Source organism: Paramormyrops kingsleyae, chromosome 15 (assembly GCF_048594095.1).
Source record: "Paramormyrops kingsleyae isolate MSU_618 chromosome 15, PKINGS_0.4, whole genome shotgun sequence".
Classification (NCBI taxonomy): domain Eukaryota; kingdom Metazoa; phylum Chordata; class Actinopteri; order Osteoglossiformes; family Mormyridae; genus Paramormyrops; species Paramormyrops kingsleyae.
Window position 1 is genome coordinate 29,965,907 of NC_132811.1, and position 72,089 is coordinate 30,037,995.

Below are 72,089 nucleotides of genomic sequence, written 5' to 3' on the forward strand. Positions count from 1 at the left end.
TGGTCTCTTGAGACAACAGCGCCCTTTTCTGAGGGTTGACCCGATAGGGATGCTGCTTAATGGGAGCGTGATCACCAACATCAATGTCATGTTCGATAACAGGGGTACGCGAGGGGACATCAGCGAACAGGGACTGGAAACGTTCTACTAAAGACGCAACGTCAGTTTGGGCGGACCGAGGCAAATGGCTGAGACGGGACGGGAGGTTTTTCAGAGCCTCTGAATTAGGGAGGCGAGCACAGGGAAGACAGTTCCTACCGAGGTGTAAATCGTCACTCTCCGGGGAGTACTGGCTAAGGGCCACGACGCCTACAGGAGTGGAAACCGGAGCAGAGACGGGCAAGGGGGCAGAGACCGAGCGATCAAGGTAAGGTTTTAACATGTTTATATGGCATACACGAGTTTTCCTCCTGCGGTTAGGAGTCTCCAACACATAATTAGTGGGGCTAAGTTTTTCCCGTATCACATATGGACCCGAAAAACGGGCGCGCAGGGAGGATCCGGGCAGCGGCAGAAGGACTAAAACACGATCCCCTGGTTGAAAGCACCGTGTCCTTGCGGACTTATCGAACCTGGCTTTCATCTTTTCCTGCGCGGCTCCAAGAGACCGACGGGCTAGTTCCCTAACAGTAGACATTCTGTCACGAAGGGAGGTAACGAATTTGGACACGTTTTCCGATGGGGGTGACGCACCTGGGGATAACCACTTCTCCTGTAAGATTTTCAGGGGACCTCGAGCAGCGTGACCAAACACCAGCTCTGCAGGACTGAATCCGGTGGATTCCTGTATTGCATCACGTATGGCGAAAAGGAGAAGGGGCACTCCCTCATCCCACTCCCTACCTGCGTCCAGGCAGTAAGTGCGCAGCATATTTTTAAACGATTGGTGAAATCGCTCCAACGCCCCTTGGCTCTCAGGGTGATAGGCGCTGGAAACTATATGATGCACCCCCAATTCTTGAACGACATGAGCAAATAACTTCGACGTGAAGTTGGTACCCTGGTCTGACTGCACGTGTTTAGGTAGACCGAAAGTAGTGAAAAACTTAATCAAATGTTTTACTATAACAGGGGTCCGGAGGCTACGGACAGGGATGGCTTCCGGAAACCGAGTAGCGGCACACATGAGGGTGAACAAGTACATGTTCCCCGAACGAGTTTTTTGTAATGGGCCCACGCAATCGATAAGCACGTGCTCAAAGGGCTCACCGATCGCTGGTATCGGACGTAGTGGAGCCGGGGCGATGGTCTGGTTAGGCTTACCCACTACCTGGCAAACATGACAAGATTTACAGTGACGCTTTACATCAGAATTGACACCGGGCCAAAAGAAATGAGTCAGGAGATGGGTTAGCGTTTTCCTGATCCCAAGGTGACCCGAACACGGGTGATCGTGAGCGAGGGACAACACATAGTCACGGTACAACTGTGGGACTACCACCTGGAATAACGTAGCCCACTCGAAAGGTGAGTCCGGAGGGGTCCACTTCCGCATCAGCACTCCGTTGCGATGAAAATATGCGGTGAGGTGGTCCTTTAACTCGCCTTTATCTACCGCAGAAACACGACAAGCCTCCAAGGAGGGATCGTCCGCTTGAGCCGCGACCAAAGCTTCAGCAGTGGAGGGAACCTCAGGGGAGACAGCAAGTTTCACAGGAGTCGGAACACAAGGATCAGTATCTGACGAGGGAGTTGGCAAAGCGGGGTCAGACATGAACGTGTCTGCTAAATCGATGTCTGCAAGCCGGCGCCGCTGAGCTCGAGTAAGTACACAGGCAGGGAACACCGTCGGAAGCTCTACCGCAACATCATTTTCACATACGGCGGGGTCTGGGTTGACCTCAGGAAGAGGCACAAGCCTCCCACCTGCAATGTCGTTCCCTAATACAAGCGTGACACCGGACACAGGTAACTGTTTCTGAACCGCGACACGCACATATCCTGAGAAGTCAGGGGTTCTCAGGTACACAGTGTGCAGGGGAACCGTGGTCACACAGAGGGCGATACCTTGCACTAATACATCAGTACCACAATATGTCGAATCATCTAAAGGAACAATGCCTTCAACTAGGAAAGACTGCGCAGCACCCGTATCCCGTAGGATAGTTACAGGATGCTGTACATGGGTTTCTCCGAGTGAGACCGTGCCAGGGAACATAAAGGGCTGAAAGGTGGAGTCAACCGTAAGAGCTGGCGAAACAGCCTGGTCGACACAAGCAGCGAGTTGTACCTTTCGGGTAGCAACCCGAGCGTTCTTCCGCTTCAGAGCGGGACAGACCGAGATGATATGACCCACCTCTTGACAATAGTAACATTCTCGTTTCTCCACAGAAGGTGGAGTGGCAGCTGAAGACGAAGGAGGCATCAGAGGACGGAGACCAAGTCTGCGAGGCATAGGGGTTGGGGTGAACACAGTCTTATGGGTCAGAATAAACTCATCCGCAAGGGTGGCAGCTTCAGACAACGAAACGGCTTTTTGCTCATTCAAATACACCACCACACGATCAGGGATACAGTTCTTAAATTCTTCTAACAATAACAACTCCTTAAGTTGGTCGAAATCAGACACACCACATGCAGCACACCACTTATCGAATAACAGTTTTCTCACGGGCAAACTCAACGTAGGTTTGGCTGGCGGATTTACTCAGAGCCCTAAAGTTCTGCCGGTATGCCTCAGGAACTAGCTCATAAGCCTTCAATATGGTGGCCTTCACGATCTCATAATCGAGACTCTGATCTAACGCTAGAGCCGAACACACTTCCTGTGCTTTTCCCACTAACTTGCATTGCAAAAGCAACGACCAAAGATGCTTGGGCCAGTTCAAAGTCATAGCAATACGCTCAAAAATAGAGAAATAGGCGTCTACCTCATTCTCTCGGAAAATAGGAACAAGCCCAATATGGCGACTAACATCAAATCCAGGTTGTCGAATTTCAACGCTGCGGGGAGCTGGCGAACTCACAGGAGAACACGGACGAGGGCGAGGAGCGTCTTGGGCATCAACAGAGTCTCGGGGTGGTAGGCCAGCCTGAGGGGTCGTACCTGGTGAGCAAACCTTCCGCGGAAGGGGCACAGGCTTTTGGTCAGCCAAGCTCATCCGGAGTAACGCCACCTCCTTCTCCGCTTCCACCTCCACAGCCCGGACATGGAGTAGCTGTGCCTGGTACTCCTGCCGCTTGATCTCCAGTTCCAGCTCCCGTAACTTAATAGTGAGCAGCAGCTCATCCCGAGCCGAGTGAGGTTCGCCGGGATCCATGCGGATCCCCAGCCCTAGGGTGTCGTCGCGGGCCTCCGCTGCAGCCGACATCCGCACGGGAGTGGATGCAACACCCGGCGAACCACCCAACTCAGGTAGGATACCCTGCGTAATCAGCTCGCCCTGCAGAGCCTGCTTTATCACCCGTTTGGACGCTTCAACGGGGACACGGACTTCAAAGAATTCCGCTATTTTTAGCAAGTCGTCCTTGCGGCACTTATCAAATTGCTCAAGCGTAGGCTGGAGGGCGAAAGCTATGAGATCAAACTGCGCCATATTCACTTCACTACCACTAATACAACCACAACCGCCCCCCCACAAAAAAAATCCGCCAGACAAACACCAGAAGGAAGCAAAGAAAATCCCGGACGAGCCCCCAATTTCTGTTACGATCCCCGGTCTAGGGTCAGGGACCGCCAGAAAGGTAAGGGATAGGGAAAGGGGAAGACAAGACAACCAGGGAATAAGGGAACGGGAACAAGGGACACAAGAGGTTCTTTTTTTATGGTTTTTTTTATTTTTCACAAACACGTTCACAAACACGAGGTGCAACGAACTTCGGGAGTGATCTATGCCAAAACAACAAACAAAAACAGCTAAACGAACATGTCCCAACTAAGCTAATACCTAAGTGAAAACAAGTAAACAAATGACAAATACTACGCCTGACTCCCTAACCAAAAACACACAATAACCACGATCCGCAAAACCAAAAGGCAATCACTCCTTACGCACCAAAATGAGACAAACAAACAGCCAATACACAAGGACAAGAAATCACGGTATCCGAGGGGGCGAGCAAAGGAGAATAGTCGAGAGCCGGGCGAGAGATCAAAACCAGTAAATCAATAAACCAAAGCGACAGTACCGAGAAGGGGAAAAAGCGAAAGCCGTAGTCAAGAAAGAAAGCAGTCATACACAGTAATCCAAATATCCAACAAACAATCCAATAATCAAGCAATGAGCAGAGCTCCTGGGATTCGTCGCCGGCCGGCTCTTCAGTATCCGGACCGGAAGTGATGCCTGACGCATCGCAGGAGACGTAGGCGGAGTCGAGACGAGGGGGGCAGGGCTAAGTCGCAGTCGACGAATGGTGACAAAGGCGGAAGGTCCGGAGAGTCGGCAGGGCTCCTCCTAGAACTTACGGCACGTAACAACAACACACTGTCACACTGCTGTATAGTGCCAATCACATATAGTATGCATATGGACAATATAATAAAAGTAACAAAAATTGTAAGATTAAGATGTTACCTGTCAATTACACACGAGTTGCGGTCAATAATATACCATCGGAGATAGTCTGACACAATTGTTCTCCTTTCCTCAAGAGTAGTCACATATCTGAGACAGCCAGCTGTCTGTAACATTGTGCTGTGTCTTATAGTACATTCTCGCAGATCATCCACAGAAACAGCACTCTCAATCTAAAGCACAAAAACCAAAAGGGCCATATACACTCGGTCGACACAGTATATACAGTTCTCATTGCCTAATTTTCTAATTCATTACATACAGGATATAAGGTTAAGCTAGGTATCACAGAAAGTAAATGCAGCTATTGCTCTATGTATATGATAAAGGAAGTAAAAATTCTCTCAAAGCATTGCAGAAACTAATAAATATGCCCTGCCCGATCACAGCCTTACACTTTTCCTACCTCCCGCAAAGCTTTCCCTATTTCTTCATCAGTTATGTCATTTACTGTTGCTTTGAATGAAGGCTGGCCTGCAAGGTACAGTACAAGACCTTCTGACAGGAAATGAGGGCCTGGACCTCCATGCACAACTGATACTGCAATCATCTTTCCTGCCAGGAAGTACTCATCCTGCCTGACAGCTGTAAATGAAAATTATATTTCACAATTGTGGGTGATTTATGATTCGATAATCTTTACTTGCTTTTTATTATTTAATGTTTTTATTATTTCCAGTGTTTCCCACATATTTAGCAACAAGTGTTGGAACAATTTAAATATGTTCCATAATCCACTGAAATCGAGACTAACCTCAGCGAGTTGTTGCTAAGTATCTCTGGAACTGTTCAAGCAACAAAACATATCAGTGATGTGATTTACAGGTACAGGTCAAGCATCCAACACCATACGTACCATTTGCATTGTAGACCAAGAAACGGTGTCCTGCTGGTCCATCAAAAATTGATCTGTCTTTTAGGTGGTTCATTAGTAGAGTTAAAAACTCTCGTGTAGGACCACCTGTATCAATTCCTTCTTCAAAAACACCAGCATCGTTGGTAAATCGAACCAGCATGTCACAGGTTTCTGAATATGTTGCACGTCTGAATCCTCTGACTGCTCCATCCCAAATGTTTGACCTTGTAATGTTGAACCGGCTGACTCTTCCATGATCAATAGGACATGACAGGTTTGTGATGATATCGGTGAGTGTAATGTTTACCTCCTCCCTGTAATTAAACAAGTGACTTACATTTGTGCAAATGCCAGACGGTACACACTTTTCTATTTTTGAACAAAACTTAATGTGCAGTAAAAGGCTGCTTTCACACATCATCATTGAAGTAATTCAATCTTTAAATCAGTAGATGTACAGAGAAAAACTGCACCGCCAATGTCAATAACTGCCAGCTTACATCGTGGTGTCTGGTAAATTCTTCATATCTACAGGAACTGGCTCTTCATCCTCTTCCTCAACACATGGTGCATAAAGGTCTGTGTATGTACTGTAATTAAATTATTCTTATGTTAAAATGCTACTCCAACCATTTTTTATTAAAACATGGTTCACAACTTAAATAGATCCCTGTAGTGCATTTTTTGTAAGTTAACCTTCCTACAGATATTTTAGAAACAACTTACCAGTTTCTTTTCCATCTAATCTAAAAACTTCTACAAAGTTAGACAACATTTTTGTCAATATTTTGCTTACCTATAGCAAGTGGACATAGCTTGATTGTATGCAGGTGGATCCAGAGTATCCTCAGTGTCAGATATTACTATCTGAAAAATTAAATGACATAATAGAACCTAAATGTCCAACACAACAAATTTAAAGCAAAGAAAATGAGATACCATTTACTGCAATACCTGTCCAGTCTGAATTGTAGATGAATGTCCCGTTGCATCTCTGAAACAAGTTAAAATTACTACTTTAGTGCAACAAAGATTTATGGCGTTAGAAAGAATTTAAAGGTAATGTAAGCCATAATAACCTACATAATTTCATTATGTTTCTCAGTATTCTTATGCTATTTCCTGCTTCATGTTCACAGAGACAGAACTCTGGTGTCAACATAAATTCAAGGGTTCCAAATGTGACATAATCACATGACCAGTTTAACATTTTTGTAAATTAGTACTTACACGTCATCTTCCGTGTTTTGATTGGGTGTACTTTGGTTATGGGGTTCAAAAACCTGAGGGGAAAAGTATACAATTCTGAATTATTTATATAGTCTATATCAGGGGTGCCCACACTTTTCTGGCTTGCGAGCAACTGTTAAAATGATCTACCTACACTGAAAATGCTAAATGTTTTTTTTTTTTTTACATATATACACTGAGTATACAGTATATGTTGGTGAGCCTTCCATCACTCCATGACCCCTTACAGCACAATACAATCCAGTACATTTATGGTTCCTTATTTGGTCCGGTTCCTCCACTCATTTTGTATATTCCTTTCTTTTTTTAGTAGATATAAATTGGAAGGCTAGCTGGGTCACGCTGCTCGCAATACATTCGCGTTTTCTGCGTGGTGACCTGTGGGATCTTCACGATACGTTAGAAGAGAAGGGATCCAAGTTATTGTTATGGTAACCTAATGTAACAAAATTTTAAGCAACAGCAGACTGGCCCTGCTTTACATCAATCAAGTGGCGAATGCCAAAGGGAGGATAGATGATAAACTGTTTTAGATGTTAGCCTTTCTCAATGTTGCGTGATCTACCCACACTACCTTTGTGATCTACTGGTCGATCGCGATCGACGTATTGGGTACCCCTGGTCTATTTCATTCTTCTCTTTTTACAGATGCAATCATCAATTAAATGTTGCATGGTGAAAGGTGACAGGTTGTTAGTGTTTCTGACAGATAAAACAACTGAACAGTAGTCAAAATAAGGGATGTGCATCACACAAAATGCAGGTTAAGATGTAAATCCTATTGTTCAAGCACAATACAGTCAAATATTTTTAAACTACAGACTTACCATATAACGGCCAGCATTATACACAGAACAATCCCGGTTAAGATATTCAATGCAACCACTCAGTGCATCTCCTTTCTAAATTGTTTCATGTTAACTCACCACAGTGTCCGCCTGATTGAATTCGGTTGTGCTCCTAGATGTGATGACAATTTCAGAATCAGAGTCTGACTCTGACACAACACCCACTGCAGTTAAAATAAAAACAAATTCAACACTTTACTATCTATATCACAATAGAGTAAAATATATAAATATGTATGGAAAACTTAGTTATCAGATCAACTAACCTCCTCTAAAGACGTTCTCTAGGCATATAAAAAAAGAGATCCTGCAATATGTCTTTCCTATTTCCTTTTTATATTCATTCAGTCTGAATGGCCTTTCTGTTCCAGGCACATGGGTCACCTCTGAGCAATCTGGATACAAAAGGACGTATCTTCCTTCATCCATGTCTTTGTTAAATGTTCTCATTTTCTGGACAGCTAGTTTCAGCCGATCAGCTGCTGCGACCTCTGGGTCTGTAAATAATGGAAGTGTTTTCCCTCTTACAGGTTTTAAATCATTTCCATGTTGTGCCATCAATCCTATGTTTATCTAGGAAAATAAAAAACAAAGAATTAGTTTACTGTACACTACATGAGTTTGTTGCACGGGAAGTTAAACACCAAATGGATCTTCATTTTCTGTACCAACTTGTCGTATTAAGGGCTGCAGGGGGTCCAAAGTCTATTGTAGAAGCTATGAGCCAAAGGAAGGAAACAACCCAGAATGGGGCGTCAACCAATCAAAGGACAAACTCACGGTAACTCCAATTCACATCAGCATAAGCTTAGTGCAGGGGGAAATTGGAGTACCTGGAGGAATGGCATTGGGAAAACACACAAACATTGAACCATGGCAGAGACTTGAACCCTGCTCCAAGACATGTGTGGCAGCAGTGCTAACCACTGCACCACCATACAACCCTCTTGCAGATGTAGGAATTGAACAGCTCAAATGGGGATGGTTTCCCACCAATGTTCAGGGGAATTGATTATGAATTAATTAATGATTAATTCATACACAATTAAATAGGGAATATTAGGTTTGAGTTGTTGTTCCGATATCACAGTTTTTATATTAGTCCCACTTGGTAAAGATCTGGATGATTTAAGTCCAGAATGTGAATGGAATTCATTCGTTGGTATCACTACTCAGTCTAAGATAGCTGCCCGTCCACCGGGTTAGCTTCTCTCTGTAACCTAGCGACTCAGCTCTTGGCCAAAGAGAGAGTCTCGCGATACTTGAGGACGCGAGTGGGACTTCAAAGCTCAGTAACGGGATTCAGACCAATAAAGTGACTTATTGTAAGCACAGAGAGGGAGATTTAAAATGTGAACAGCATGCGTTTATTCTAATACTACACTAAAACAGGACAAACATTAAACATAACATAATACATACAAACACAATAACGAAATTACGGAAAATGGATTTACAGTAGGAAACAGTGATCAGCTTTGATTAAATACTGTTCTGCAACGGCAAGCCTAGGATCTAAACAGGCAACCCAGATTTCAGTGTAAATCAGCCGGTACTAGCTGCCGATGAGAGAGTTGACGGTGAGTTTACGTGATTGCAGCGGGGATCAGCTTTATCTTTTGTTGAAACTCGCGGCGGAGAGGCTTCGTAGTTTCGATGGTAGATTTAATCTTCTCCGCGCGTAGTTTCTCCCGCAGTCTTGGATTGGAGGCTTTACGTTTTCTTCTCCTTTTTCGATGACGTTTTTCGATGACTTCTCCTCCTCCTCCAGATTCTCTGGGTGTGAGGTTTTTATGCCCCATGGGTCCCATGAATATTCATGACCCAGGGTCCAACTCATACCCAATGAGAATTGGTACCTGGATCCGAGGGGCCGGTTGCAGGCTCCCCGAATGTCCCCATAGATTTATGGTGGTCTTTGGCCAACTTTTGTGCTGATTTTAATTAAGTAATTTAGCTTTGGATAGGTTCAATTGTGTAATAATCCGTCCCCGGATTCATATTCGGACATAATTTAGGATGACATTGATACCAAACATGATATTCCACCTTTGATCCAAACCTTTGCTAATTTTCATTGATTAATTTATAATTCCTCTTATGAGGTGCATGCTTATTATTGCCATCAATGTACAGAATACATGGCTAGGTGGCATACCTCACAGCTGTGACAAGTTCAGGTATATTTTACTGAAGCTGTACCCCATTGCATACAGTGTGTCCTAATTAAGGATGGCTTGGGTAACTTTCTTTACTTCAGTAAAAGAACAGGGTTGATTATACATTGCCAAATTATAAAATGTAGCAAATCGGGCTATTAAAAAGGGGTTCAGTACACAAGTTTTCACATACATTGCATAGTCTCTTTCAGACAAAGGGAGGCAGGAAAAGAGCGCGAATCTCTGATTTACGACTGTAAGGCATAGATAAGCAACCGCATTTCTACCCCTTCCCCCCCCCCTTTTGGTGAGGGGTGGGGGCCTTCCTTAGTTCTATTAACTAAATAACTATGTGCTCAAACATTTCTACCTACTTGGTTACACCACTTAAACTCATTTCCCCTATTCTCTGAGAGAGGTGTGAGCACGTGGTTGGATAACCCCAGTGTTTACCTATCTGTGCCTATTAATATATATATATATATATATATATGTATATAATTGTCCAAGTGGCAAAGATACAATGGGACATTCATAAGAAAAATAAAAGACAATTGTGACTGACACATACACATCCACCAAGTTTACAGTAATGATGCCAAATAATAGTGAGGATAACACACAATCAAATACACAATAGATGGCATATGATTTTAGCTTTGTCCCACTCCAGAGAGATGCAGGATCTCCCCCCCTTTCCACTATCTGGGTCCTCCGTTTGAGGGCCATAAACATTGGAATGTGGGCTTCGGCTTCCTGGAGAGGGGCCCTGGGTCAAAGAGGTACGGAGGGAGATCTTGGCATGGCCGACTCACTCCCTCAGCGGCCATAAAATACTGGCTGTGGGGCCTGCGTGATCCTACATATCCCCCCTTTCGGCTGATTATGGCACTGCCATCATTCAGGCGACAAAGAGCTAAAAGGGATCACCATCACAAGACACGACACAGAAACTTCCCATCCTTTTGACAGCCTGGGTAGTATGGTAGAAGGGAGTCGACCGTTGGCATCAGGCTTTGGAGGCAGGAGTGAGTGGGGACAACACCGGTTTATGGCGGTAGATGCTGTTTGGGTCTATAATGGGCAGGTTCACGAGGGATGCTACTTCCCGGAGAATGGGATCAACGTATAATGGTATAGCGCTTCCCAGGGAATAAGCTAAATGGGCTTGTATGGACTGTACAGCTCCCAGTGTGGCCCTGGCCAGGATATCTTGCACTAGGCTCAAGGGCACCAGGTACGGTGGTATTCTACCCATGGCCAAGCTATCCAAAGAGGAACTTCTCGCGAAGCATGTCCCCCATCAACAACGAAACGACTTGCGTGTGCGCATAGTCGTTCTGAAGAACGTGAAAAAGTTGGTTTACGGCCTTCACTGTCTGGTTGAGGATGACACTATGAGTGTTTACCACAACGATGGTGCCCTGCACGGTTTTACCGATAGCTTGGGACGCCTCCTTCTGGGCGCGAATCTGTTCTTGGAGTTTGGGAATTTCGTCCTGCAATTCGCTGACGTGACGCCGTACGGTGGCTAAATTTATGGCATTGACTGTGGTAAACCCAATATTAAAAAAAAAAGGGTGCCTACAGCTGCGGCAGCCCCTAGCAGCGCCCCCAGGAACCTCTTTGGGCGGGGATTGGAACCGCTTAATTCGGCTTGGGTTACAGTCATCTTTTGTAACTGCTGCAACATATAGGTAGTGTCCGCAGCGGCATGGTGAAGGGCGTCCTGAGTCCACCGGATACCCGCCCAACTAGCCTGGGGCTTTTCATTGGGGTAATGGGTTCGGTAGACCTCGTAGGGGTCGAGACGGACGAATACCCTCTGCGTGTGGGTACGGCAGTTGGTAATCAATAGGCCCGGTTGTTCCCTCAAAACGATGCCTGATGCAGGCCCAGGAACAACCGTCTCAGACTGGGTCCTTGCTCTTCCCATCCAGAGTAACGTCAGGAGCAGGGTCAGCATCCTCCTAGTGGCAGGGGGTAGACAATGAAAGGTCGTGTTATGAGGGGCACTGAGCTAGGTCAGAGCCTCGGGTGGTTGAGCTTGTGGAGTAGGGTTAAGGAGTAGTGAAAGAGGGTAGGATAGTGAGTGGATTGTGCACACCGGTGCAGAGGGGACAGAGAGAGTTTGAAAACCCTAACACTCAGCCAGGGAACGACCGAAATCAAATAAACGGGACAAATAAAAATGCATAACCGTATCCTCTTCAGTAGTTTCCCGGGCACGCGTGAGCCACCCCAGGTCCTTACCAAAAACAACAACCAAATGAAATAAACAGTTAAAAAGAAAACTTAATGTCACTCAGATACCAGTAGTCAGGCTCACCACCTTAGTCTACTCGTCTGAGTTTCCTTGTCCCTTTGAGCTTGGGGACATATTTAAGGTTGAAGGTTGGCTGTGGTTTATTTGGAAAGGCTGGCTTGATCCTGACCACGGTCCACTTGGGAATGATCAGTGGGTGTTCCCAGCCTTCCTTGGGTTCGGTGTTGCCTGATTTGGTTTCGGTGAACCCACTTGAGGCATGTTTCTGGAGTGCCCCGGCTCATTTTAATACGGTAAGCTACAGGGGACAGTTTGTCCACGATTTCATGCGGTCCTGACCAGCGTGGCAGGAGTTTCCTGGAGAGTCGTTGTGTGGAATTCCGACTGCTCGGCTGCCCGAAGTTGTAGTACCAGACTTTGTCCCCCACTTGGAGTTCTTCCTGTGAGGTTTTCTGGTCATAGTAGGCTTTCCTGCCTTCTGCTGCCTTCTGCAACTCCTGCTGGGCGAATGCGAAGGAAGCTCTTAGGTGCTTGTGCAGACTGTCCAGATACTGCTGCGTGGTGTAGGCTGTGACAAGGCTGTGGTCACCTGTTTGGTAGAGGAGGTGGAGAGGGAGTGTCATTTGTCGTCCTGTCATTAGTTCGAAGGGTGACACTCCCGTGGACTTGTGGGGTGTGGCCCTGATGGCCATGAGTACCAGCGGTAGCTTTACATCCCAGTCCTTCTGATTTGATGCCACGTATTTCTTGAGCATACCGACTACGGTTCTGTTGGTCCGTTCTACTTGGCCGGATGCCATAGGGTGGTGGCTGATATGGAACTGTGCTTTGATGCCCAGAAGTTTCCAGATGTCCTTCATCACTTCGGCAGTGAAATGGGTGCCTCGGTCTGAGTTGACCTTCAGCGGGAGGCCAAATCTGGAGAACACATGGTTCATGAGCAGGTATGCCGTTGTCTGGGCTGTGTCATTGGGTGCTGGTAGGCATTCTACCCACTTGGTGAACTGGCAGGTGACAGTCAGGAAATACTTGTTTCCCCGGGTCGATCTCGTCAGGGGTCCTACCCAGTCGATCTGCAGATCTGACCACGGGAAGTTGATTCCTCGGCGCTGTAGAGGGGCCTTGTGGTTTGGGTTTGCTGGCTGAAATTGGCAGCAAACCAGACACCCTTTCACGTATTCTGTCACGTCCTGCCGCATGTTAGGCCAGTAAGCTACCTGATTGAGGGCTTGATAGGTTGCTTTGGCATTGCGGTGTCCCGCGCAGGGTGCGTCATGGGCGTAGAGTAGCATCACCCCCCTTTGGTCCCGAGGGACCACGAGCCTTGGCGAAGTGTGATCCTTGGGGACGTAGAGAAGTACGCCCTTGACCAGACGCAGAAAGGCGAGGAGTTGGATGAGGACGCGGAGATCTGCGGAGGCGTCGAGATCCGTGGCCGAAATCGGGTTGGTGGCGGGGTCGCGGAGGTGATCGGAGATCTTGCTGAGCACAGCATCAGCAGATTGGAGGGAGACAACGTCTGAGTCAGTAAGCTGAGGGTCGAGGTCCAGGAAGGAAGATGCTGGAGCCAAGGCCAGCTCACGAGCTTGGCGGCGAGTGATGGCATGCACAGCAGGGTTGGGTGGGGGGGCTTGAAACTCCCACGGGTCTCCGTTCAACGCTCCAGCTTTGGCGAGTGCATCTGTTTGGTCATTGTAGGTCTTGTCCAGGCCTGGGAGTCTGGAGTGACCACGGACCTTTTTCCAATAAATGTGCATGTCGTGCGACGTTATCAGTGCGTCACACGTCTGCAGCAGTTCCTGGTGTTTGACTGGCTTGTTACCTGATGTCTTGAAGCCATTCTGCTGCCAGTGAGGGAGATGGCATAGGAAGCTGAGTCGTGCATAGTTGGAGTCCGTGCAGATCAGCAAATCCTTTATGCCCTGTTTGGCAGCCAATTCCAAGGCAATCAAAATCGCTGCTAGTTCCGCATACTGTGACGTGCGGGGGCCCAGCTTGAACTGCTGTGGTGGGAGTGGATCGTCTCGGAGCCATGTGAGACCTGCCCCGGCTTTCAGGTTTCCTTGATGGTTGAAAGCACACCCGTCCACATAAACGGTGGCCATGTCCTTACAGACGTTCTCATCAAAGTAGTGATGGTGAGCTGGCTCCATCACCATCTGTGGGTCAGGGACACTGATTGCTGATGGTTCATCCTGAGAGCAGTTTTGGCAGCTAGCTAGTCCTGTCCCAAGGGGTAGCTTTTGGGTTTGGGCATACCGGATGTCGATGTCACGGCCCTGGAGTGTCATCAGCCAGGTGGCTATGCGTGAATTAGTGACCACCCCATCTCTGATGCGCTGGCTGTTGAGGAACGTGACAGGTTGATGGTTAGTTTCAATGATGGTCTTCTGTCCCCCAATGTAGTTGGAGAAATGCGTCATTGCCCAAACGGTGCAGAGTAGTGCCTTTTCACAATCGGAATACTTGCGTTCTGGTGCCAGAAGGGTTTTGCTGGCATAGGCAACTACACGCCTGTCTTGGTCATAGACTTGATACAACCCTGCGCTCAGACAGTCCTTCGAGAAGCCTGCTTCCAAGTGGAACTCCTTGTCCGGGTTTGGGTAAGCCAGGCAGGGTGCTGAGCACAAAAGCCGTTTCAGTTCTGTCATGGCCTCTTCTTGTTCTGTGGTCCACTGAAATGGGATATCCTTCTTCAGAAGGGTGGTCAGTGGTCTGGCAACGTCTGCGTAGTTTTCGATAAACTGTCTGGAGTAGTTGCACACCCCTAGGAAACTGCGCAATTCTGACAGGTTAGAGGGCGCCTTGATGTTCTGGATGGCCTGGGTGCGGCTGGACTGGGGCTCAACACCGTTTGGGCCCACCAACAGGCCAACATAATTGACCTTGGTTTTGCACCACTGGCCTTTGTGGAGGGCAATTTTAGCACCTGCTGTAGCCAGTGGTCCTAAAACATGGTCAAGTTCAAGCAGATGAGCGTCCATTGTGGTGCTTCGGACCAGAATGTCATCCACATAGACAAGGTTTCCTCGAGCTCTTGCGTCAGGCAGTGCCTTGTTCAGGAAAATGTTGAACTCAGCCGGCGAGTTGGCATAACCAAAGGGGCACCTGGTGAAGGTGTATTGTCTGTTGGCAAAGGTGAATGCCAGCTTATGTTGGTCTTCAGGGTGCACTGGGATGGTCCAGAATCCTGAGGCCACATCCATAGTGGAGAAGATTCTGGCACCACCGACTCTGGGGAGGTCTTGTTCCAGCTGTGTCATGGGCCAACGGGACAGAGGCACTTGCTGGTTCAGTTTCCTGTAGTCGATGGTGGGGCGCCATTTCCCATTCGGTTTGAGAACTGGCCAGATGGGGGCTGAGTATGTGCTGTTGCATGGTCGGATGACCCCCTTTTTCAACATGGCATCGACGATGTCCTGCACAGGCTCGTATGAAGCGATGGGTATCTTGTACTGCTTCACGAATGTTGGCGGGGCCCCTGGTCGAGTGGGGATGCGGACCATGTGAATGTCCGTGAGTCCACAGTCCAGAGAGTCTTTGGCGAAGAAGTCCTTATACTTATAGATGACTTGACGAAGCTTTTGGCGATCTTCATCACAGTCAATAGCGTCGGCGTCTTTGAGGATTTGCCGTACTTCCGCCTCAAATCCAGTGTAGGGTTCACTGATTTCCTCTGTGGACTTCGGCATCGACTGATTTGGGGGTTTGACCGCTTCTGAGTCTGTGGTTATGGCACAAATTGTGAGATGTTGCTCATCTGTGAGTTCAACTCTACATACCGCCTCCTTCGTCACCGGTACGGTGGAAGTAATGGCGATGGCGCCGGTTGGTGCTGTGAACAGCCGATCTCTGTCCAGCTGGGCTGTCAGCAAGTTAGTGGGGATCTGACCAATCACCGGAAGTGCTAGGTCAAAATCATGGAACTGTTGGCTGATGAGCCATCCTACCCTGGTTGCCCTGGGTACAGTGATGTCGGCTGCCGTGCAGTTATTGACGAGCACATACACTGTCCGACCTGTTACCTCCAGGAGCGGCATGGCCTCCAGGGTGAGTCCCAATTCCGTTGCTTGGGCGGACGGCTGGAAAAAGGCCATGGAGTGGTCTAGCGTTTGGCCTTTCTGCATGTTCAGGCGCATCGAGATGCCTTTCCTGTATGCAGGGAGTGTCACAGTTCGTTCGGTGACCATTGCGCATGCTTCCGGAATGGTCTGTCCTGAACAGAGGTTGTCAAGGTTCACCTCGGATTGGTGCATTTGTCCCCGTAGGGAGGTCCAAAGGACGTTGTTGATTGTGTCCACTTGGATGGCCATTCTGACCAGTAGATCCGCACCAATGTGGACCGAGTGTGGAAGACTTGGGATGACCGTGAAGTAATGCCTCAGAGATCGCTGGTTCCAGACGAGGTCCAGGGCACAGATGCCTGTGGCTGAGACAGTGGACTCCGGGTCCGTGCTCAGCGGGAACCTCGAGGCTTTACTGGCATGTGGCACGGGAACGTCTCTTTGCCTTAGTTCCTCGTACAGTTTCTGGCTAATAGCGGATTTTTCCACCCCCAAAGTCATCACCACGTCCATGACTTCCATGCCTTGGAGCCGAATGCCGTCCCTGACCTTGGGACGATAGGGTCCCGGCGTAGGATCCAGGCTGCACAGGAAGGAGTCATGTCGCTGGTATGGGTCTCCTGCGTTGAGACGCTGATCTGGAGGGGAGTCTTTTCCTTGGTGCGGAGTGAAGTCTGGGGAGACAGCCAGGGTTTGGCATTCTCCCATGACGGTGTTGGATGCCGGTAAGGGCAGTGGTTCTCGGACCTGAGCCCAGATTTTTAAGCGCTGCAGGTCCAGCAGTGGCTCAAACCGGTTCAGGAGGTCTTTTCCAATGAGGAGAGGGATGGATTCGAGTTGGGAAATGTATATGGGGTGCATCACGTTCATTGGGCCAATGGACAAGTTGAGTGGCATCACGTGTTCGATCCTGGTGCCTATTGGTGAATAAGCCTGCACGTCCAGGGAGCACTTCTTGGGCTGGAGGGTTTTGTTCTCCCAAGCCGCTAGGTGTTGCACCTGTAGGAAGAGGCTGGTAGACATGAGCGTGATGTCTGCTGCCGTGTCGATGAGGGCCTCCAAGGTGATCACATCCTCTAGGGTGAGGGATAGATACAGCTTCTTGGCAACCCCCCTTTCCACCAAGTCCCCCAGGAATCGCGGTGCAGGGGCCTGGACGGAGATTGGCGAGGTGTTGCCATCGTCGGGTTGGTGTTCCGAATCACGACACACCACAAGAACAACGCTGTCAGGCACAGGCGAGGGCTCATCTCCCTGGTCGGGTTCTGTGGTGGGGGCAGCAACATCAATTGTGACAACGAGGTGTGAGTCCGCAGGTTTTTCTATTGGAGCCAGGGCTTCTTCCCTGGTTATGAAAGGAATGACCGGTGGGGTTCGAACGTTGCCTGGGGTTGAAGGCCAGGGCAATTCACGGGTATGGTCAGGTGCGGGTTCAGGTGACGGCTGGCCCTCTCGTCCTAGTCACTTGGGATCTTTCTCTCGAAAATTCCTGGGACTCTTGGGAGGATTCTGTTCGAAGAAGTCGCGCAGCATTTGAAGCAGGGCGGACTCCTCCTCTTTCTTGGATGGTTCCGGCTTTGCATCCCGTTCCAAATCCCTTGTTCCATCGGACTGGTTCCGTGGTAGGGTTCTTCGCGGTCTCGGGGGAGAGCCGGAGTTAGGACGCCGGTCTTCCGTCTTGTTCCACGAATCCCGTGCTTGTGGCTTGCCCTTGTTATGGTGGCGCTGTTTCTCCCACTGACCTGGCTGGGTCTTTGCCTGCTGAGGGCGTGAGCTGGGGTATCGCTCTCTGGGGCCCATGGCCTTCCAACCGTGGTTACGGGTTGGACCAGGGGGTTGAGAGTGGCCACCTTCTAAGGGTAGGCTGGGGTCTTGCGTCACCAGGTTCAGCACTGTGGTAGCCTTGGGTGGTTTCTCTGTTGTTGCTGCTCGTTGCTTGTTATAGGCCTTGATTGCCAAGTCTCGCAGCCGCTGGCTGGTCATGGTGTGGGGGCACGCCATGAGCCCGATGTGATGATTCACGGTGGGATGGAGATTCCGGAGGAAGAGAATCTTGAAGTTTACATCTTCTTCCATGCCTGGCTCATTTTTGGACCCGAAGTAGGCTCGCCGTAAGCGGTTGTAGTAGACTTGGGACGTTTCCTGTCTACTCTGTCTGACGTCGAGTGCCGTAGTAAGACCTTGTTCTGACTCTGGATCAGAGAATTCTCGAGTCAGTGCTTCATGTAGCAGCTTGGGGTCCATCTTGACTTGATCTGGCTGTCGATCCAAGAAGCTGCGGACCTCTAGGCTGGAGGTGATCCTGATGAGGTAGAGTCTATCTTCATGGGTCACATTGTCCAGCCTTTGGAGGTGGAAGTCAACATCTTGTAAGTAGGCATGTATGTCGTGGCCGCCCGTAGGGTCAGGGGTGAACTTGTTCACGTTCCGGGCTACCTTATCCAGCTCTTTGGTGGTGAGTCTGTGGTAGTGAGGGACTGGTCTTGGTAGGCTCGTGCCGTCTGGGGAGTCTCCCTTGAAATGGGCCCTCCAGGCGCTTGGTTCCTTGAAGTTGCTGGATAGGTGGGGTGGAGATTCCCCCCTGTGAGTAGTTATGGGAGCCGGATACAACTGCCTTGGGGGCGGTAGTGTGGCAGGAGGGGACCCTGGTGCTCTTGCTGGGTTGTACGGCGTTTCATATTCTGCCTTCGTTGCGCGCGCCCATTCGAGTTCTTGGCTCAACTGGTCAAGTTCCGTAGCATCAGCCTGGTGCTTCCTCTTAGCGTCACTGAGCTGTTCTCGGAGGTCCGTCACCTGGTGCCTGAGCTCGCGGACTTGCCTTTGGGCTTCTCCCCGATGGTCCTCCAGGGATTGGATTCGGTTGTTCCTTTCCTGGAGCTCTTTGTGGGCTCTATCCAACAGGGTTTCAACCTGGTTGAGTTTGGCCGTGAGGTCCTCTCGGGTGGCTTTGGCTTTCTGTTCTCGTTGATCAGCCTGAACTCGGAGCTCTTCCAAGGCCTGTTGAAGCTCTTCAGTGAGTTTATGTGTGTCATCTTCTATGGTCTCCTCCCCCTCTGGGGATGGGGTCCTCTTTTGCTGGAGTTCTTGCTCCAACTTCTCGATGCGATCTTGTGCTTGGATAGCATCTTGATGACTCTCGGCCAGTAGTCTTCGGGTGTCTCCATCCCGTTGCTCGAGGATTTGCACCTGTTCCTGGAGGCGGGATGTTTCTTCTTCACCCATCATCAGCCTGGCTAGAAGCTTGTGTGCTAGGGAGCCGAGTACTTTGGTTAGCTCTTTGCTCCCGGGCTTCTGAGTAGGGGGCGTGGCCATGAGTTCAGCAATGTCCTCATCAATTTGGTCCATGCCTTTTCCCTGTATGAGCTCCGTGTGACCGGACAGGAAATCGCCAGTCATGACGTCCAGCCAGGTGCCTAAGGCTTTCCATTGGTCCAGGGGGCTTTCTCTGTGGGCCATAGTGACTTGATTAACTGAAGGGTGACACTAGAGGTCTGTTGCTCTCAGACGGGTATGGGCTAGGCGGGTGGCCTGCTACCTGAAACTGAGGCGACAAATCAAAGAAAGTAAAAGAAAACAAATAGGACTAGGGCCCGTCAATGGGTAACAGGGCGGGTGTATTGAACCACGAAACCGGTTACCCAGACAAAATAAATGAAGAAAAGTTGTTCCCTGTGAGCGTCTGTGGTAGGAAGAAGAAACGACAGCTAAGTCTGGAAGGAGTCACACCACCGGCTGTGTGTGTGACTACTGATGGGCTGTCAAGAGAAAGAAGGGAAGTTGGGGGAACAAGGAGAATTTCCAGCAGCAATAGCAGTGGGACCGCGTTCAAAACCTGGCTTGCTGTTGCAGATCAGATTCAACCAGAAGAGGGAAAATTGGCAGGTTCTGTTCTGCTTGCCTTTATGCGGTGTGTCGCGGTGTTAAGCTATTTACTGGAGTGGAGGGGTTTGAATGCTGTCAGGTGTCTCTCCCGGACCAGGCACGTCCCACAGCTCAATCTTAGCCAAGCAGGCCCGAGCCCGGCTCCCACTCCCCCGATCCCCAGCAATGTCAACTTGGAAAGGGCGTGTTCTGTACGCACAACTGAGACAACCCAGGTGGGGCTCAGCTTATTGGGCGCACTGCCTGGCCCTGACTCGAACAAGAGACGGCGCAACGGCACTCGGGTGTCACCCAACCGATTGAGAGTCCAAGCTAGGGCTGTTCTCCTGAACTTTGCCCTAGACGAGGTCCTGCTCAAACTTGTAATGACCTCCCGAGATACCTGCCAACCTTGCCCTTAATGAGTCAGTGGGTGCAGCCCAGCTGGCGCGCTTTTGGGCGTCCAATTGCTGAGAACTTCCCTTTCAGTTCTGACAAACTGTAAGATCGCAAGCAGTGACAGCAGCAACTCGGACAAGCTCCACCAATTAGAGCGGATGGTAAACACCCAGTACCGGAAAAGCTTGACTGATCACACTCAGAACCCCAACCGCTGCCTGAGGTGGTAGGGCAAGTAACTGATTTATTATTATTGATTTTATGTATTTAATTCAACCCTTGCATAAGTCCTTGTGTGGGGGAAGGGAGCAATTAAAATCATAAAATGTGAAAAGCCCAAATTAAAATGAAACAGGGAAAGTAAAAGTAAAATTAAATCAAATGAGATTCTAATTAATTTATCATAAACACAAGTTGATTGTGTAACAATTAACTAATTAGATGCCACCAAGTTACATAAAAGTAGTCCTATGGTTGACCTCTGCTCAGAGTACAATGCCTTTGGATCCAATTCAGTGTTTTCGGAGCTGACCACTAGAGGCGCAATTTAAATGGCGTAGCACTCCTATGGTTGACCCCTAGAGGCGCGATGCAAAATGGCGTTGTACTTCTATGGTTGACGCCTAGAGGCGCAATCCAAAATGGCGTGGTACTTCCAGGCCGGCCCACTAGAGGCTCTATGGGGTTTTACTCCCTCGGTGGGAGGCGTTTGTGACCCCTGCAGTGGCGTCGGGGCAGGCCTGCGGCCTTATCCGACCCAGATGTGATTACGGTGGCGTTCGTGGACGGCACTCGTAATCGAGGCGATCGCTAGACAATGCTGGTTTGCCAATGCTAGAAAATCGACCTTTAATGCAAGCACACTATGGTCTGCGCGGTGCGCGGCTTAAGACCTCTGAACCTTACTACGACAGCAAGGCGGCGCTTGCCTTTTGGCGACGGATCCAAGCAGCGAATGTGCTGTCGCGTCACGTCGCGAATGGTGCTTATACCACGGCGGGTTTTCTGCACCAGACTCCCGTTAAATAACACACACACCCTCCGGCTATTTGCCCGTGGTGGCGTTAAGCTTGCTCTTTCCTAAAGCAGGCACAAACGTATGAGTAAGAGGATAGTTAGCTACGCTATCGGTCTTAACTCAGGGAGTCTAAGCACAATGGAATTCAGGTTAGATCCTCGTAACAAAAATTCCTATTGGCTAATTTAGAGATCTCTGGCAGGATGTTAGAGACGGAGAACCTCGTCCGAATCTATCCTGGAAACAACGCACTATACCTGAGAATCTCGTCAGATATAGGATAAGCGTTTACTGCAGTTAAGAAAACGAAACCTAAAATAAAATGCTTAAATAAAACGCAAAATTTAAACAATCTATTACTAGTGAGGCACAGTAGGGAACCCGCGTAGTTCCGTTCTGATGCCTTTGACTGCGGTTCGCTCAATCGTCAACCAATGCAATCCGTTAACAGTAATGCCTATTCGACTGTTTGCTTGTAAAAAGTTTAAATTTTGTGCTCACAATAAGTTTAAATCGGTGCCCGCATTCTCCACCAATGATGTAGGAATTGAACAGCTCAAATGGGGATGGTTTCCCACCAATGTTCAGGGGAATTGATTATGAATTAATTAATGATTAATTCATACACAATTAAATAGGGAATATTAGGTTTGAGTTGTTGTTCCGATATCACAGTTTTTATATTAGTCCCACTTGGTAAAGATCTGGATGATTTAAGTCCAGAATGTGAATGGAATTCATTCGTTGGTATCACTACTCAGTCTAAGATAGCTGCCCGTCCACTGGGTTAGCTTCTCTCTGTAACCTAGCGACTCAGCTCTTGGCCAAAGAGAGAGTCTCGCGATACTTGAGGACGCGAGTGGGACTTCAAAGCTCAGTAACGGGATTCAGACCAATAAAGTGACTTATTGTAAGCACAGAGAGGGAGATTTAAAATGTGAACAGCATGCGTTTATTCTAATACTACACTAAAACAGGACAAACATTAAACATAACATAATACATACAAACACAATAACGAAATTACGGAAAATGGATTTACAGTAGGAAACAGTGATCAGCTTTGATTAAATACTGTTCTGCAACGGCAAGCCTAGGATCTAAACAGGCAACCCAGATTTCAGTGTAAATCAGCCGGTACTAGCTGCCGATGAGAGAGTTGACGGTGAGTTTACGTGATTGCAGCGGGGATCAGCTTTATCTTTTGTTGAAACTCGCGGCGGAGAGGCTTCGTAGTTTCGATGGTAGATTTAATCTTCTCCGCGCGTAGTTTCTCCCGCAGTCTTGGATTGGAGGCTTTACGTTTTCTTCTCCTTTTTCGATGACGTTTTTCGATGACTTCTCCTCCTCCTCCAGATTCTCTGGGTGTGAGGTTTTTATGCCCCATGGGTCCCATGAATATTCATGACCCAGGGTCCAACTCATACCCAATGAGAATTGGTACCTGGATCCGAGGGGCCGGTTGCAGGCTCCCCGAATGTCCCCATAGATTTATGGTGGTCTTTGGCCAACTTTTGTGCTGATTTTAATTAAGTAATTTAGCTTTGGATAGGTTCAATTGTGTAATAATCCGTCCCCGGATTCATATTCGGACATAATTTAGGATGACATTGATACCAAACATGATATTCCACCTTTGATCCAAACCTTTGCTAATTTTCATTGATTAATTTATAATTCCTCTTATGAGGTGCATGCTTATTATTGCCATCAATGTACAGAATACATGGCTAGGTGGCATACCTCACAGCTGTGACAAGTTCAGGTATATTTTACTGAAGCTGTACCCCATTGCATACAGTGTGTCCTAATTAAGGATGGCTTGGGTAACTTTCTTTACTTCAGTAAAAGAACAGGGTTGATTATACATTGCCAAATTATAAAATGTAGCAAATCGGGCTATTAAAAAGGGGTTCAGTACACAAGTTTTCACATACATTGCATAGTCTCTTTCAGACAAAGGGAGGCAGGAAAAGAGCGCGAATCTCTGATTTACGACTGTAAGGCATAGATAAGCAACCGCATTTCTACCCCTTCCCCCCCCCCTTTTGGTGAGGGGTGGGGGCCTTCCTTAGTTCTATTAACTAAATAACTATGTGCTCAAACATTTCTACCTACTTGGTTACACCACTTAAACTCATTTCCCCTATTCTCTGAGAGAGGTGTGAGCACGTGGTTGGATAACCCCAGTGTTTACCTATCTGTGCCTATTAATATATATATATATATATATATATGTATATAATTGTCCAAGTGGCAAAGATACAATGGGACATTCATAAGAAAAATAAAAGACAATTGTGACTGACACATACACATCCACCAAGTTTACAGTAATGATGCCAAATAATAGTGAGGATAACACACAATCAAATACACAATAGATGGCATATGATTTTAGCTTTGTCCCACTCCAGAGAGATGCAGGATCTCCCCCCCTTTCCACTATCTGGGTCCTCCGTTTGAGGGCCATAAACATTGGAATGTGGGCTTCGGCTTCCTGGAGAGGGGCCCTGGGTCAAAGAGGTACGGAGGGAGATCTTGGCATGGCCGACTCACTCCCTCAGCGGCCATAAAATACTGGCTGTGGGGCCTGCGTGATCCTACACAGATCACTGCCATTATAGAAGACACAAAATAATTATGCCACCTTACCTGAACTAGCTTCTTATCTTGTTTTAGCCGTCTCTTTGGCCCACAGCTAAAGGATTGTCTTTCTTTCGATTTGGAATTTCTGTACTCCATGAACTGTTTATGATGGGCATGGTTGTTCTGCTGGAATGAACAGAACTGGTTATCAACACATTATGGACAGAATCATTTTAACCATTTATGAAAAATATTAAAAATCTATGTGTATTTTAGTTCATCTTGTTGAGTGTGTTTACTTGTAAGGTAATAGGTAACATGTCTTGTGAAAAGATGCATTAAGTTAGCATTTCCAGTGTATGTTGCGGTGGTAATCAAATAATTAGCTGAATGCCTTAGATTTGGCTTAATAAGTCTGGGTATCCTTTGTTTTTTTCCCCCCGATACGGGTGCTACAAACAACACTTTTACAACGGTACTGGTGCCTAAATAGTGCCTCCACCGGTACTTAAAAAATAATACACAAAACTTAGGTCAACGACATTAAAAACGGCTTTTTTATTTCAAGGCAAATTTTACTTCGAATTGAATATATTAACTTGACATTAATAAATATAAAGCTGACGAGTTCTCCCCTTTACATGCAATTGTTTTAAAACATTTGTTGTACGTACGTCCCAATGTCTGAATCCTTTCGAGTAATCCATTCGTTTAGATATAGGCATTTTAACCATATCTAAGTAAATATGGTTAATTTTAACCATATTTAACTATTAACGGAAGACATCTACTGATATAAGAGCAAGTTTCCGTAACCCGAGCACTAGAGGATAGCTATTTCTATGGCGTTAAATTAGTGCCACAACTCGCGCGCATAAAAACCACGCGCGCGTATGCGCTCGCGAGCAGAAAACCCATCCTCTCTACGCGCTCGCGTTTGCACAGCACTCGCTCGCTCGCTCGATCGGCGTTACATTAGTGCCAAAAGTCCAACCACGTGCGCGTGTGCGCTCGCGAGCTGAAAACCCATCCTCACTACGCGCTCGCTGGACCCCATCTACGCGCTCGCGTCTGCACAGCACTCGCTCGCTCGACAGGATGAATTTTGACACTTTGGAGGCGGAAACAGTGGCTAATGGCTCCGCTTCTTTGATTGGTCTTTTTGAAAATTGACTACGATTGGCTATTTGCTTTGGTAGAAGATGAAGATAACTGACCAGTGGATGTGGGATTCACGCTGTCATGATGTCGGAGCAAGTAAGTTTTACACTGAGTTCACATCTTTCAGAGATTTTTTCATATTCCACGTTCGAGATGGTAATTGGATTCATGTGTGTGTCTTAATTAAAGCAGAGCTTGAAATTCAATGCGGGATAGCTGGTATCTCGTGCAATTTTATTTATTCCGGCACAGTCTGCTATCATAATGTGGGAATTTCCCGCTTCGTTTTACCGTATATAAAGGAATGGGCCAATGTAGGGTAAATTGCATTATGAACAACAAGGCATATCTTTTTTCATACAAGATAACAAAACCAATGTGATAAATTCAAATCCTGAGAAGAGTGCTCCTCAGATATTAGTTCTCGGGTTAGTGTTAGCGCACTACAGGCAAAACCAGCTTAAGTGCTATCTATTCATGTTTATAAAATTACCATTAGAATGGAGAGGTTTTTAATATCTTTTGTCATTGTAGCTGCTAAATACACTCATTATTAAAGCCATAAAGTTGTCTGCTTGCTACATTTTAATCTCCACTGAGTAAGTGTTTTTCATTGATTTTATTTAACATACTCTGGTCCTAAGATCTAATGTTATACTACTTAACTTATATTGTTTGTGAAAAGGTTTACCACGATCAAACAGAGCAGCCACTACATCATCATACATGAACAGGCACCTCACAAAACAAAAACATTTCATTTTTATAATTAAAACTTTTGAATGGTAGGCCTAGTGTGTGTATCAAAGACAAGATTTTGACACCTCATTAATTATATTTTGTTCTGTGAACAGCTCAGATACCACCTTCTCGAAAGTCTTTTGCATAAAATAGAAATGGGATTCAGCGCGACTCCACTAAATTTGGATTACCTGGAGTTCCTTTGTCGTCAGGAGCTGTATCTTCTGCAAGCCCTATCTAATCACATCGAAGTCACCCTGGCTTTGCAAGAACTCTTTGACCTTGTGAGGGGATATCTGGAACGTCCAGCCCCATGCGTCACACAGGAAGTCACTGCCACCAATGGACGACCCAAAATTTTGATTGAAGAGCAACGTTTGAAGGAAATGCTCCATACTCAACTTCCTGTGCCTTGCATAGCCACACTGATGGGTGTTTCAAGAAGAACAATCTTAAGACGAATGAAAGAGTATGAGCTCTGTGTTAGGGACACATATAATTCCATCAGTGATGAGGAACTTGACAATTTGGTTGCTTCTGTCAAGAATGATTTACCAAATGCAGGCTACAGGATGGTCAGAGGGAGGCTGCAGTCAATGGGCTACAGGGTTCAGTGGAGAAGAGTTGCAGCCTCCATGCATAGGGTTGATTCCATGGGCATCATCTCAAGGTTGACAAGTCTTGGCTGTGTAGTACGCAGAGTGTACTCTGTACCAGGGCCCTTGTCTCTGGTACATGTGGACACGAACCACAAGTTGATCCGGTTTGTATTCATGTCAAATTTATTTGAAGTTTGTTCAACTACAGCCCTGGGTGAATTGGTGTGAGGTGGTGGTGGGGCTTTGGAGAAGATTTCCTGCCGATGAACACTGGCAACTTGTATCTATGTGTTATGGAGGTCTCAGGACTCGCAGGTATTCAGAGACGTGGATAGTTTACCAGTGTTTTTCAGCAGGAAATAGTTATTACCACAAATCGTCACCCCCCCTCTTCATCTTGGCCAGGGACTGCATTTGAAAAGTAGCCACTTGACTAAAATTGGAACATTTTCAGAAATGCCAGCAACAATACTGATAATGAACTCCCCTTAACTGACTCTCAGTTTGTTTAGAAAACAGACTTTTAAGAGAAAAGAAAGCCTTCCTTTGGTTTTGCATTTTTCTCTTTTTTGTTAGCTGTGCACAACATATCACAAGGATTACTTAACACGCACAATGATGATTGTGTATGTTCACAGTAAATTTTTGAAGTGGAAGTTTTTATTTTAAAAAATATACAAGAAAAATTCTATCAAAACAAAAGAGAAAAGAAAGACAAGAAACCTTTGGAAAGTTCTCAAAGGGGATTCCTCTCTAACCCTTTTAAATGCATCTACACAATTTCTGTGATTTCATTTAAAATATAAATAATATTTTATACTTTTTATCGCTTCACAGATACAACATTGTGATATTTGGAGGAGTGGATGGTTTTTCAAGAAAGGTACCTGACTTAGTAATATCTTAGTAATTCCACATGCTGTGCACTGGCTATATAAACATTGTGTATTCTGTAAAAACATTTAGAAGCTTTGATAATCATGAGTTTCAGCCCACTAATGACTTTGTAGTACTTTTTGTCTTTCTGTACTTTAACTGGACTTTGTCATTTTGTGGTTATGCCCCAAGCTAACAGGAAAGTAACAGTGGAGGGCTGCACAACATGAGGAGGCAGAGGCTAATTATGTCAAAGGACTGAAAAGGGGGCCAAATTTAGCAATAACCTACAAATAATAAACCAGCTACCCTATTTGTTTGACCACTGTTTTCTTGGTATACACATACATCTTTGATGCCTTTTAATTGGTTTAAACTTTATTTACTTTTGTAGATATTGTACTTGAATGTGGCCACAAACAACTGTGCATCAACTGCATTTCAGTTCTTCCTGGATGCAACGCAGCGACATGGCTTACCCTCAAGGTAGTGTGCTTTACACTGGTACACAGCTAGTGTGTCCTCTAAAAGTCTTGGCAATGTAGATCAATTAAAAATCTATTTGCTCTATACCAGTTTGAAAATACACTCCAAAAAGTACATAAAACTGCCATTTACCTGTTCAGTTTCCTCAAAGCAAAATGCCATGAAAAATAAATTTATTGGAAAACTTTTTAGAAATATTGGCAACTCTACATTCATTACTTCATGTACCCTCCCTTTGCCAGGACAATAGCAGTATGGGAACATATTTCACACCATTCCACCTTACAGAAACTCATAGTCCTTGCTTGTGGGAACTTTTTTGTTGCACCCCACATTTTTAGTTGTGACTAGGTCAGGGGACTTGAATGGCTTGCATTTTTTTGATTAAATTTAACAAGAATTTTGATCACATTTACCAACACTAATATAACTTCTTGAGGGTAGTATTGATGTATCTAAGAGGTTACAGAGCCATAATCAAAAATTAGTTGTTCTGTTAATCTCACTATGATTACTGTGATTTCAGGGTAAGAGCTGACCAGGGAGTGGAGAATGTGGACATCGCCCGGTTTATGTTCACTGTCCGTGGCAATGATTGGAACAGCTTCATCTCAGGAAAAAGTGTGCACAATCAAAGGTATGATTCATATTTCTTTACTTCCATAGCGTATCCCTGATATTTTTTTCATTTCATTTTATTTATTCCAATATATCTGTATGGAATCAGGTTTGTAAGGTTATTTAAATGCTGACTGATAACAAAAACAGTTGTTATCTGGGGGGTGATCAGCTAGTCACCCCCCCATCTCTTTTAATTCCACTTTAGACACCACACCCACAACACCACACTGCATCACATAGAGGGAAGGGGGGGGTGACTAGCCACTCACCCCCCTCTGTATTATTTTAATTGCACTTTAGACATACATTCATGTCACACCACTCTTTCACATAGGGCATTGGAGGGTGGGGGGAGCTGTGCAGGTCCTGGGTCGGCTGCCAAAGCAGCCCACAGCTGGACAGCGCGGCTCCCTTCCCCTCTATTTTAACTCCACTTTAGACATTGAGGGCCTGTGGGGGCTGGGGGGGGAGGACCGCAGCTCTGGCTGGGGTATCCATCCCCCACTTGTGTCCCCTCCACATTTTAACTGCACCCTAGCTCCACACACACACCCATTCCCACTGACCAAGGGGGGTGGTGGGCGGACCGGGGGAGTTGGGGGATGGCGGGGGCGGCGGGTGTTGGCTGGCGGGCCCGGGTGCGGGGCGGCGGCGTCCGCGGGGGGCTGCCGGCCTTCGGCGGGGGGCCGCTAGCCTGCGACCTGGGGGGTGGGGGAACAGCCTCTGGAGCCGTCCACTGGACAATTCCAGGGCATCTGCTGTGGGGCCTCGAGATGAGTGTGTGCGTGTGGGCGTGCGTGTCTATGTGTGTATCTGGTGTGTGTGCGTGTGGGCGTGCGTGTCTGTGTGTGTATCTGGTGAGGGTGTGCGTGTTGGGCGTGCGTGTTTGTATGTGTGTATCCGGTGAGTATGCATGCTCTGTTTGTCTGCATGTATGGCCTGGGACGGGGGAGCACGTCGGTGTTGGGGTGGTGCGGGTGTGGTGGGGTGCGAGTGTTTGGTGAATGTGGGTATCTGGGTATGAATGGCTCGTCGGCGATGCCGGCGCAGATGAGGCCCCAGACACCTCCTTGGGTTGGGGCGGGGGGGCGCTGCGGCGGGGGGCGGGGGTGTCCCCCTGGGTGTTGGCGGCGCACGTCCGGGCGTGCCTTGCCTGGCGCCCGCTGCCCTGCGGCACTGTGGGCTGTCGCCGCGCGCCCCCCCTGCCGGCCCGCATCCACCTACACCACACATAGGTAATGGGGGGTGATCAGCTATTCACCCCCCATCTTACACATTAGACGCCACATCTTGACATCACACCGCACCACACAGAGGGAAGGGGGGGCGATTAGCCACTCATCCCCCCCTCATTATCTTAACTGCATTTTAGACATACATCCACGTCACACCACTCCTCCACATAGGGCCTTGGAGGGCGGGGGGAGCTGTGCAGGTCCTGGGTCGGCTGCTTCTGCAGCCCACAGCTGGACTGCACGGCTCCCTTCCCCTCTATTTTAACTCCACTTTAGACACTTAGGGCTTGGGGGGGGCGATGGGTGTCTTTTCCCCATATGCTCCCCCATATCTCAACGACACCTTAGTTCACACACATGTACACCATCAATGATCAAGGTGGGTGGGGGGCGGTTGGGGGGGGGGCGGGGTGGGGGGTCCTGGGTGTGGCGGGGGTGGCGGGCGCCGGCGGGTGGGCTCGGGGGTGGGGCGGCCGCATCTGTGGGGCGCTGCCGGTCTCCGGCGGGGTGCCCGCTCGCCTGCGATCTGGGGGGGTGGGGAACATCCTCTGGGCCGTCCACTGGGCAAGTCCAGGGCATCTGCTGCCGGACTTCAAAGACGAGCAGGTGTGACTGGGAGTGTGTGTCTGAGTGTGTGTATGAGTGCATGCATGGATCGGTGTGTCTGCATGTTTGTCCTGGTACGGGGAGCACGTGGATGATGGGGCAGTGTGGGTGCGGCAGTGAGGGGACTTGGGGGAGGGAGGGTGCGGGGGCTGGGGAGGGAGGGTTGGGATCTGGGTGGGGGAGGGGGGGTCGGGGTAGCCAGGGGCGGGTGTGCTTGGTGGCTCTCGGGGCGTCCCCCTGGTCCCCCGGGTGGGGGTTCTTGGGGGGGGGCGGGTCTCCCCGGGGCTGGCGGGGCCCTCACGGGGTGTGCGGGTGCTCCGGGCTCCGGGTTCTATCCGTGCCTGCGTGGCCGGCCCCCAGGGGGGGCCGGCGCGCTACCGCCTGTGGCCGTGGGGTTCCTGCCTCGTGCTTGCCGGTGGGGGGCGCCCGGTGCCTCCTTCCCTGCCTTCCTTGGGTGGGCGCGCAGCCTTCCGGTGGCGGGGGCCCGGGTACCTGGCCACTGTGGGGCGGCTGGGTCCGTGACCCATCGGGGCTCTCCCGGCCGTCTGGGGGCCCCGGGGCGGCGTTGTTGTGGCCTCGCACACACACTGGGAATCATTCCATGTTAACCTGCACACTCATACATACACTCACAACACACAAACATACACACATACACATATGCGTACACACACACATGCACGTACATATGCACACGCACACACATACACTTAGAACGCACACACACATAGACATGCACGCACACGCACACACACGAGCGCCTGGGGCTCTCTTCCCCTATTTTATCCCTCTTTCCCCTTGTCTGGGTGTGTGTGTGTGTGTGTGTGTGTGTGAGAGTGTGTGTGGGGGTTGGTGTGTGGCTTCCACTCCCTCCTCTCGGATGCGGATGCTTGGACGGTGTTCCTGGTGGTCTGCTTGTGCCTACTGTATATATTTATTTTCTTTCGTTGGTATTGACGTGTTTGGTTCCAGGAGCGGATACTGGCACAGGCACGGTCCCATGTCGTGGCGGTACCACTGGTTTCTTTGTGTGTATACTGTTTGTGTGTGTCCCTGGATCTTATCTTTCAGATACAGCAGCTGGTGTGATGATACGGTGTAAAGCAGCAAGATGCAGAAGCTGTCCTCATCACTCTTTCCTTTTTTGTTCTATTGTTTGTTATGTATTATTTCTCTTTCCCTGTCTCTCTCTCTCTCTCTGACCCCCCTCCTTATTTTATTTTATTTTTATTATGCATTTATTTATTTTACTGTCTCTCACCCCTTTCTCTCCTTTCTCACTTTCTCTCTCGATTTTTTTTTCCCACTAACCCCCCCTGTCAGCTCCGGCTTTGTGGCGCATTGACATATAACTGATTAATAAAGAGTATACCTCAAGTAACAAGAGGAGCTTAAATCCGAAGCTCCAGTTGTTAAAATAAAAGTGTTGGCACAATAAGGCACCCAGACTAACATCCTGCTTGCTTAACTGCCGACACGACAGGGGGGAAAAAAAAAAAAACAGTTGGAATAATTGCATTCCCTAAGCAGTACATGTTTATGAAGAAGTTATATAGAATACTATTACCCACAATGTACAGTTTGGCACATATCTAATAAATTACTTGATAGAACTGGTTTGGCCAATGCCCTATGCTTTGTTTTTCTCCTACTGTAAGTAGATGGGGAGAGCTTGTGAACCAGAAGTTTTATCTATTTGATTACCCAGACATTCACTTTGAACTTGAAAATTTATTAGTAACATCACATTTCCATAATCTCACAAAATTCTATATATATATATATATATATTATATATACACATACACATGTTACTAGCAGTTCAAATTTTAGTGGTTATGGAGGATCTTTTGTGGTCAGTGTTATGGAGGATCTTTTGTGACATATCTTTAATTATTTCGTGTCAATCTATTGTCCATTCAATTTAGTATTGAAAAAATTATTTCATTGTTTATTGACACATTTAATGAATGACATATTATTAATTGAAAGACTGACAATTTGAAAGATTTCAGTACGCAAATTAGATCTGTACTGACCGGTTTATGAAAGCACAGTGGGAGTGTTTTAGCCATTGACCTACAGCCACATTCCTTTTGATTTCTGTGCACGAAAGAAAGTGAGGTCTTTGTGCTGATTGCAGTGGGGCTAGCTTAACTAACAACTCTTATTTTAGCATTCTTCCAATATGTAGCTAATAACTGCAGCTCATATTTGTGGATTTCTCTCTACAGATCAACGACAATATGAATTGGACAAAATCTACAAATAAATAGGAGCAAAGTTACAAATGTTGCGTGATCCACATTCACAAATGTGCACAACCCATTTCAGTTGTACAAATCGCTCTGTATTTTTGTGGATAGTTAAAGATTTGTGGATCACTTCCTGCCTACTTGTGGATCACGCGGATTTTCGTCCAATTCATACCACAGCTGATCTGTAGAAGAAAATCCACAAATACTTGTTGCAGTTATTAGCTAGATAGTGGAAGAAGGCTAAGATAAGAGTCGCTAGTTAAGCTTAGTGAAGCTGACCCCACTAACAGCTTCAGATAAAAAATACAGTGTTTGGTTAGTGCTACATTTGTGCTGCATGCAATTATACCACGTATTAGTGATGCACTAACATAGTTTTTCCATTATATTAATTTTCTGCTAGACTTGGACACAATGTCATGTTTTCCTACATGTTAATGGAAATTATTTTATTTTGTTTTAACCTTAGGATAGAACGGTTATGGCGAGATGTGTGGATCTCAGTGTCATCAAAATACTACAACCTTTTACAGTCCCTTGAAGAAAATGACCTCCTGGACATCTCCTGTACACATGACATATTCTGTGTACATTATACATTTCTTCCACGAATCAAAAGAGACTTGGAAATATTCACTGAAGCCTGGAACCACCATTCACTACGTACTGAGGGAAACTGGAGTCCAGCACAGATCTGGGAGATTTCACAAATGCTAAACACTAATGTCCATTCTGAGAACCTTGCGGTAAGTGTTTCTTCTACAGTGTGGTTGTTTCCAAATACAAAATATCAAAGTACACATACTAAATGTGTTTCATAAGCAATGCTCTATGATGAGTTATCTTAAATGTACATATCATAACCATATAATTGTTGATCTTGTGAGTAAACTGAAATATACAGTATTGTTACCACATGAAAGCTATGATTTGTTATGTCTTCTGATAAATTTATAGGACCTACAAGAGCCAGATATTGACTGGGAGACTGTTGTTGACTACGATGGCCTTGACTCAGAAACTGGTGTTGTAGTGCCTGAATATGAGTGCCCTCTGACTGAGGAGGAGATGAATGAACTCCAAACTTTGGTTGATCCTACTGACCGAAACATTACTGATGAACAGCTATACACTGTTTGCTATGAGCATATAAAACGACTGCAGGCTCAAACTTAAAAACCTGTTCAGTTCTGCCACTCCCACTGGACTCATCACAAACACACACTGCTTCGTTCAGGTCATCTCTTTAACTGTCATTCACGCGCTAAGGAATTTTGTCTGTTAACTTATGTCTTTGGACATGTCCTGTTTGAATTATTGTACACAACCTTTGTTTTACATTTTTATTTCATGGCACAATTATTCTGATAGACTGAAATCCTTAAAATGCTTCAGAATCCTTACAGAAAAAATGTACATGAAAAACAGCAGAAAAATTACTGAAAATGCATTGAAACTGTATATACTGCTTAACCATAATAAAGTGCTACTAAAAACTACAAAGTTTTGTTTATGAAATCATACATCCTGTACTTAATATTGTGCTCTAACTTTGCAATCATCAATTTCAGCATCATTTGTAAATCTTTGTACTTGTCAAGTGTAATGTGTTTAGAGTAGACCTGACCAAAAAGAAAAAGTGAGCTGGAACATTCAGTTCCTAACAGCGGCCAAATTCATAGCCATGGACAATTGCCTGTGAGATTATATTTTTGAATTCTACGTATGTACTCAGGTGTGCTATTGGGAATGTGACTGAGCATGAACATGCATTAACTACAGGATAGCAGATGCTATGATGTGTCCCATAACGCACCTGGCAGTCATGGTCAAATTCTATGATAATTCTGAAACCTTCCCTATCTGAATGACTTAGTGGGATATGACCCAGTCCTGTCAGCCACTGGCAGAACTTGCCTACAGTAATGTTCATGTTGTTGGTATGTCTTTCTGTCTTCATGATGTCTTCATCCTCATTCTTGGTCTCTTCAGGCATGTCTTCTCTGTTATTTTTACCCTCTTCTTCTGAAAAAGTAATTTAAGAAATCATTGTTAGCCAAGTTTATTATAAAGGATGATTAAAAGCATTGTCACTTGTCAATAAGATTTTACAATTCCCTTTGTTTGCTGTCCAAGCATGAAGTGATATGATTGCAAAAATTCTAAAGAAATATAAATTCTTTCAAATACATTTCATTTGTATGTTTTCCAAAGTGAATCATGCAACAGAAAAGTTAGCATCCTCTACTGTTGTATGACATTAATGTATACAAATCATTTACCTTCATCTTCCAAGTCCTATATGAAGTCCTGCAAAAAGTTGACCACTTTGGACTCTCTCTGATGCCTCATTGTACCCTTCTCACTGAAGACAGGTGATAGTGACTTCACTAGAAAATCAGAATCCATCTTAATTGAAGAAAGAAAGAATAGAAGTCATCCAGATTTTTATTTGAAAAAAATATTTCTTAGATGATTCAATGCAGATATTTCAATGGACAATATTTATTGCCTTGGAAAAAGACCCGGGAACAAACAGCTGTCTGCAGATGTCAGTTTCTTGGTGGACCAAGCTGAGGAGACCATACAGTTTCATTCCAGAGCAGATTTGCTGGAGCATGGGAAGTAACCTCACTGTGGAGTGTAGGACTAATGAGCTGTAACAAAAAGTGAAATATAATTAAATAAAAAAAAACAAATCCAAATCTAGAAGTTGAACCTACATTAAAGGAATTGTCCTACCGCACAATGTCTTCTTTTCTTTGGGTGGACACTGCCCCTGTGTATCCACATGACAAAATCCTGTCTGTGAACTCCATTAGGGTTGTATTGTCAGCTGCCTCAATCTTTGAAAGACACAAAACCACACTTAACTTCACACCTACACCATAATGAGTTCAGTTTAGTGTTTGAGTCAACTGATTTTTCGAGAATAAAATGTCCATTTTTATTTTGAAATGAAGTATCTTCATTGACAGAAAAGCATGGAATTAATAATCATAACACTTGAACAATTTACATCACTTAGACATGAAATGATGATTCACAGTGCAATTTTCCCCACATTTAAATGATCTACCTCTTTTATTAGTTGTATTAGTTCAGGGTCTGTAACATCCCTTTCACTTATTGCTTCCTGATCCACTTCTCCAGTTGATATGTAGTTGTAGCACCACTGTATTAAAAAGTTTGGAGGTGGTCCACCCTGTGCAATACTGACAGCAAATATCTCTCCAACAGTCCTGCAATCCCCCCCGCCCCCAAAAAATAAACAAAATATTCCTGAACAATGGACAGCTATATTTCAGGAGAGTGAACAGTGATGTTGCTTGTGAGAGAAAAATACAATGATCTGTAGAATATCTGAGGAAAACTCCTTATGTAGTCAAACTAATGTTAATCTTTTCTGAATCAATACATGTCTTGTAATGTGCGTATCTGTGTGCATTTGAACGTAGTGGGAAATGCTTGCCTAACATGGATTGGATATATAAAAAAAGTGTTACGCTGTAATTTCAATGTATATCTTTTATAACCCACTTGAAGTTGTGTTTGTCCAGGTCTGTCATTGAGTACTTAGGGTTTTTGCCATTATCCCCTCCATCAAAGAACCGCTTCTCTATTCCTGCCATCATTTCTTTTTAGAACAGGGAAATAGAGATCATTAAGCATAAAATACATAGGTAACAACCATCTAAATGCTTGACAACATTTGTAAGACTGATGAATGTCACGTCATGCAAGTTCATAAAGCACAAAATTTATTGTGAAGATCCAAAACAAAGAAAAAAAGAAAAAGAAAACAACATACCAGTTAAAAATTCCTTCCTCAGAGCCCCATTGTCAATGCCAGCCTCTCCAATAAAAGAAACTCTGAGGGGATGTTTAGGGGAAGATTTTTTCTGGCGCTGCCATTGTTTTATGCCTCTTTCAAGCATTTGATCCCTTGTAACACAAATGCTGAATATGCCATTTTCATCCACCCTTTCAGTAAGGCTTTTGACAACATCAGCAACGCTTATAGTAATATTGGGAAAAGAGAAATAATTACACTTCATAATTTGGGAAAGTTTTATATTATTAGTGTAAAATTGATCACACTTTCAGAAGAAAGCTTTGTTAAGTACCTTTTAGTCTCTTCATGTCCCTTAAATCGTTTTGGACATATCTCTGTTCCATCAGTTTTTTTATCTAAATCGATGACCTCCATTTCATCAAAGGTTCTGTAGGAGTACATGCTACACATTACTCATACTAAAAACTGATATACAGTCACCAGCATGGCAAGATAAAAGAACAGTGCAATACAAAACATTTTGCTTCAGAAAATGATGCATGAGGAAACTGAAATACCTTTCACCACAGAAGCTTGCATGGACTTCCAGAAAGTCACTGGGCTAAATTTGCTCACAAATGGGACAGGTTGTCTAGAATATACCCGAGTATGAATAAACACATTAATACTGTGTACACACCAAAATGTCGCCTGAGGGTAGTGAAGTAAAGAGTCAAACAAATTAAGAAGGTACATACACAGAGATGTTCAAATGTGCTAAATTTTGTGACAATCCAACCAGCAGGTTTGAGTACATGTTGCTGTGGACCAAAGTGTTGGATGGGCTGATGGGTGGATAGGCTAGCTAATTTGGAACAGATTTCTGACTTTATATTTGCATTTTTCATAAACAGACTTACTGTCACAGACAAGTCAATAGTAGGAGTATGGTCCAGGGTGTTTTCCAGGATTACATCCATGGCAGGATTCTTATCTAGGGACTCCTGAAAATCTTCAGTCTGAAAAAAATAATAATAAATGAACCACAGGACAACAAAGATCTATTCAACTTAATTTAGAATCAACAGCAAAATATTCCTTGCCTGTTCCTTGGTGTCATTTGAGAATTTCTCACAAGATGCCACATGTGCAGCTAGTAACTGGACTGGCAGGGTAACTGAACAGGTATGGCATGTTGCTTTAGGCATTTTTTCAAACTCCTTTGTGGAGTAGGGAAGAGGGGAAGTATCAAGAGATCCTTGGAGTGGTACTATGTACAGTGTTGACTTCCTGCATAACCTTCTGCCTCAGGGGGCACGATACACAATTTTCTTTGTCCAGACCCTCCTACAAGAAAATCAATTTATTATTTGTGCAACTGAAAAAAATCAATGAAATTTGCCATTACACAATGCACATAAGGCAGCAGATAAAGACAGGAAGCTTCAATATCTTACCAACAGCCTTAAATAACATCCATGACCCTTTCAATTATGCCATTTTAGGGTAGTTCTCTTCAAGTTTTCTGGACAGCTGTGTATACATTATATAATGAAAGTCTTTTGTTAAAGAAAAACCAGTGTATAACGTGTACATTATTTTTATTAGCAATCTATCTGTCAAGGAAAATTTACTCCTGTTTCCTCCCACACCAAAAGACATATGTTACAAACATGCCATCATTGCATAAGAGTTCATTGCTCATCAACCTACCCCTTATGAGTAATGGTTAATACTAAATTATTAAAAGTATTACCACTTTCATTAAATATTACATTTCGAATAAAAAGTCCACTGTAACTCAAGATAACAATAGATTACCTCTGACTGGTATGAAATAGCACTAATGCAATTATTAATTACACAGCTTCAACTATGCAAATGTTTTTAGTCAAAGTGTAAATTAGTTTACATTGAGGTGAATGATAAAAGTAAACTCACAAAGCTTGATAACATCAAAAATATATCAAAATACACATCAACTTTAACAGCTTTATCAAACTATTTAAGAAGATTATGTTCATTTCAGTACAATGTGTGACCAATGCAATTAAATGAACATGTAAATGCCATGGTGACTTAAAAAAATCCTGACATTCTCTGTTACAATTTACCCATGAATGGTCAGCATCCTCTGGGACATTGATGGTTTTCCGACCCATCCCGGCCTGTAGAAGTTTTAATTCGTCGGATGTTGTTGGTGTCTTCTCCATATATTTGTTAACCATGTAAAATTGTACTGGAAAACATTTCACTGGATTGAGCCTTCTTTTTAAGTCATTAAAGGCAGAATTTGGTCTCTTTTTGCCTGACATTTTTTTGCCAAACAGTCCTGGGAAGGATCTATAAAAGAGTAAAATAAGACATGAGAAAGTGTAACAGTAGTGCAATGTAGGTAATGTAAAGCACTACATATAAGATTAACATTGAAATAATCATAAAAATTCAAATCAGCACAAACTATTGCCTGAATATGACAAACCTTGCCATGTTCTGCTCTAAGGTGTTATTCTGCTGTAGAAGTCCTTGTCCAGTGTGCCTCTGGTTTGTAGAATCTGCAGAAACTCATTATCATTTCAAACACAAAAAAACTACAAATCTGCCAATGTTACAAGGACTACCCTCTGAATAATCAATTACATAAAATGTCAATCTATCATCAACATATGCTGTTTTTTATAGCTCCTACTGACAGCACTGTTGCTTTAATATAGTGTCATGAAATACGTTACAATTAAATTTGTTAAGAAATAACAGATTGCTTATAGACAATATTATGGTGCTAACAACAACCCTCACTGTCTCTAGGTGCTGGATCAGACAGGGCATTCTGCAGCAGGGACACCACCCGTCGTGCAGCATCCTGCAAATCTCCCTATCACAACAGCCCACATAACAAAATAACATTAGTGTATGATTCAGCAGAGCTTGTCCAGGTCTGGAAAGTAGTTGGGCCAGATTTTCAAACCAAGAAATTGAGCTGGGCCAGACGTTTTCAGCGGCCCAGTAAGCAGCAGGTAATAGAATTTTAAACAAACACAAATCAAGGTACATTATTTTAAAAAGCTACAACTGAACATAATCTGAGGAGGTAGCAATACTTTTTTCCACTTTTGAAATAAGAAAAATATTTTGGTCATATCTGACCTAGACACATCTCAAAGTGCACTAAACAGAATAAAAAAGAACTTTCAATGCACTGATCCATTAGATGGATCAGGTATCAGCCATATGAATAGGCCGGGCTTATATGGATCAAGAAGCTTGGAACAGAATCATTCCTGTATAAATACTGTTTAAATAATTCGCTTATAGTAATCAAGTAGTCCGCAGTGTTCATTTTGGGTATTTTTATAAATGACAACATACGGAAAAATTAAAATTACTTTTTTTAAACCATCACTTTGATAGCCCCGTGTGCTTCTGGCTAGTTACCTGAGGCTAATGCTCCGTGCATATATAGAAAATATGGCGGGAAAAAAGAAATTTTCCCTCAATGACAAATATATACTCATCAAAGCTTATGATTAACTGCCAAAGACGAGCCAGCGAGATGCAACAGTGAAAGTACAATAAGCGTATTTGAATTATACACAAATTAATAATTTAATTTGTACAGTACTGTAATTTGAAAAGCGTTTGAAACATTTGTACTGTATTTTGAAAGTCAATAAAATTCAGTAGAGACTTTAATTGCGATATATTCATGTTATATATATACACATTATATATATAAATATATGTGATAAATATATTATATCATATAAAATGTCTATTAGATGGCAAACTGCCAGACACAAAGAAAAAAATCGGTTATAATCATCATCTGCTTATAGCGATCTATTTCACCCAGACAGACGTGATCACCATAAACGGTTTCCCACATTATTGTCGAGGTGACTGTTCACTTTACCTCTGCTTTCTCCGACATCTTCCGGATTCTGCCGCCAAGAAGGGGCTCAGAGGGCGGAGACTGAGGGTGTTAAAAAGACCAATCAAAGAAGCGGAGCCATTAGCCACTGTTCCCGCCTCCAAAGTGTCAAAATTCATCCTGTCGAGCGAGCGAGTGCTGTGCAGACGCGAGCGCGTAGATGGGGTCCAGCGAACGCGAGCGCGTAGTGAGGATGGGTTTTCAGCGCGTGGTTGGACTTTTGGCACTAATGTAACGCCGATCGAGCGAGCGAGTGCTGAGCAAACGCGAGCGTGTAGAGAGGATGGGTTTTCTGCTCGCGAGCGCATACGCGCGCGTGGTTTTTATGCGCGCGAGTTTTGGCACTAATTTAACGCCATATATTTCAATCGACATTTAAGTGGCACCAGTGGTATCTGCGTTGCAATACAGTACGGTATATAGAGATCGCCCAGGAACCGTGCCACATTGGTACCGGATTTCAGCCTAATACAAGTTCTTTATTTGAACTGAAATCAGTAAAACTATGACAAACTATGAAAATAATCTTTAAAATATATCTGTGTAAGATAGCTGGTGCCAGCCAGCGTTAACAGTCCACTTACTTTGACTGACATGTCCAGGTGTTTTAGACATCACCTGTGCATCTGGTTGTTGTTCTGTCTGGTCGGTCTCTTTTAAAAAATCTAAACACTTCCCACAAGAACAACAAAAGCGAGCTAACTGGCTCGAATAATTTCCACAAAATGGACAAAACATTATCGTTTGATTTACAGCCGCAAACTTCGTCAACTTTCCCCTCGCGAAACCGCTTGATTGACACAAAAGGCAAGCAATAATTAGACACTTCCTGTGCAGCGCGTACCTACCCTTTCCGTATGATTCTCCACTTGTAAATTTGTTTTGAGGACTGGTAAAAGTGTTTCTCATCTCGTAAATTTGTTTCGTTGCATGTATATTTATTTTGGAACTTGTAAATTTGTTTCCGCACTTGTAAATTTGTTTCCGCACTTGTAAGTGTGTTCGTTTTTGCTTGGCTTTGTTAATTTGTCTTGACTTTTGTAATTTTGTTTTCTGAAAAGTTAATTTGATTTGCCCTTATCGGCCACCGTAAACAAGAGTTCCTCGCTGACGAAGAACATGATGACGCCGTTATTTAGTGATGCCGCCCACAGAAAATGTTTAGACAAGATGTGGATGGTGGATGTAGAATACACGGTTCATGATAAACAGGAGGGACTGTTGGGTTGAGATTGTGTATATATTATCACTCATGTGTATTCTTATGAATGTATAACTTGTTTTATATGGCAACTGTGTAAGTGCTTAACAGTAATTTTCTATCACGTGCAGCAGACGAGCCCACCTCTGCTGTACGTTCTGTTGTTCCTATTTCCACTCCCACTTCCACATCCCATTCTATCCCACATGAAATGTTGTTCACACCCACAATGTAACCTGATCACCTTAAAGTATAAATAAACCCTCTCGTGGTGCCACACCCTTGTAGCTACACTGCGGTGTGCACCCTTGCAAGTAAAACAGCGCGTGTCTCATACTCTGTGGGCCAGCGGCCGGGGGGGGGGGCTGATCACTCTCTCCGACAGATACAGTGGGACACAGTCTCTGGCTCTTCTGTAAATGAACTTGAGATGGTGGAATTAGTACAGGATTGTTTTTTTACTCAGTTCGTTAATACTCCTACCAGGGGAGAAGCCCTTCTTGATCTTGTTTTCTGTAATAACCAGGATAGGATTGGAAAATTAGAGGTTTTAGACCCATTGTACGGTAGTGATCATAACATGGTTAAATTCGAGGTTAATTTTAGTGTCCGAAGAGCAAAGTCGAAATTAAAAGTATTCAATGTTAGGAAGGCTAACTTTAATGGTATGAGACTGAAATTAGAAACTGTAAACTGGACAGAGTTAAATAGCAAAACAGTTGAAGAGGCATGGGAATTTTTTCAAAAGCACATTGTTGCAAGTGCAAGAGGACTTCATACCTGTTTCCAGCAGAACTAAATCTAGGAAACGACAACCAAGGTGGTTTACTAAGGAAATTAAGAATAAAGTCAGGAGGAAAAGGGCTCTGTTCCACAATTGGAAAATAACTAATGATTTCAAAATTAAGCAGGAGTATCTAAGTCTACAGGCAGAGTTAAAAAATGACATTAGGCTATCCAAGAGGGATGTAGAAAGAAAAATTGCATTGGAGGCTAAGCATGACAGTAAAGGTTTCTTCCAATATTTTAACTCCAAGAGAGCACTAAAAGCTGAAATCACTAATTTGCAGGATAGTAAGGGACTTATAATTGATAATGAAATTGATATAGTAAATGAATTTAATGATTATTTTTCAAGGGTGTTCACAATGGAGAACACAAGTAACTTACCATCAATTAATACGAATACAGCATCGTCTATGACCAATATATGTATAACTGAGGTTGATGTGATACTAAGCCTAGCTAAACTCAAAATAAATAAATCGCAGGGGCCTGATGACATCTTACCTATAGTTTTAAAAGAGATGAGGGATATTATTAGCCAACCTTTAACTTTAATATTCCAGAAATCGTTATCTGCGGGTGTGGTACCATCAGATTGGAAGCATGCTAATATAACACCCATATTCAAAAAAGGGGATAGAAGTAATCCAGCAAACTATAGGCCAATCAGTTTAACTAGCATTACTGGAAAAATAATGGAAGCTATAATTCAAGTGAAAATGGTAGATTACCTAGATGCAAATAACATTATAAAGGATAGCCAACATGGATTTAGGAGAGGTAGATCCTGCTTAACGAATCTACTTGAGTTCTTTGAGGAAGCTACAAGTGAAATTGATCACAAAAAGGCCTATGATGTGATTTACTTAGATTTCCAGAAGGCCTTTGATGTTGTCCCCCACAAACGGCTCTTGCTAAAGCTTAAAGCTGCAGGGATTTTAGGAACTGTGGCAGTTTGGATCAAAAACTGGCTAACTGACAGGAAGCAGCGAGTAGTTATTAGAGGCACAATGTCACAGTGGGCCTCCGTTCATAGTGGGGTACCGCAGGGTTCAATTTTAGGACCACTATTGTTCCTAATTTACATTAATGATATTGACACAAATACATACAATAAATTGGTTAAATTTGCAGACGACACCAAGGTGGGCGGTGTAGCAGATACTGATCTAGCAGCAGAGAGGCTTCAAAGGGATCTGGATTTAATTAGCGAATGGGCTGATACTTGGCAGATGAAATTTAACACAGATAAATGTAAGGTAATCCATGCAGGGAGCAGAAATATAAAGTACAGATATTTTATGGGTTCCACTGAAATAAAGGTAGCTGATTACGAGAAAGATCTAGGTATGTATATTGATGCTTCCATGTCCCACTCTCGCCAGTGTGGGGAAGCAATAAAAAAGGCCAATAGAATGTTGGGTTATATCTCTAGGTGTGTGGAGTTTAAGTCAAGGGAGGTGATGTTACACTTATATAATTCCTTGGTAAGACCCCACCTAGAATACTGTGTGCAGGTTTGGTCACCATACCTCAAGAAGGACATTGCTGCTTTAGAAAAGGTGCAACGAAGAGCTACGAGAATGATTCCTGGTCTTAGAGGAATGTCTTATGAGCAGAGGTTAGCGGAACTGAATCTGTTTAGCCTTGAGCAAAGGAGACTAAGGGGGGATATGATTCAGGTCTATAAGATTCTAACGGGTCTGGATGCTGTTCAGCCAAATTACTATTTCAATATTAGTCTAAATACTAGAACTCGTGGCCATAAGTGGAAATTAGCGGGAGAACATTTTAAAACAAATTTGAGGAAGCACTTCTTTACACAGCGTGTAGTTAGAGTATGGAATAGTCTTCCTGCTAGTGTAGTGGAAGCTAAAACCATGGGTTCCTTTAAATCAGAGCTAGATAAGATTTTAACAACTCTGAGCTATTAGTTAAGTTCTCCCCAAACGAGCTTGATGGGCCGAATGGCCTCCTCTCGTTTGTAAATTTCTTATGTTCTTATGTTCTTACCAGCTTCACAGGTACATACCTCATACCATCTGTATTAATTGATTAAACAATTAATTATTTTATCTATGTGACTGATTCACATCAGTATAGGATACAGGTGTTTTGGGTTGCACCTCAACAGATGTTACACTTTGTGCAGACATTACATCAAATATTCATATTACAAACAGCACATCTTATCCATAGATAGGCGTGGCCGTTAGTTTGTGGTAATATCAATATAAGTTGCATATCTGGAAACAACATATTTTGTTTGGTGTGGCTTATGCCAATTCATCTTCTCCAGAATGGATAAGATACACCTTAATTCAGTTCTTTTAACATAGCATGTTAGAACAAAGAAACTTGGTGACGGTCCACCAAGATCAGATAAGGACCACAAAGGAATGTTGGAAGAGAAGGGGGGGTTTTTAACAAAGAAGACTCTCTAAAAGTTAGGACACACTCACTTTCCAGATTCTTCTGGTATACCATGAGAACATATATACAATGGTAGCTATACCTATCTATTTATTTAAATTTATATGTGTTCAAGTGCAAAGGGGTAAAATAGGTGATACTCCGTGAACATGGTTATAAGGGTGGCACACAAAACACTAAGATTGTCTAAGGACACATACAAACATAACCTATCTGTATATTAAGACTAGTAGTCATAAGTAAATCAATATACAGGGTATACAAAAGCCAAACCTAAATGAAATTTCCTTTAGGGTGTTCGTCTGTTGGGTGAGTGATATGTAAGGCGGAATGTATGGGGAGGGGGTTGTGTGCTAAGTCGAGGGACCCCTGTCCATTAGATCCACTCTGCTTGTCTGTAGGTCCCTAAATCTTTGGGCAATAAAAGTTGGAGTGCTGGCCTCCCTTGTTATCTGTGTGTGTGTGTTTATGTGTGTAACCCCCCTTTGGTGCCTCTCGTACCAGGCTCGGCCTTGTCTCAGGCCACCTGGAATTTAGGCCCTGTGATATGTGCATGTGTGATCCTACATACTCAACGTTAAACGGTAAAACTGTTGTAGGAAGGGGACAATAAAAAAAAGTTCTACCTGTTGATGCCAGGGAGGGTCAGTGCTGTATGTGTTTTATTCTTTAACTGCTTCTGAAAAGCCTGCATGTGCATGAATCACACACTGCTTGTCAGAAGTCATAAAAGCCTGGTTATCGATAGTTATCGATACAGTTATCAGATTCGTTTTCTCTTGCAAATCGATCTTTAATGCACTCGATAGTTTCTCTACAATTCATTCAATATACTGAAAAGCACCACATTACTTGCATCCAATGCCATAAACAGTTTTAAATTAGTCATTAACAATCTGCTTTTTCTGCTACGCAAAAATGTGGCGCATATGCTAAAAAATAGCTGACATTATCTTGACGCGGAAACTCCGCTGTCTGTTTCATTACTTACTTGTTTATTGCTTAATTATTACTGACTCGTTCTAAATTATAATACGTGTAGTGTTGGTAATTAAAAATAACGAAATGTTTAACGATAGCTGATGTATTAGAACTGTGTGATGAATAGGTAAAAATCTTCATATATTAAATTTAAGAGTAATTCAATTCAATTCAATTCAATTCTTTATTGTCATGTGTACAAGTACAAGTACCGTGTACAATGAAATGCTTACTTGCATGAGCTCCTGCAGACAGTGAATATAGACAGCAAGACAGACAACATGATGACATGAGATGACATGAATGATAAAGTGAATTATAAATAAGTAGAATAAATAAGACCAAGTAAAATAAATAAGACCAAGAGACAGAGAGAAGTATATGTATGGGTAGCAGTGGAGGTGACACAGGTTACTGATTGTTCATGAGTCTGATTGCAGTTGGGTAGAAACTGTTCCTAAACCTGGAGGTACGCGTCCGAATGGACTTCAGTCGCTTCCCAGATGGTAGGAGGGTGAAAAGTGACAGTGCAGGGTGGCTGGGGTCTTGCCTGATACGGTTCACTTTCCTGAGACAGCGTGTAGTGTGGATATCGCGGATCGCAGGGAGCTGTGTGCCCGTGATCTTCTGTGCTGAGTGCACCACACGCTGCAGAGCTCTGTGGTCCTGAACTGAGCAGCTACTGTACCAGGATGTGATGCATCCTGTCAGGATGGATTCCACAGTACACCTGTAGAATCTGCACAGGGTTGTGGGGGACATCCGGGCTTTCCTCAGTCTCCTGAGGAAGTAGAGGCGTTGTTGTGCTCTCTTGACTATTGCCGCCGTGTGACTTGACCATTTGAGGTCAGCAGTGAGGGTGACTCCGAGGAGCCTAAAGCTGCTGACCTGCTCCACAGCCTCACCTCCGATGTAGATGGGGCTGTGCTCTGTTGCCTGTTTGCGGAAATCCACAATCATCTCCTTCGTTTTCTTGACGTTGAGGGAGAGGTTGTTGTTCTGACACCAATCTCCCAGGTGTCTGACCTCCTCCCTATAGGACGTCTCATTGTCCTCGCTGATCAGACCTATTACGGTGGTATCGTCAGCAAACTTAAAGATGGAGTTGAAGCTGTACTTAGCTACACAGTCATGGGTGTATAGAGAGTAAAGCAGGGGGCTCAGCACACTTCCCTGTGGGGTGCCAGTGCTGATGGTGATGATGGAGGAGGTTTTTCCACCCATACGCACTTGCTGAGGTCTGTCGGTGAGGAAATCCAGTACCCAGTTGCACAGTGAAGAGCTAAGCCCCAGATCCAGGAGTTTAGTGATGAGCTGGGATGGAATGACGGTGTTAAATGCAGAGCTGTAGTCCACAAACAGCAGCCTGGCATAACAGTTCTTGTTTTCCAGATGGGACAGGGTGGTATGGAGTGTGATAGAGATGGCATCCTCTGTGGACCTATTGCTACGATAGGCAAACTGGAAGGGGTCCAGACTGTCAGGGATGGTGTCTTTGATGTGTTCTAGCACCAGCCTCTCGAAGCACTTCATGACTATGGGAGTAAGTGCTACTGGGCGGTAAAGTAAGCACATTGATATAAGTATTACATCATATTAACTGCACAAAAACATACATGTACAAATAATAATCGATTAAATACGGTAGATAGATAGATAGATAGATAGATAGATAATCTTACAGGTCACACTCAAGTAGGGCTGAAGTCTGCCGATCAATTCTGACGACATTTCCGCTTTGAAACGTGTCAATTCCCAAAATATATATGCAATCCAATCTCATACATTTCATTAAACTTAATCTTCAGTTATAACTACTTGCAATATTTAAACCATTTACATGAGTTTTAATTGATTAAATTGAATTGTTCACAGAGTAGTTCATCCTAATGAATTTAAATGAATACATTTTAATAATATAATGATTTAAATAAAATCAAATAGGTGCAAATACTTAATAATAAATTATGCCACGATTCATTTTTTTGAGTGTGAAACGCGGACTTAATACAGAGGACTAATGACAACAACCAGAAACAGCTGATCACATGGGGATCCCACACGAGGTTAACGAGGGGGCGTGGCACACGGAAGGAGCGGACAATCGGGGCAGGACAGGGGTAATGTTGGGATAAGATCTTTAACGTTTTGGAAGCCATTAAGAAAAAAATGCTCTTGTTTTATCTTGTTCATTTTGTGTTTAAATGCTAAAAAAAAAAAAAAAAAACATATTTAGGTGTAATTTTGGGGGGCCGGGAACCAATTAATTGGTTTTCTATTATTTCTTATGGGAAAAATTCGATCAGAACTCGAACTTTTTATGATTCGATCAGGAGTCCGGAACGGATTAAGTTCGAAAACCGAGGTACCACTGTATATTGTTATATGTATGATGTGCAGTTTCAAAAATACATTTACTCAAATATATTTCAAAATATATTAGGAATCATATAAATATATTAATATGATAAACTACTTCACATCATACAGATATATTTGCAGTTATGTATTGTATAACAATGTTTTCCTTATGACATTCAACCTAGAAGCAATGTGTCAAGTTCCACACTTGCAATTTACACAAGTTGTACATGGGGTGTCTAACTCAAATATGCAAAGTTATTTTCAAGCAGGAAGAGGGGAAAGCAAGACGGCAAGAGAAGACATAGACACAGGAGGTTTGCAGGCAGGGTATGCAGTGGTGGCCAGACAAGGCCAGGACTATGTGACCTTGAAGGCAGAAAGACTGGAAGGAGCCCAGTCAACCCAGAGAGCCGAGGTGAATTGAATTGAATTATCGAGGCCATGAAACTAGCAGAAGGAGCTGATACACACCTGATACAGATAATCAGCGCCTATGTTAACATAACTGGCTATATTACTGAAATGTTACTGAAGCACCTGATTATCTGTATCAGGTGTGTTAAATTAGGGCTTCATCTAAACTCTGCAGGGTGGTAGATCTCCAGGAGCAGGAATGAGCATCCCTGTAATAGACATTGTAAGAAGACATGTGTGAAGATGTGGACTGACAGCCTGTCTACAGAGAGGTGGCTGAATTGTGTTTGTTTGTTTGAATAAACATTCTATTTGAATATATGTCAGTCGCATGTTTAAACTCAGGCAAGCATACAGATCCTCAATTTTTAGACACTTACCTAGATATCGTCTTTGCTGAATTACAAAATCGCAGCAGGTGAGATATGGAATGGATATTAGCTACAGACACAATTGTGCTAAATGATAATTTATAATATATAACTTGTAGGCAGGCTGCTTAAGTAGACTTGTGTTGCGATCGAGCGCCTGCGAGCGGGGGGAAGGAGGCGAGTCAAACCCGGAAGTGTAGGCAAACGGGGTTTTAATGGCACGGACTGGACAGACATCAACAAACATCAATGACGGATCTGGGAAACCAAGGGAGACGCGGACTAATATACACAGGACAATGTAAAAGAAACAGAAAACAGGTGATGACAATCAGGGATTAACACGAGGTAAGGAGGGGGGCGTGGCACACACGTGGATCATACGAGCAGGTCGTGACAACTTGAAAACTAGGAGGTTCTTTTTACTAATAATTCTTTAATCGGTCTAAAGAACTTCATTGAGTGTGTTTTGCCGAGAAGGGTCTGGCTGCAGACCTGCACCAGGAGGATCTCCACTAGAGAGACGGAAGCACGTGACCTCCACTAGCGAATCCGGACATGACGTTATGCAAACATGCCATGGAGGTGGTACCAGATATCACATAACCCTCACACACAACCCAGACTTTAACTCGAACAAACAGAAATCTAGTCTTTTAAAGTATACACTTATTATTTTGGTGATCGATTTAAATTATATTTAACATTGGAAACAGACGTTAATAATGTATTTTAATTCTACAAGAAGGGACGTTAATAGCATATGTTAATTTTATTATTTCGGAACTGGTGAAATTCTTACTTTAATACGGAGCCCCCGAATTCCCATAGGGTTTTAAATCGTGTGCGCACAAGTTATTCTGTGCGCACATGATAATTTACTCTGTGTTTGAGGCCTAGAGTAATATGAAAACTATGTCTACCAAAACTATGTCTCAGCGTCTAAACAAATCGAACTGGAGAGCCATTCATTTACAGTCAACAAGTAACTCCATTTTTTTAATGCTGCAAACTGTTTCTTTGGTATTAAGGCTGAATTATACAGTCCATGTGTATGGTCGCGACAGAGGTGAAGCGACATGACAATAATCATAATAATAATACACTATGATAAACAGGTACAGTAAATGCAATAGGTGTCAGTTGTCACACCCCGATCGTGCCAATCCTCCTGTGCCACGCCCCCCTCGTTAACCTCATGTGGATTCCCTGTGTTTTACGGCTGTTTCTGATTGCTGTCATTAGTCCAGTGTATTTAGTCCACGTTTCCGTTCGTTTCCCCAGTCCGGTCATTAACTTCACGTGTCTTGATGTGTATTACCCCAGAAAATAAATCCCTTTTGTGCATATTCACGGCTTCCTTCGCCTGCTTCCGCGTTTATCGCATGACATCAGTAATATCAAAAAATGTTAGTTGAACTCGGTGAGGTGAACAAATCAGCAAACCGATTAAAGTTGCAAACATAATCTGTCTTAACGCAACCGAACAAAACATCAGTGTCAATATTAATATGCATAACCCTATATTCAATTTAGTCAATTTGCTAATCATATTCTTACAACCCTTCTCGCCTGCTTCGTTCACAAGGAGCAGGATATCTATTAGTTCCTAAAGTAGACAGGGCTACGGCAGGCTGCAGAGCATTCTCCTACAGAGCGCCGCAGCTGTGGAATGGTCTCCCGGCAGATGTGCGGGATTCAGGCACACTCTCGCTTTTCAAGTCTAGATTAAAAACGCACTTGTATAGCTTAGCGTATAGGAAACCTAGTTCTGGTTCCAGCTAGTCCCGCACTCCCAGTCAGACTAACAGTATGAGGTGATGAGCTGGGTGGGGATCGGTGTCATTGGCTTTGGATAAACTGAGGCGTCAGTGCTGTCACTCTAGCTCTACACTAGAGTGCTGATGTTCAGGGAGTCCCCATGCCTGTGTTCCCGCCTGTCTCTCCCTCTTTCTCATGCTGCTATACCCAGATCTGCCGGAGCCTAGACGAATATTGCACTCGATCAGTTTGCTTGCACTGCCTCTAGGTTTCCTCAACTGCGACTAATACACAATTTTTTCTTACTTCCTCCCTCACCCCTTCTGGGGTGTGCTCCCTGGAGCACAATGTCGTTGAAGAATTTATGCCTCTGCTGCCTACAAGACAATTACCTCCACCACCGGCAACTACCCTCCAACCTGCCTGCCCTTGGCTCAACACGATGCCTCGCCATCCTTCCCTGCGGCTGTGCCTCTATTAATCCTGCCATCGTGCATCAAGCACCACGTGCCTGCACCGGTCGGCCGCTGCATTGAAACATATATTTCAACCCCTGTATTAGCTTAGTCATTTCATCTTGTTTGTTTGACTCATCTGCCGGCCCCTGGAGGATGGGCTCCCCCTTTGGGTCTGGTTCCTCCCAAGGTTTCTTCCTCTTAGGGAGTTTTTCCTTGCCACCGTTGCCTTTGGCTTACTCAATGGGGGGTCCTTACGAGGCAGAAATGTAAAGCGCATTGAGACAATGTAATGTTGTGATAAATAAAATTGAATTGAATTGAAAATTGAATATTTAAATAATCAAAAATACTACATAATAACTTATATAACTTGGTCACAATTTATTGCACGCAGGCTGTATTTTGTGCATCTTTAACATTGTTGACACTCATGTTTGGTTCGGTTGCGTCAAGATATACTATGTTTTCCACTTTACTCGGTTTGTTGATTTGTTCGCCTCACCAAGTTCTAACATTTATTGTCATTACTGACAGCCATTTATTGTATTTATTGTACCTGTGTATACCTGTTTTATTATTGACTACCGATAATGAAGAAAAAAAGTATTGTTCTTGGCGCCTATTCACACGGACTATACCTCAGCCTTAATGTCAAAGTAGTGCGCGGCAGCGTTGTATTTACTCCTTCCAGTAATATTAATTGCAAGGCTATTGTATCTTATTGTACCCTAATTCCAGGTCTAGCAAACATAGTACGGCGTGCTGAAATAAACCTCTTACATTAACATGACAGCTATACGCAGCTAACCTGTTCCTTCCAAATAATAACTTGTGCGCAAAAGACAATTATTTATAAATGTAGTTATAAATTTATAAATATCTTTTTTCTTTTTCAGTAGACACAGTCAGTCTAAGCTTAAGTAGCCTATTCAATTTAAAGCTAAATTTGGCGAAGAAGAAAAAAAAAATCACCAGTTGAATGCTACCGTTGTTCCTTGTTCTACCCACTATTTTCTTTCGACAAAGCTAAACACTCTCCCACTGACAAATCCAGGCTGTGCTTGGAGATCATGTGATATCTGGTACTGCCTCCATGGCATAAGTTTGCATAACGTCATGTCCGGACTCTCTTGTGGAGTTCACGTGTTTCCGTCCCTCTAGTGGAGATCCTCCTGGTGGAGATCTGCAGCCAGATGCTCTTGGTTTTGCCAGTTATCAAGTGGCTGCACGTGATCACAGCTGAGGTTACTGTCCAGTGAAACCTTGATTCTAACCAGAGCATGTGAGCGGAGCATGAGCGAGGAGCGGAATTTGGTCAGAGCGCGGAGCGGTTTTTTAATTAAGGCCGGAGCGGTCACTTTGTCTTGCTCCAATTTTGCTCCGGTACCGCTCACACTACGTATGATTCTGAGGCGTGCCCATATCTACTCAGAATTCATCTGTACAATTATCAAGACTGTTACACAAATTGGCCGAGATGCAATTCGCAAAGTATTTCTCAAAGGAAACTGATAAATCATATAAGTGTACTATTCTTATCAAACGTATAGATGACAATAATGTACAGCAAGAACAAGAATGGGGTGAAACTGTTTCAGTGAGTAAAGATTCACTTTGGAATCACTTTTCTCAGAAACGTGAGAGTGTGCTACGCGAACAGGCGGAAGCCAGAGCAAAACGCGAGCAAGTTTTATATGGTTGTAGCATATCAAGTGTAGGCTATAAAGTAAATTAAAGTATAAAAGCCTATAAAGTAAATATTGGTAATCAAATAAATTTGTTTTGTCATTCAAAGTAGGTCTAATTAGATTTTTTTAAAATTTCACGTAACGCTGTCAGTGAAATTTTATTTTATAGACGTGCTGCATCAACAGAAAAAAAACTGAGGAATTTAAAACGTGCCTATATATTTTTTAGGCTATTTTTGTGTGGAATGCCATTGCCAAACCTGTCCGTTGTTGCCTATAAGTTGCTTAAAAATAAATATTTTCTGTTCTGAATGGCAATGTTGCCGTTGCTCATATTTCTTTATGACATAAGGCTTCGGTTTAAGGTGACATTTGTTAGGCATGCAGATTATTTGTCCCTCTTTTAGATTGGAGTGAGCGTGGAGCGATTTGACTGGAGCGGGAGGAAATTTTAGTGGAGCGAGGAGCGGTGTTGAGCGGAGCGGCTTAGTGCGAATTATGGTGCGTTCGATTATTTCTCTCCAAGTCGGAACTCGGATGAAAACGTCACGAAACGTCACTTCCCGTCGGAAACACGCCCCTTTTATGACGTTGAAGTCGGACCAGATTTTGTTGCCCGAGTTGCCCCAGTGAGGTAATTTCAACATGGCGACTTGGTTTGTTTGTAGTTTGTTTACCGATCGAAAAAAGAATATCGCTATGAATGTACTAAAATATTTTATAAAGCTTTTAATGTGGTTTGACTGGTTCGTGTTTCTTGTTTGTCTCTCGGAAAAATCTCCATTTCTCCATTTGGAAAACTCCAAATCTGCTAAAATATAAAGCAACAACACACAGCAATGTGTTCATGGAGGCAGCCATGTTTGTTCCGAGATGTGGGTAGCTCGAACAGGAGAATGTCGGACGTGATGTCACTCAACTCGGAATTTCCAAGTTCCGAGAGAAAAACGAACGCACCATTAGAACGGAGGAGCGGGTGGAGCCAACAGCCTCATGAGCGAGGAGCGGAAATTCTCACCGCTCCACTCTGCTCACATGCTCTGATTCTAACTGATACTGTCCAGTTGAGAGGTCACAAACCGACTGACTTCACAATAGTTTACGCTTCATACGATGCTGTCTCTAGATTATTCACTGCATAAATACCTATCTATTAATGCCTCGCTTTTTTTTTTGGTCTGGCTGTCAACATATCCCAGGGCTCCAGACTAAGACGGTTAGATTGCATTATGCAGCTCTTTTTGGAATTTTATAACTAGTTGCACCAGTACGGCTCTCGGATAGGCCCCCCATTTTTAAAAATCCATCGTCGTATATCACGTGAAACACGTGGAGAGAGTGAGAAGTGCTGTGTGCCTGCGTGTGTGTGTATGAGCGAGCAAGCGGGGCGGGATAAGGCTCTCTCCCACTGCAGTAACTTTTTGTGTAGAACCAGGAACTTTTGGCGTGAGCTGTCGAAATTCATATTTACTAGACCTTCACAAATAAGCAATAAAAATGCAAGACCATCAAACCTGGTTTCATATATTACCATGCATTTAATTCCAAATTATATATATAAAAAAACGTTCTGTCAAACTTCATTTTATGAGGTGATATTTCAAAGCTATTAAATGCATGTTTTCCGTCAATATACAGAAACACCATAATATTTGCAAATAAGTTCTTCAAGCTAATTCACAAATCGAAACCTGAAAAGTACTATAAAAAATATTAATGTGAACTACATTATGTGAACATGTGACTCTTAAAACGAATTGAAATACCTCAGCAACAAGGGTCCACACACACAGTCTTACAAGGGAAATCCCGGACATTTTTCAAAAGGAATTGCAAATTGCATTTGCAATTGCGTTTTCCATATGTGGACGCATAAAGTGTGACATAATTCAAATGCAATTGCAAATTTTGCATTACGGTTTGCTTTTCCGCTTTCGCGAATGAACACTGCCACATTTCAAATGAAAAAGCAAAGTCCATTTGCAATTGCATTTCCCATGTCTTACAAGGGTCAGGGGTGGGTCTATACTGTGGGGCGTGATTGTATGGGGCGTGACGTCACTCGCAGTCGACGACCAAGAGGGGTGTGTAAGTAAATTAATGACAAAAGTCGTTGATGAAAAAAACGTTGAATTACACTTATCGAATAATCCAAAATTAAGTTCCAAAACATACAGTACGTATTTTAAAGTGCATGTTTATAATTCAACCACATGAATTCAGTTAATTTAATTTAGCCTCAAAATAAATTTCAAAAGAACAAATTCAGTCGAAAATCTTCCATGTGTTTTATTCAAGCAGTAACATTCAGTCCTCTTATTTCTGCTTTACAATATTCAGTCCCGTTATTTTCGCTGTTTCAAATACGCTGCCACAATTTCAGTGGTTTAAAATACGGTCCGAAATTCAACCCTCTACATCGGGGACTAGCAGGATGAGCGATAGACTGCCGATAGAGTTCTCTTCGATATAGTTATCTACAATAACTTATTGCGCCCCCCAACTAATAGGTTTTTATGTAAGTAATTCGCTAGCTGCATTAATTATCACCAAACTTATCTTGCACAAGCTGCAAGCTGGCCAGCTAGGTAGTTGGGATGGGATAGTAGTCGACTTGGGGACTGACAGGTCCGTGATGTCGGCGATGACACCAGAAGGGACCTTAATAGCACTTTGAAAGTATGATAATGCCTAATTAATTAAGGAAAAGGCTGTGAATTAAGATGAAACCGCGTCCTGTTTATGAACATCAGTGTATAATATCGTGCTAAACATTTGTTTTCTTACATAATTAATAGTTATAATGCACTATTTATACAAATTACATCAAGTCATGAGTCAGTTGCTGGTGCCCTTATCATTATACTTGTTGCCAGCAGCTTTCATAACCGACTGTCGTTATCATAAATTTATCACGCTGATTTAAACTTTTGGTGTGTACCCAGCTAGAAATTGTACGTTCCCAGTACGTTCGGAGAACGTACCCATTGGTGTAAAGGACGTCGCTGCGTAACCTTCCCAGAACGTTCCCGGGATGTCACGATGTGGAGTTCTTTAGACGTTCGGGGAACATCATTTTGGGAACATTCGGGGAACTTTCAGGACGTGTTGGGAACGTTTCGGGCACCAAACTTTAATGTTCTTTTTTGGTATTTTCATCACTTTCCCAGGATTATTATGAATCCTTATATGACAATTACAGTAACCTTTAGGGGACCAACCGGAATGTTATTTTTTAGTCCTTGCACCACCTTCTCAAAGCTAGGGCTGTACACATCGCCATATGTAATATTTCTGTGAGTAATATTGAGATTTTTTGCAACAGAAAAGGAGAGATTACCCGAAATAAACTATAAGGAAATATGAATTATTATCTGCCAATTAACATAGTGTGACAAATAGGTTAGTGTTGTTGCCCCGAGCTGCAACAACAGACACAAGACAGTACCAAATCTGATTAGTGATATTGTGCACGCGTACATTGCAATGATGCAGAGGTGGATTTTTTTGAACAGCACTACTCAGATCGTTTGCAGAACTTTAGTGTCACGATCCGCTCCGTCCGATCCCGATGTGTGCCACGCCCCCTCATTACCTCGTGTTCATTCCTGTTTGTGATCATCTGTGTCCTGTTTCATTTGATTAGTCCTGTGTATATTAGTCCGCGTCTCCCCATGTATGCCAGATTCGGCATTGTGTTGTCTCGTTATTGTCCGTGCTTGCCTGTTTTTGGTTCATTAAACCCAGTTCGACCTGAAGTCCTGGCTTGCTCTCCTGCTTCCCTGCTCGCCTCCTTCGCTGAACGTGACATTTAGTAACATTACAGAGACTTTTGCACAACACTTAGGTGACTTAAAGTTTAATATATGCAATACAAAAACATGTTTACACTATAAAACAATTATATCCAATGTGTTTCAGTTCTTATTTCTTTTATAGTTTATAATTCGAGAGAGAGAGAGAGATGTTTTGGTTTTGGACCAAAAAGACTCAGATTATTTTCAATTATTTAAACAAGTTATTTACATGAAACAATTATTTCAGTCACTTTATTAACATCTAAATTTTTCTCAAACTGAGCTAAAACCATCCAAGAACACTAACAATAAAAATGAAAGAAACGTTCGAGAGAAAACTCAATCACTGTCTTCAATTTGACGTGCAGATGGCCCAGGTTCTTCTTCCGCTGCCGGAAAATAATAAATAATATTTTCCAGTCACTTCAATTACCTTTTAATTGCTTTTAATTACCCTTAGGTGTACAGGCTATAAGATATAACAGCATATTAATCAAATGTGTTTGCCATGTAAAGTGTGGAAATATAAGAGGAAAGTGAGATTATTAGTGGTTAGACTATGAGTACGTGTCCACGAATTTGTGACAGAAACAAAGGTTTATTAGAGAGAGAAGGTGAAGGGTAATAAAAGTAATGAGTTACACTAATATCTTGCATGTCCTCCTGTGTTGCCATGAAATGTTACAGCACCTTTGTCACGACCGGGTGACGGGCAAGCGAGTGGGGTGCGGGAAAGCAGGATCAGGGAGACCGGAATCCAAGGGCAACGGGGTTTATTATAGAGAACAAGCAGACGGGGGAGCACTCGGTTAACAACGTCTATGACAGACCTAGGGAAACAGACTCGAACGCCGACTGAAATACACAAGAAAAGCCGAAACAGCAGGAAACAGGTGATCCCGTACGGGGTAGTAAACGTGGGTAATGAGGGGGCGTGGCACACACGAGTATCGGACGAGCTGGGCGTGACAACCTTGGCTTGTTTGATTTAATTGAACAGGTACTATGAATTTAAAAATGGCATCAATGTGTAGTGCAGATTTAAGTGTTAACTGCTCCGAAGAAAAAAACTTACAGGTGGATCTTGGCACGGTGAGGTGCGTGTTTTAGGGTATCCCCTATACAATTTTCAATATCCTTCTCGCTAACCCTCGGAAATTGTGCAGCACAAGCTCCTAGAAAAAATGCAGTATTTAATTGTTTGGTTGAAATTGTATATATATTATCACTCACGTGTATTCTCAAGGATGCATAACTTGTTCCATGTAGCAACTGTGTAAATGCTCAACAGTAACTTTCTATCACGTGCAGCAGACGAGGCCACCTCTGACGCACGTTCTGTTGTTCCTGTTCCCACTCCCACATTCCCATTGCTTCCATCCCATTCTAAAATGTTATTCACACCCACAATGTAACCTGATATCAGTATGTTTACCTTATAGTATAAATAAACTCTGTCGAGGGGCCACACCTTTGTAGCTCACACTGAGGTGGGGTTACCCTTGCAGCAAGTAAATCAGCGCGTGTCTCATACTCTGTGGGCCGGCAGCCGGGGGAGCTGATCACTCTCCCCGACATAAATCTTGGTCCTTCGAGCCGGATTCACAAACCAGTGATCCGTGGGGATCGGGAATCCTGAGGACATCACCGGGGCGCCGAGAGGAGCGACACCGAAGTCTGTCGACAGCCGCTCGTCTAAGACGGGTCGAGAAAGTCCTGGAACGTGAGAATTCGTGACCAGGCCGGTGGTTAGGACTGCGCTCGACGACTGGTGATGCCTGACAGACCCCGATCGTTGTGACTGACCCCAGAGATGAGACGTTTGGTTATATTTCGCCTAAAGGAAATAGTTTGGTTATATTTCGCCGAAAGGAAATAGTTGAATTAGAATTTAATTGACCTGTTAATTGACAAAGGCTAGAGTTGGCCGTAATCAACCGGGTATGTGGAGGACTAAGTGATTTATAGAATCCTAGGCTGATTCTACCAGTCCTGTTGTTTCTTTGCCTGAGAAGAAAGACGTACTGGTGATTGGGAGATCAAGGACGGGTTCCATCCCTGAAAACTGACACCGCTGCACAGATAGTGTGCAGTAGAAGGCCGTGTTAGTGTCCTCTCCCTAATCTCGTGCCAGAGAATTTCTGCTCAGGACCCTTGTAGTAATAACAATAGACAAGTAAAAGGATGGTAAAGGGGCAAAGTAAACAGCCATCCTTAGAGGGAGATGAAAAGTTTATGGAAGGATATGTAGAACGAGCAGGGACTATAAGTAATCAAAGGTGGAGAAGAAAGCATGGGTTTGGAGGAAGCCTCCATACGTCAGACATTCTCAAGTTACAAAGTGATTTAAAACTAGAAATGTTGCGCACTAAAAATAGCGGAAAGTTGGACAGACGGAAGAAGGAGTACAAGCTGTCAGAAAAATGGTTGGAACAAAGAAAATTAAGAGAAGCAACTAGACAGGAAAAAAAAAGGAAAAAGGAAAGAAAAACTTGCAGCCGTAGCACTAGTCACTCCTGATGAGGAAAGTGCAGCAAAGACCCCACGTAGACAGAAAACACCTACTGCTCCTCCGCTGTCGCAGCTGACATCGGAAGCAGCACCAAAAGACAAGCTGATAGCAGCGCCTAGAACGCTGACACCACATTCTGCTCCATTAGCGTCATTGGCACCAGAATCTCCTTTCCATCCAATGGTGACCCGAAGCAGGGATCCTTCACTGTATCCAGTGAAAGATTTAGAGTCATGCAAAACTAAATTTCACCCCAGTAGCGGAGATGGGGCATCAACCCCAGAGTTCCAATGCCCCATGGTGGAAGTCGCGAATCCTGATAGGGGGCAGGACGGAGCAGGTCCCGAAACCATGTTAGTGTACAGACCTTGGACAGCTGAGGATAGGCCAGCTGCTTTAACTCTATGGAGGGCACCAGGGGCCCCTTGCATGGGGGGGCATTTCTTCCCTCTTTGGAATAATTACCTTATAACTTCAGATATAAAAGTCACAGACACATGCCTGATACCTAAAATCAAAGTTGACCCCTTTACAATTGATTGTAGGAAGTTCAATAACGAAATGAATAACCTGTGTATAATTTATGGACATGCGAATATAACAAAAACAGCTGGAAAAATACAAAAACCTGTCTTTGTGTCTTGGATTTTTGTAAATATTTCAAAAACTACATGATGGAATAGGTCCAATTTTAAAAATCTGGTTCCCAAACTTGTTTTCTACATGTGTGCCCAATTTCATATCATTTGATGCAGCCCAACAGGTTTTACGGAGGAAAGAGCAAATGGTGCAACTGGGAGCCTTTCCTATCCAAAACCTAACCTAAACTAATCTGAAACTTATCCAAAATGGCAATAGTGTAACTAGCAGTGTTTTTTGGGGTAGCAACTTTCTTTCTAAATGCATTACCACTTATAGGTCATAAGTAACAATTTGTCACACATCATCACCACACATTTGTAGGAAAATCTATATTTTATTCACACGACTTGTGCCAAACTTATCCAAAACCTATCCAAAACCTATCCAAACTGGCCACAGTGTAACTAGCAGTGTTTTTTGGGGTAGCGTCTTTCTTTCTAAATGCATTACCACTTATAGGTCATAAGTAACAATTTGTCACACAAAATCACCACACATTTGTAGGAAAATCTATATTTTATTCACACGACTTGTGCCAAACCTATCCGAACCCTATCCAAAATGGCCGCAGTGTAACTAGCAGTGTTTTGGGATAGCGTCTTTCTTTCTAAATGCATTACCACTTATGGGTCATAAGAAACATTTTGTTTCTAACCCTAACCCTGCATAACTGTGCCCAAACAAAGCCCGACAAGTGCCCCGCATAACTTTGCCCAAACAAAGCTGACAAGTGGCCCGCATAACTTTGCCCAAACAAAGCCGACAAGTACCGTACATAATGTTGCCCAAACAAAGCCGACAAGTACTGTACATAACTTTGCTCAAACAAGGCCGACAAGTGCCCCGCGTAACTTTGCCCAAGTGAAAGCCAAAAGCGCTGCATTACTTTGCACACTTCAAAGCTTGACAAAGGCGATGCGGAACTTTTCCCAATGTACCGCAATACAAGTGTTACCAAAGCAAATGTTAATTGTAATTTACTGAATCACGGAATTATAAAAATCTATAGAATAAAAGAGTAAACTGTAAATAAATGTACTTATGTCGAGCGTTGCATCCTCTCCGCGCAAAAAAGCGTCCTCCTCCATCGAATCAATGGATAAAAGCGACACTTTCTTCCCCCGAACCACTCTTCAAAATCATCTTCTGTGCTTTCTCAACAGTGAAAGTCATCCGAGCCATTTTTCTTCAGTCAAAAAAGTTGTTGTCCGAAAATAACTGGGTAAACTCACGGAGACTACGTGCGCAATGCGTAATCGAGACACTCCCACAAATACTGCACCTGCAGATAATAAGTTGCGCATTCATGTCCCCAGCGCGAAAAACAATGCCCAATCAGCACATCCCATACCATTTTGCAAACCTTAGACACACCTCTATTGGATGAAGCAAATGACACTGTAATTTGATGTTCATGTAAAAAGTTTATTATGGTGAAACATAACCATGGGCAAAGGTTCAGTGCGTAAAAAATAATGTGCTAGCAGGGAAGCAGAGCATATATCTGAAAAAATACTTGACAATGAAGGATTACAGTGATTGATTTATGTACATAAGAGATCAAGCTTTCAAACGAGGGTAACTTTGTCATTTTATTCATTGGTTTTCTTCTAAAACTCCGAAGATAATAAACATTGCACGAATGTACAGAATGCCGACTGACATTTTTCCGCGATGAGTGAGCAAGCTATTTCAGAGCATTACAGTCATATTTATGGAAAAATGCGTGTTTTGTCTTAATACTGTGACGGTTTATGAATTATTGGCTGTGAAAGAAATAGTTTGAAGTGCTTAGTTTTCATTTTATTAACACTTATATTTTACTTCCTGACACTCGACCCGTTTAAAGATGGCTACCATGGTCATTTTATTTTTACTTGTTACAAAAAAACCATGGCACAAAAATTGCGCAACTTTCTACAGATATTATCTGAAAGGTTTTTTGTAGTGTAACAAGCCGTTTTTGGTTGATTTGATACATTTGTTTCTTTTATTGAACGTCATTTTTTTTTGTTATTGAAAATTTGGACGTATGCGTCCGAACCACTAGGCGGCGACAATGGAAGAGTTAAAAGGGATACCCCCTGTTGAGGAAGGTGTAGGAGAATTTTGGGAAGCGGTGTTAGAACTTCAAGGCAGTTTCCACCTAAATGGGAGAGAAATGTTCCAGTGCCTGAGGCAACTGTTTAACTCTCTGGGGTCGAGTATGTCGTCGGCGACATCGCGTACTTTTCGCGTCTATTTCAGTTTATATCTCGCTGAAATCTTAATGTAGAATCATGAAAAAAACGCTGGCTAAATCCGTAATCTGTCTTCTTTTCAAAACGTCCATTGTCGGAAGTATTAAAGTTTTTTTAACTAGGTTAAATCGGCAAAAAAGTAAACCATGTCATCTTACTTTGTTTTACCTGCATCGGGGGCGTGTAGTACCGCTCTCACCCGAAGATCGCTATTCACATTATAAATAGCCGCATTAGCGCGTATTCAAATCGCATTCGCATGGTAATTTGATTAACAGCGCAACAGTGAAACGCGATCCAGATACATCCCCTTCAGCGCCATAAAAGGGGGTTGGGGACGTGCCCAGGTGACAATGGCTCATTCATACACATGAAAGTTGCTACATATTCAATGAAAGGAGCCAGAAATAGTGACATGAGTTAGGTTTTTCTTATTTATTTATCCAAATGAATGTTGCATCTACACCATTTAGTCATCTTCATGTAGCCAAGACTTTGGTGATCAGATATCTGGGATCAAAACAAACTGCCAGCATTGCTTACTATGTACTTTTATAATGTTTCTGCAAGTGTTCCAAACTGCATTTTGCAATGTCTGTACTTTGATGTCAAACTTCAAACTTAACAAAAATCTGACATATTTACAATATATATTAAAATAAAGATGAGTGTAATGGCAAAACAAATAAATAAGAAATAATTTATTTGCCATGAAGTAAGTTTATGATATTTGAAGAAATGTGTGATCATGCCCCAGTCAGTGAAAGTGTGTTTCCTACCCCTAGACCCCAAAGGGTTAATCACAAATGGGGCAGAGTTGCAGGAGATTTCACAGGGCATGCGTACGACGGAACACCCCTCCCCCATGATTCATCCGCCCTGAGACACAGCCTAAGGCAGCTAGAAGAAAGAGTCAGAGAAAGATTTTCAAGGAGAGCAGATTACGGTAAAATCTCACAATGCAGACAGAAAGAAGGGGAAGAGCCAGAAGACTTCCTAGACAGATTGAAACCAGTTTTCAGAAGTAATTCAGGCATTCCCCCAGATAGTGATGAGGTCGGAATATACCAACAACAATTAAAAAGGGCATTCCTTGCCGGCCTAAACCCTGAACTTAAACGGTATATAGATAAACATTGGGTCCATCAGAATACAGGCTCAGTGCAGCAAGCTATAGAGTACGCCCAGCACGCACAAAAAGCACAAAAACAAAAGGGAGAAGCGACCTTCGCAGCCTCTGGCGATACAATCGCAGTAGTCTATTCAGGCCCCCAGAGCAGGGGAAGTTACAGAGGCCGAGGAGGTAGAGGTCGAGGAAGAGGTGGTAGGCCAGAGAACTCACCTCAGTATGATAACAAATGCTGGAATTGTGGAAAACCAGGTCATATAGCTAGGCATTGTAGAACTAAACGTGTAAATAACCCAAACTAGACAGAAAATGATCAGTGACGCCAAGCTGAGAAACCGCAGGCACCACTTCCCCCACCCCCGCTAGGGCCCCCACTAGATAGGGAGGAGGAGGAGGTTGACCTTCAAGCGGTGTGCCAACTGATAGCGCTTAAACAGCCTGCAGAGCTGCCTCGACGGCGGTTTATTATAAATGGACAGACATATGATTGTTTATGTGACACGGGAGCCTGTAGAACAGTATTAACTACAACTCCGCCAAAAGCAACATTCTCTACTTCAACAGTATATGTGAGAACGGCCGGAGGGCAATCTGAGACCCATCAATTAATTAATCCCATAACGGTAAAAGATGAAGAGACAGGGACAGAGTGTGAGGTCCAGGTTCTGGTGAGCCCGTCATGCCCAGTAAACTTACTAGGAAGAGACCTTATGGTCCAGATGGGCATAAGCATTGTTGCCACGACCACAGGCATGAAAGCAATAATAGACAGGCAAGCTCTAGTGGTCCATGGATCGTCAGTTCTGCAGTATTATTGATCTCTGGACCTAGGCCAAACACCACAAGCTCGGGAGTTGCTAAGGAAAACTAGAATAAAGCAGGGAGTAGATAAGGTCCAATTTATGCCCGACGATGGCCTTCATGTGACCATGTGGTACAAACCCACACCTGGCCCCGACTACCGATATGATCGGCAGTTTCACGCTATGGGACCACCCCAGGTCACATTGCAGTATCTGTATGTTAATCCCACGACTGGCTATGCTGCAGCCTCAGTGTTATTGGATCCTAAACAACAAAATTTATTTAGGGAAAAGGTGCCCCATGTGTCATTATCAAAGCCACCCCAGGGTAGATGGCAAGATCTCAGGTATTTTGTGGAAGATGCCTCTCACAGATCTGCGTCTTATCAGCCAGACCCAAATTCAGATTGGAAACATGATAGAAGCACAGGGGTTTGGAGGTTCCCCCTCGGATGGAGAATTAACTCTATGGAGTGCACCAGGGGCCCCTTGCATGGGGGGGCATTTCTTCCCTCTTTGGAATAATTACCTTATAACTTCAGATATAAAAGTCACAGACACATGCCTGATACCTAAAATCAAAGTTGACCCCTTTACAATTGATTGTAGGAAGTTCAATAACGAAATGAATAACCTGTGTATAATTTATGGACATGCGAATATAACAAAAACAGCTGGAAAAATACAAAAACCTGTCTTTGTGTCTTGGATTTTTGTAAATATTTCAAAAACTACATGATGGAATAGGTCCAATTTTAAAAATCTGGTTCCCAAACTTGTTTTCTACATGTGTGCCCAATTTCATATCATTTGATGCAGCCCAACAGGTTTTACGGAGGAAAGAGCAAATGGTGCAACTGGGAGCCTTTCCTATCCAAAACCTAACCTAAACTAATCTGAAACTTATCCAAAATGGCAATAGTGTAACTAGCAGTGTTTTTTGGGGTAGCAACTTTCTTTCTAAATGCATTACCACTTATAGGTCATAAGTAACAATTTGTCACACATCATCACCACACATTTGTAGGAAAATCTATATTTTATTCACACGACTTGTGCCAAACTTATCCAAAACCTATCCAAAACCTATCCAAACTGGCCACAGTGTAACTAGCAGTGTTTTTTGGGGTAGCGTCTTTCTTTCTAAATGCATTACCACTTATGGGTCATAAGTAACATTTTGTCACACAAAATCACCACACATTTGTAGGAAAATCTATATTTTATTCACACGACTTGTGCCAAACCTATCCAAAACCTATCCAAAATGGCCGCAGTGTAACTAGCAGTGTTTTGGGATAGCGTCTTTCTTTCTAAATGCATTACCACTTATGGGTCATAAGAAACATTTTGTTTCTAACCCTAACCCTGCATAACTGTGCCCAAACAAAGCCCGACAAGTGCCCCGCATAACTGTGCCCAAACAAAGCCCGACAAGTGCCCCGCATAACTTTGCCCAAACAAAGCCCGACAAGTGCCCCGCATAACTTTGCCCAAACAAAGCCGACAAGTGCCCCGCATAACTTTGCCCAAACAAAGCCGACAAGTACCGTACATAATGTTGCCCAAACAAAGCCGACAAGTACTGTACATAACTTTGCTCAAACAAGGCCGACAAGTGCCCCGCGTAACTTTGCCCAAACAAAGCCCCGCGTAACTTTGGCCAAGTGAAAGCCAAAAGCGCTGCATTACTTTGCACACTTCAAAGCTTGACAAAGGCGATGCGGAACTTTTCCCAATGTACCACAATACAAGTGTTACCAAAGCAAATGTTAATTGTAATTTACTGAATCACGGAATTATAAAAATCTATAGAATAAAAGAGTAAACTGTAAATAAATGTACTTATGTTGAGCGTTGCATCCTCTCCGCGCAAAAAAGCGTCCTCCTCCATCGAATCAATGGATAAAAGCGACACTTTCTTCCCCCGAACCACTCTTCAAAATCATCTTCTGTGCTTTCTCAACAGTGAAAGTCATCCGAGCCATTTTTCTTCAGTCAAAAAAGTTGTTGTCCGAAAATAACTGGGTAAACTCACGGAGACTACGTGCGCAATGCGTAATCGAGACACTCCCACAAATACTGCACCTGCAGATAATAAGTTGCGCATTCATGTCCCCAGCGCGAAAAACAATGCCCAATCAGCACATCCCATACCATTTTGCAAACCTTAGACACACCTCTATTGGATGAAGCAAATGACACTGTAATTTGATGTTCATGTAAAAAGTTTATTATGGTGAAACATAACCATGGGCAAAGGTTCAGTGCGTAAAAAATAATGTGCTAGCAGGGAAGCAGAGCATATATCTGAAAAAATACTTGACAATGAAGGATTACAGTGATTGATTTATGTACATAAGAGATCAAGCTTTCAAACGAGGGTAACTTTGTCATTTTATTCATTGGTTTTCTTCTAAAACTCTGAAGATAAAAAACATTGCACGAATGTACAGAATGCCGACTGACATTTTTCCGCGATGAGTGAGCAAGCTATTTGAGAGCATTACAGTCATATTTATGGAAAAATGCGTGTTTTGTCTTAATACTGTGACGGTTTATGAAGTATTGGCCGTGAAAGAAATAGTTTGAAGTGCTTAGTTTTCATTTTATTAACACTTATATTTTACTTCCCGACACTCGACCCGTTTAAAGATGGCTACCATGGTCATTTTATTTTTACTTGTTACAAAAAAACCATGGCACAAAAATTGCGCAACTTTCTACAGATATTATCTGAAAGGTTTTTTGTAGTGTAACAAGCCGTTTTTGGTTGATTTGATACATTTGTTTCTTTTATTGAACGTCATTTTTTTTTGTTATTGAAAATTTGGACGTATGCGTCCGAACCACTAGGCGGCGACAATGAAAGAGTTAAAGTCACACCTGTGACACATTTAGACGAACCTGAATGACAAGATCTATTATCAGCCAGGGCAACGGAGGACCCAGAACTGAGCTACATCCCTGAGGGACTGTGGTCCAACTCCCCCACGGATGTAGGATTGATTAAAGGGTTCCCTCCTTACAAAGTGACCCTGAGATCAGATCACCGCCCAGTGGTACGTCAGTACCCATTAAAGCCTGAAGCTGAACAAGGCATAGCCCCAGTAGTGCAGGACATGCTGGCATCAGGGATACTGAGGGAGGCGCCAGAGTCCACGTGTAATACCCCTATTTTCCCAGTGCAAAAAGCGAATACGGGTAAATGGAGAATGGTACAGGATCTGAGACTAATCAATGACATCGTGCAACATGCAGCACCAGATGTCCCAAACCTCCATCTCCTACTCAATTCATTGACACCAGAAAAAAAATATTTTTCGGTAGTGGATCTGAGCAATGCGTTCTTCTCAGTACCCCTACATCCAGAGTCACAACATTTGTTTGGTTTTACCTATAGGGGACAAAAGTATACGTATACCAGACTCCCACAAGGGTTCTCAGAAAGTCCACATGTGTACACCATGGCCCTCAGGTACTCAATGAGCACATGTCCCACGCCAGCCCATAGTCAAGTGTTACTATACGTGGACGCCATACTGATGCCTCAGACACAGAACAACACTGTAAAGAAGCTACACTAACAGTATTAAGGCATCTGTACGAAACCGGACATAAGGCATCAAAACAGAAATTACAATACTGCCAGACTGAAGTAGTGTATCTAGGACATAGACTCTCCCAGTATGGTCGTTCACTGCTAGAATCCAGAAAAAAGGCAATACAGGAAGCACCCAAACCACACACGAAGCAACAGATGATGTCCTTTTTAGGACTCTGCAACTACTGCAGGGCATGGCTTCCAGATTATGCAGCCTTGGTCCAACCTTTACAATCCCTAATATACGGGAAAGACATGGCCCTAAGGGACAAAATTGAATGGACCAGAGAAGGGGAAGCAGCATTCACAAACCTTAAACTAATGCTGCAAACTAACACCACATTGGCTCTGCCAGACTACAAACAGCCCTTCACCCTGTGTGTTGACGTGAGTCAAGGCTACATGAAAGCCGTATTGACACAGCCTTTCGGGTCTAAAGACAGACCATTGGCATTTTACTCCAAACGCTTAGATGCAGTTGCAGCAGGTTTCCCCCGATGCCTACAGGCCTGTGCAGCAGCAGCGGAAGCTGTAACAATGTCAGCAGAATTAGTGTTATGCCACCCGCTCACTTTGAAAGTTCCACACTCAGTTTCATTGATACTGTTACAGACACCACTCCCTTTCCTGACACATGCTAGACACCTCACTCTAGTTTCACTTTTACTTTCACAACCAAATATCACATTGCAGAGATGCGGCCCTTTAAATCCAAGTACTCTTCTTCCATCAGCTATGGATGGTGAACCACACTCATGCAAAGCCACAGTAGAGGAACAAACAAAACCAAGACATGATATTTCTGAAACGCCACTATCCAACTGAGTAACTGTATTTGTTGATGGTTCGGCGTCAAAAGACAGTACCGGGAGAAATAAGGTCGGCTATGCTGTAACTTTAACTGATAAAGTACTTGAAGCTAATGCACTTCCCCCGACATGTTCAGCCCAAGCAGCAGAATTGTATGCTGTCATCAGAGCATGTGAATTGCACAAAGACAGATCATTGACAATATACACTGATAGCCAATATGTGTTCGGAGCGGTTCACCATCACTCCAAAGTATGGAAGAACAGGGGATTTAAAACATCGCAGGGCACCTCTCTAGCACATACAAACCTGTTATTACGATTATTAGATGCTGTACAGCTACCATCTGCTATTGCAATATGTAAATGTAAAGCCCACCAAACTGACACCACCTTCACTACAGTAGGAAATAGTTTCGCAGATGTAAAAGCAAAGGCAGCAGCACAGAAACAACCTACATTGAAAATGACGGATCTCCTACTGATTGATGCAGATATACTATGTGATTCTCAAAAACATGCGCCGCTCTCAGAAGTAAAAGCCTGGCTCAATAGAGGAGCAATCCAGATTAATGATATCTACCACATCAATGATAAGCCCGTACTTCCAAAAAATTTATACAAAACAGCGGCATTGGTGAACCACGGGAATACCCATGTCTCAACAGGAGGGATGGTACATATAATACATCAACATTTCTATACTATAAATTTTTCTGATTATGCAAAAAACTTTTGTAGATCATGCCTTATCTGTTGTAAGCATAATTCCCAGGGCAACCTGAGACCAAAGAGAGGACAGTTTCCGGTAGCAGAACACCCGTTTCAAATCATTCACATGGAGTTTATAGAGCTGTCATGGTCACAGGGAAAAAAGTACTGTTTGGTAATAATTGATACATTCTCAAAGTGGGTCGAAATATACCCAGTAAAACACTGTGATGCGATAACAGTGGCAAAATGTCTGGTAGGCAGTTATTTCCCTACATATGGCATTCCCCAAACCATCAGATCGGATAACGGTACCCATTTTGTAAATCAAACAATGGACCTGTGCTCTCAAGCGCTAGGGTTTAAACTAAAGAATCATTGCGCATACCATCCTCAGAGTGCAGGATTAGTGGAAAGAACCAACGGTACCATAAAAACTAGGCTAAGAAAAACAGTGGAAGAGACAGGGAGGCCATGGCCAGAATGCTTATCTCTGGTAAAATTGTGGATGAGAATTACGCCAACCCCAGCAGGTCTTACGCCGTTCGAAATAGTGCATGGTAGGCCTTTTCCTCTAGCTACAGAGATGAGTGACATAACAAAGGCGCACAGAGAAACAACACTTGCGGATTGGATGAGCAAACTGCTGCGCTCTCAAGAATTACAAAGACCCAGTAGTCTGCCAGTAAATTCTGCTTCTGTATTACAGGACAACCTCAAACCTGGAGATTGGGTTCTCGTCAAGGTCCTCCTTCGGAAGGACTGGAGCTCTCCCAGGTGGGACGGGCCGTATCAAGTGCTCCTCACGACCCCGACAGCCGTGAAGATAGCGGAGCGGCCATCGTGGATACACAGAAGTCACTGCAAGCTCATTAAACCCCTACAGGAGCCAGTACAACCGACGGAGTAGCAGTGGAAGTCCGCTACAAAGGCGCGGTAACCAATAGGGTGCCGACGTCTCAACCCGGTGAAGAAACCAACTGATCTGCACTGACTTTTAGAATGGCTCACTGTAAGCGGTTCCTGGTAACATGGCTTCTGGTCCTCCTGACTGTAGTCAGCGGGTTGCTTTTGTGGACGAGGTCCGCATCGGATAACACTCGCCGCGCCCCCAGGTGGACGCACGATGGCTCCCATTTGAGACCTCTTACAACTAACCACTCACATGTTTGTGTTTTATTGAACAATACTTGTTGTACATACATTCCAGATAATGTCCATTCCCCTAATATGACTGAAGCCATGAACTGTCTCAAAGATCTTCAGAGAGTCATGGCCGCGGACTTTCACCCTAGCACATCTTGGTTTGATTGGCTATTTCAAGGGGGATGGCTCGGACTATTCAAATTTCTTGTAATAATGGTTATCACATGTTTGATTTTTCTTTGTATTCTTTCCATTTGCATTATACCATGTTGTAAAGCTGTGATTAGCAGAATGGTTGTTAATTCTTTTGTTGTAGCATACACTGCCCTGAGCCAACAAGAGTTCCTCGCTGATGAAGAACATGATGACACCGTTGTTTAGTGATGCCGCCCACAGAAAATGTTTAGGCAAGATGTGGATGGCGGATGTCGAATACACGGTTCATGATAAACAGGAGGGACTGTTGGGTTGAAATTGTATATATATTATCACTCACGTGTATTCTCAAGGATGCATAACTTGTTCCATGTAGCAACTGTGTAAATGCTCAACAGTAACTTTCTATCACATGCAGCAGACGAGGCCACCTCTGACGCATGTTCTGTTGTTCCTGTTCCCACTCCCACATTCCCATTGCTTCCATCCCATTCTAAAATGTTGTTCACACCCACAATGTAACCTGATATCAGTATGTTTACCTTATAGTATAAATAAACTCTGTCGAGGGGCCACACCTTTGTAGCTCACACTGAGGTGGGGTTACCCTTGCAGCAAGTAAATCAGCGCGTGTCTCATACTCTGTGGGCCGGCAGCCGGGGGAGCTGATCACTCTCCCCGACATTAATAAATATTAAATAATGGGTCTATGCAATGTAATGGACAACATTTTGTGAAATCTAACCGTTTAACATAGTAGGTAATTCATTTAGCGATAAATGTGGTTTTTAATTTTCTTTTCAAAACAGATGCATGATTATAAAAAGAAGGGTCTTTTAGAAGCTTACTTAAAACAACATGGTGGAGTGCTGTTCCCAAGAAGGACAGCTTTCCTTTTCGGCCTTTCAGGCTGTAATGTGACCAGACCTCATTTATAGCTTTCTTTCTGAGGATTCTCCTCACAACGTCCCCAATGCTGCAGCCTCCCATCAGACTCAAAAAACAGATCTATACAACATATGAAGATAAATACTTAAAAAGAACTGTTAGTTTCGCAATTAGACAAACCCTTTTAAACAGCAATATAGGGCTGCAACTAACGATTATTTTGCTAATCGATTAATCTGTCGATTACTTTTTCGATTAATCGATTAATCGGATGGGGGGGGCAAAAAACAATTTGATTTCCAGCAATTTTTTGTTGAAGTTGAAGTTTATTGTCATGTGTACCAAGTACAGCGTACAGAGCACAATGAAATTCTTACTTGAAACCCCCCCCCCACACAGACAGAACATAAGACAAGATACACACAAGACATAGAAGACAAAGACAAAGTGGTGTAGCAGCAATAATAATAATAAATAGTCTAAGTTGCATAGTTTGAGTGTGCATAATATACAGTGACAGTGCATAGTGTGAAGTAAGTTGCACAGTAAGGGATTTTACCACAATTACTGATTGTTGAATAGCCTGATGGCACTGGGGTAGAAACTGTTCCTGAATCGAGTCGTGCGTGTGAGAATTGTCCTGAGTCTCTTGCCTGATGGCAGGAAAGTAAAAAGTGCCAATGCAGGGTAGCTGGGGTCTTTCAGGATGTTCTTGGTTTTCCTGAGACAGCGCATGTTATAGATGTCCGTTATTGCAGGGAGTGGTGTGCCTGTGATCTTCTGAGCTGTTTTCACCACCCTCTGCAAAGCTTTCTTGTCTTGAGCAGTGCAGCTGCCGTACCAGGACGCAATACTCCCTGTGAGGATGGACTCCACAGTGCACCTGTAAAAGCTGGTGAGGACAGAGGTGGACACCCCAGCCTTCTTTAGGCATCTGAGGAAGTGAAGTCGTTGATGGGCTTTTTTGGTGACCGCTGCTGTATGGTCTGAGGACTTGAGGTTGGCACTGAGGGTGACCCCAAGGAGCCTGAAGCTGCTGACCCTTTCCACGGCACCTCCTCCGATGTAGATAGGGGGATGA

The 72,089-nt window shown here is 43.8% G+C and overlaps 3 long non-coding RNA genes across 3 annotated transcripts; 1 reads left to right on the forward strand and 2 right to left on the reverse strand.

The window, feature by feature from the left end:
- Nucleotides 1-5,492: 5,492 nt before the first annotated feature.
- Nucleotides 5,493-40,743, reverse strand: LOC140578533 (uncharacterized). The gene is made up of 8 exons (XR_011982782.1): nucleotides 40,699-40,743; nucleotides 7,736-8,042; nucleotides 7,548-7,633; nucleotides 6,601-6,653; nucleotides 6,325-6,364; nucleotides 6,167-6,237; nucleotides 5,871-5,960; nucleotides 5,493-5,684 (listed from the first exon to the last, which is right to left on the reverse strand). It is a non-coding gene; the product is annotated as an uncharacterized lncRNA (long non-coding RNA).
- Nucleotides 25,918-33,128, forward strand: LOC140578546 (uncharacterized). Its single transcript, XR_011982806.1, has 5 exons — nucleotides 25,918-26,490; nucleotides 27,164-27,209; nucleotides 27,597-27,688; nucleotides 28,215-28,325; nucleotides 32,878-33,128. It is a non-coding gene; the product is annotated as an uncharacterized lncRNA (long non-coding RNA).
- LOC140578486 (uncharacterized) lies at nucleotides 35,948-36,614 on the reverse strand. The gene is made up of 3 exons (XR_011982675.1): nucleotides 36,536-36,614; nucleotides 36,220-36,425; nucleotides 35,948-36,045 (listed from the first exon to the last, which is right to left on the reverse strand). It is a non-coding gene; the product is annotated as an uncharacterized lncRNA (long non-coding RNA).
- Nucleotides 40,744-72,089: the final 31,346 nt, after the last annotated feature.